The sequence below is a fragment of the Rutidosis leptorrhynchoides genome, chromosome 8 (genome assembly GCF_046630445.1).
Source record: "Rutidosis leptorrhynchoides isolate AG116_Rl617_1_P2 chromosome 8, CSIRO_AGI_Rlap_v1, whole genome shotgun sequence".
In the NCBI taxonomy this organism is placed as follows: Eukaryota; Viridiplantae; Streptophyta; class Magnoliopsida; order Asterales; family Asteraceae; genus Rutidosis; species Rutidosis leptorrhynchoides.
This window is the reverse complement of record NC_092340.1, coordinates 61367490-61439578: the sequence shown is the minus strand read 5'-3', so window position 1 is coordinate 61439578 and position 72089 is coordinate 61367490. Positions and strand designations below refer to the sequence as shown.

The following is a 72089-nucleotide window of genomic DNA, read 5'->3' as shown; positions in this document are numbered from 1 at the left end:
ACTTTCGGTTGACTTTGACTTTCAGTTGACTTCTGTTGACTTTCTAAATAAGGAAACTTTCCTAACTTCAAAACTTTCTAAAAATAGAACTTTCTAAATTTGGAAACTTTCCAAAAATAGAAACTTTCCAAAAATAGAAACTTTCCAAAAATAGAAACTTTCCAAAAATAGAAACTTTCCAAAAATAGAAACTTTCCAAAAATGGAAACCTGCTAAAAATAGAAACTTTCTAAAAATAGAAAGTGTGTGTCCGTAAGCTGTTCCGATCAAACCGATGCATATTGAGTATTGTTCTATGACTACTTGCAACATGTACAATAGCTATCATACTAAGACTTGACCTAAGTTAGTTATTTGTATCGACCTGCTTTATTTATAGGTCGGCGTTGTGATCATTCCTAATCACTGTACTACATTTGCTGTTCGCTTAATTGTGTTGGTTACTTCGTTGCTATTAAGGTGAGTTATAGTCCCATTTTTATATTTTAAATCTTTTGGGATGAGAATACATGCAATTTATTTTATATTCTGGACACAAGTGAAAGTTGGTTTAAATTATTCATTGTGAGTTGAACAAAAATATTCCCTAGTCTGGTAACTGTAATCACTGGTTTCTACTGGTGAACGCGAATCCTACGGATAGATCTATCGGGTTTGACAACCCCATTTCGAGCTAGTCGCGCTAGCAATTTGTTATCGGAATGTTTAGTACTTCGTATTTTGTTGTAGATACACTTGTTCGGTGTATATTATTTATTGTGTTTGGCAAGGGTAAATAAATGGTTAAGTGGTTACCAGGTGGCTCACGAAAAATGGAATAATGTTTTATTATATGTTTTCTAGCATATAATTTGGTGGTTCAAAAAGGAGTTTTTATGTTTTCAAACATAAATTTTTATTGTTTAAATTAAATATTGTTTGCAATATTAAACCTATAATTCACTCAACATTTTTGTTGACAGTTACTCGCATGTTTTATTCTCAGGTTCATGATTGATTGCTTCCGCTGTGCTTAGAGAGTCTGCATTTTTATGATGGCAGCTTTTGTTAAACATTAACTTGCATTCTATTTTATTACATTAAAAAGTGGTTGTTTGTTGACTTTATTTTGGTCAACTTTTGGTTAAAGTATTATTGTATAGTTTTTCTAAACTTATACATTTTAGTAGATTTCCTTTATAGGAAATCATTTTTAAATAAAGAATGCAAGGTTGTTTTATTAAATTCATATAGATTTTCGATCAAGCTGTGGGACCAAGTGACGGAGCCGTTAAGTGTTTTGACGGAGTCGTCACAGTTGGTATCAGAGCTCTGGTTGTAGGGAATTAGGCTGCATTGATGTCGTTACCCGAGTCAATAGGGTGCATTAGTGAGTCTAGTCTACAGTCCGGCCTATTATATATTACTATATGTGATTATTTGTATCGTATTGGTATGTATATTGTTGTCATACATACATTTCTATTATGTTCTGAATCCGGGAGGAACTCCCATTCCGATTTAAACGTATTCTCCGACTCATGCGAGTTCATCTTTTAAAGGAACACCTCGGTTAGTGAAACCGAGGGGGTGTCATTCTTGACTTCTGGAATTCTCGACATTTCTATGTCATAATTAGTGTTTATTGATATAACGTTTAAGTTACATTACGTGTTCTAGAATTCTCGGCATTTCTATGTCATCTATTATGGTTGTGTATATAACGTTTGAGTTATATTACGCGAGATGTCATTCTTGACTTCTAAAGGCTCGACATTTCAATGTCAGCTATTGTGTTTGGGTATATAACATTTTTGTTACATTACATGCCATTGTGCCGTTGTGCCTATGTGCTTTGGTTTTTGAACCGAAAAACGTCATCCTTGACTTTTAGAGATTCTTGGTACTTCGAAGACATTTTCATGTCACCATTACTCCTATTCATTACTTTCGATGTCTTTGCCTCTTGTGCTATCCTTAGCACATTGTTAAGAAATTGTTTTAGGGAAATTGTGTTGAAATTCGAGGTTGATCGCGTGTCCTGACCTCATGTAGTGCTATTGGAATGGAACTATGAATTGGCGAAATATAATGGCGTCAGGCCAACGTGATTATATTACATTAATTCATAAGGAAGTTCCAATATTGTGACATGAGGAATAGAAAGCGAGTCAAAGAAAATTTTTACACCACTCATTCAGAAATTCTGATGTATTACATGGGTGGGGAAAATATTAATTATCTCATTTGTTGATATACGAGAAGCTCGTTTTAACCAGATTATCTATCTCTTGCTCTATCCTTCATAACTCGCTCGTTAGCAACAGCTTCGCTCGGGAACAGTTTTGGCCCAAGGACTTATGTCCTGATAATAGTCAAGACAATATTTAACTCATTGGTTTCCATGACCTCGTAGCATTTGTTGACTAGATGTCGCAAGGCGATTCAAGTCCTTCACCCGATCTTCAACGATCTTACTTCAACTCCTGGTATACGGATACCCTGCTTTTCATCAAAATTTTTACACATTTGTTTAATTGGGCGGTCCTCATGGGATTATGGGCAAATAGAAGTAGTAAGATTGTCTGTCATGTATGCAATTTACAAAATCATATTTGTACATATAAATCAAATTAATAAATTTACCCTTAACTCATTTTGGCTACTATTCTAAATTATACCTTCAAATTTATTTTAAAACCAATCCTTTATTGAGTTGCTTAATTAAGTCAAATTATTTTACACGTTGTGCATACTTCTAAATTTACTAAGAACTTGGTTCCATTTATGGGGTCACATCAGACGTTTAAAGCTTTTTCAAAACTCCTTTGATTGATTACATTAGAATTTTCGCATTACTCTACCGAGTGTTTGGATCACAGTTCTCCTCATCCTCCGTTTAAGGATGAAACTTACCATTAAGTTCATTGATAGAAACTCATACACCACTTTGGGGGCCGGCTTTGTAAATTTGTTGGAGAGTCTTTGCGCTCATTAGATTTTATCTCTTATGGTTGGACATGGCCGAAACGCGGACCGATAAATCAATTTTCTGGGGTACCCTCGATGGTCACCTTATCGTAGAAAAGGCGCTAGGCGGGTTTCTACCCCAACTGTTGTTATAATGGGTATCATGGATATATATTACTCTAGACCGTTTGAGGAGTTTCTACTCTCAATTTTCGCTGTCAACCGCAACACCCTCGTAAACATCAATCCTAGGATTCGATACTTTAGGGTGCATGAAATTATTTTTGGAGATTCATCTCACCTGGAGTCGGCCATTCTTTATAACCCATGATTCGCGTTCTTTTCATCCGCACATAAATTTAAGAATATGGATGAATCCTAGACTTCCTCGCTCATTGTACAAGGAAGTTCACTCTCGTTGAATTATCACACCTTTCATACGTCTTCCTCTCGGAAATATAATGAAAATTTACTTTGGAGTCCATGATCCTCGTTAACTCCTTTGAGAGAATTGCCTTAAATATCTATGCCACCGATGTGACTACTCCATATTTATTTCTTCCTTCATTATTGCAACTTTATTTCATCCGTCCCAGTTCGTCCCCTTGGGGAGCTCCCGTTTTGTTCGTTGAGAAGAAAGATGGTTCATTTCATTTGTGTATTGGTTATCATGAATTGAACGAGCTTACTGTTAAAAACCGTTACCCTCTTCCGAGAATTGATGATCTGTTCGATCAACTTCAAGGTTCGTCCGTTTATTATAAGATTGATCTTCGTTCCGGTTATCACCAATTACGCGCTAAAGAAACTGATATTCCGAAAGCAGCTTTCCGTACCCGTTATGGTCACTTCGAATTCCTTGTTATGCCGTTCGGATTGATAAATGCACCTGCTGTGTTCATGGACCTCATGAACTGTGTGTGTAGACCCTATCTGGACAAAGTCGTTATTGTTTTCATCGACGACATCCTTATTTATTCTAAGAGTGATGAGGAGCACGAAGAACATTTGAAGTTAGTGCTTGATCTGTTGAGGAAAGAAGAGTTGTACGCTAAGTTCTCTAAGTGTGCTTTCTGGTTAAGAGAAGTTCAATTTCCTCGGACATATTGTTAGTAAATAGGGAATACAAGTTGATTCTGCTAAGATTGAGGCGATTGAAAAGTGGAAAATTCCGAAAACTCCTACTCAGATTCGCCAGTTTCTAGGATTAGCAGGCTATTATAGAAGGTTCATTCAAGATTTTTCACGAGTAGCGAAACCTCTGACTGCTTTAACGCATAAGGGGAAGAAGTACGAGTGGAAGAGTGAACAAGAGTCTGCTTTCCAAACTCTGAAGAAGAAGTTAACTTCTGCACCGATATTATCACTACCTGAGGGTAATTATGATTTTGTTGTTTATTGTGATACTTCGCGTCAAGGCTTTGGGTGTGTTTTGATGCAATGAAAGAAGGTTATTGCATATGCGTCATGTCAGTTGAAGATCCACGAGCAGAATTATACAACCCATGATTTAGAATTGGGAGTTATTATATTCGCACTCAAGAATTGGAGACATTACTTATATGGGGTCAAATGTGCAGTGTACACTGATCACAAAAGTCTTCAACATATTCTTGATCAAAAACAGCTAAATATGAGGCAACGAAGATGGGTTGAGACGTTAAATGATTATGATTGCGAACTTTTATATCATCCGGGGAAGGCCAATGATGTGGCTGATGCATTAAGTAGTAAAGAAAGGGCTGAACCTCGCAGGTTTAGGGCCTTGAATATGACAATTCAAACAAACCTCGCTAGGCAGATCCTTGAGGCACAATAAGAAGCCTTGAAGGAGGAAAATTTTGTAACGGGAAGGTCCGGGGCTTGAGTAAATAGTTAGAGGTACAAACCGATGGTACTCGGTATTTTTGCGGGATGCCTTTGGGTTCCGAAGTTTGGTGATCTACGAAACTTGTTTTAGATGAGGCTCATAAGTCTAGGTACTCTATTCATCCTGGTTCAGGAAAGATGTATCATGATCTTAAGGAGCTGTATTGGTGGCCTAATTTGAAAGCTGATGTGGCTACGTATGTGGCTAAGTGTTTGACCTGCGCTAAGGTTAAAGCTGAACATCAGAAACCGTCTGGACTTTTGGTGCAACCTGAAATTCCCGAGTGGAAGTGGGAAGGTATTAAGATGGACTTTATTACGAAGTTACCGGGAGTTGTGGGTGGTTATGATACCATTTGGGTGATTGTTACCGACTCGCTAAGTCAACTCTTTTTTTTGCCAATTAAGGAAACATATTCAATAAAGAAGTTTACTCGTTTGTATTTGAAGGAGATTATTTCGAGACATGGTGTTCCCGTATCGATTATGTTGGACTGAGGCAGTCCTAACAAGGTGTTCTAGGAACTAAATTGGATATGAGCACCGCTTATCATCCACAGACGGATGGTCAGAGTGAAAGGACCATTCAAACGTAGAAAACATGTTAAGAGCGTGTGTTATTGATTTTGGAAATGGGTGGGATAAATATTTGCCGCTGGATGAGTTTTCTTATAACAGCAGTTATCATGCAAGTATTAAAGCCGCACCATTTGAAGCTCTGTATGGTAGAAAGTGTAGGTCTCCTGTCTGTTGGAATGAGGTTGGGGATGCTCAACTCACATGACCAGAGATCATTCACGAGACAACCGAGAAGATTGCACAGATTAAGGAAAGATTGAGAACTGCCAGGAGTAGGCAAAAGAGTTATGCTGATAAGAGAAGGAATGATATCGACTTTCAGGTCGGTGATCGTGTTATGTTGAAAGTTTCACCTTGGAAGGGTGTGGTACGTTTTGGTAAAAGGGGAAAGTTGAATCCTCTATTTGTTGGACCTTTTGAGATTATTGAGAGAGTTGGACCGGCGGCTTATCGTTTGAAGTTGCCACGAGAACTCAGTGCTGTTCACGATGTTTTTCATGTATCGAATTTGAAGAAGTGTTTGGCCTAGGCAGGTGAAACTATTCCTTTGGAGGAACTTCATGTTGATAAGCAACTCCATTTTATTGAGGAACCTGTCGAAATTATGAACCGAGAGGTTAAGACTCTCAAGCAGAGCAAAATTCCTATTGTTCGAGTTCGATGGAACGCCAGACGCGGTCCCGAGTTCACTTGGGAGCATGAAGACTAGATGAGGCAGAAGTACCCGCATTTGTTCTCAAATGTTGAGTCAACCCCTGCACCTGCTTAAATTTCGGGACGAAATTTCCTTAACGGGAAGGTACTGTAACGACCCTACTTTTTCTGTTATCTTTTATCGTTAATTATTTAACGACCGTTAACTATTATCCGTGCCACGTCATTTCTATGATCTATATTATTATTTTTGTAATAATATATTAATTATTATGTGTTATATGAATATTTGTATTCATATCTTTAATTGCACGTTTCTACGTGTCGTGGATTTCTTTCCGGCGAATCTTTTCGGTTTTCAAACCAACGGTCGCGTTTTTGGGATATTTAAATCCTAATTATTTTAAATATGATATTTTAAGATCATATAATTATATATGGTATTTATATTTATTTTTCGTCGCGTAGTTGTTACATCTCCGAATTTTTAATCGCGTAAGCGTGTTTTTGCGTTTTGGGTTTCGTTCGGGGGTTTGGGCCACAAGGAATTTACATTTAAGAGTTTTGGGCTAGGTGGGGCCCACCCCACTATCAATTTCGGCTGAATCAAGGGGGTATACCCCTTCCACTTTGCATTTTTGTTTTCCATTTTCCCATTTACACTTTCTATTATCAAAAAAACCTAATTTTGGCTCTCTCTCCCTTTTTGCTCCCCCTTGGCCGTCTCCTATCACCACCACTACATCATCATCTTCATCAATTTTTATTACTTGGATCAAGGATTAAACAACATCAACGCGTTCCTCATTCCGTTCTCTACGCGATTATACTTCTTGTATCTCGATTAGGGTATAAACCCTAACCCTAGAACTTTTGATTTTTCATTATTTTTCTGTATTTTGATTATATATTAATAGTATGAGGATTACTTGTTGTTGTAATGGTGTTTGTATGCATAGAATTACTCGAATACATATGTTTTCGGTTTGATAAAATTGGGACAGCAGCTTTTTCGTGTGTTTCTGATATTGTAACTGATGTTGATCATAAAATAAAGTATATAAATGAGTTCCTCTCATCAAGACATTAATTTTAGACTCCGGATTCATGTCGTTTCGATTCCCGGAGCCCTAGTTACGATCAAAGTGGTATTTTGTTAAGATTGAAATGTGATTTTGGTATGAACCAGGTTTGGTCCGACTTTGTGACCATATTTGGTGACTTTAGGGTGTGTTAGTGTGTTAGGACTGATGGTGGGGCAAACTTTCATGTTCGGGTCATCTCAATCCGAGCCACGAATCACCCGTTACGTCTAAAACACGTTTTTGATTGAATTAAAGTTCCAAGTAGTGTATTGGCTGTATATCACGACTTGTGGGCTGTTCATGGTGTGTTCTTGAGTGTACCAAAGTGTCGGGTGGTTTGCTTAGGCGGAGATATATGTAAGGCTCGCCGAAAACGACACCCGGGGCTCAGGATACGACCCGATGAACTTTTGATTTAAAACTTGGGATTTATTATTAAACTTATGATATAAATAATGGATTTCATTATCATTAAATTACTTATGATATAAAAAGTAATTATTATTATTATTTAAGACTTATGATATATATTTATTATATCATTTAATTAATACTTATGATTTAATTAACATTTTAATTAAACTTGTGATTAATAATACTTTCATTATTAATGGAAAATACTTATGATAAGTATTAAACTTATATTATGAGATTATTATAATAAGACTTATAATAAGGATTAATTAATTATTTAATTATTATAAGGCTTAGTTATTATTTAATTATAATTTAATTATTAAATACTTATGATTTAATAAGTATAATTAGAAATTTATGATATGATTAATAATTCATTATTAATTAATAATACTTATGATATGATTTAAAATTTATTATTAATTAATAATACTTATATTATGACTAATATTTAATTAATTAATTAAATACTTATGTTATATTAATTATATAATTTAAACTTATCTAAACTTTAATAATTCATTTTTATTTAATTAAACTTATGTTAAGACATAATTATACACTTTTGACTTTAATAAACATTATAACCTATGTTATTATTATAACTTACACTTTTCAAATTAATGTTGACTATGTTTGACCAAGGTTGACTTTTGAGTTGACTTTCGGTTGACTTTGACTTTCAGTTGACTTCTGTTGACTTTCTAAATAAGGAAACTTTCCTAACTTCAAAACTTTCTAAAAATAGAACTTTCTAAATTTGGAAACTTTCCAAAAATAGAAACTTTCCAAAAATAGAAACTTTCCAAAAATAGAAACTTTTCAAAAATAGAAACTTTCCAAAAATAGAAACTTTCCAAAAATGGAAACCTGCTAAAAATAGAAACTTTCTAAAAATAGAAAGTGTGTGTCCGTAAGCTGTTCCGATCAAACCGATGCATATTGAGTATTGTTCTATGACTACTTGCAACATGTACAATAGCTATCATACTAAGACTTGACCTAAGTTAGTTATTTGTATCGACCTGCTTTATTTATAGGTCGGCGTTGTGATCATTCCTAATCACTGTACTACATTTGCTGTTCGCTTAATTGTGTTGGTTACTTCGTTGCTATTAAGGTGAGTTATAGTCCCATTTTTATATTTTAAATCTTTTGGGATGAGAATACATGCAATTTATTTTATATTCTGGACACAAGTGAAAGTTGGTTTAAATTATTCATTGTGAGTTGAACAAAAATATTCCCTAGTCTGGTAACTGTAATCACTGGTTTCTACTGGTGAACGCGAATCCTACGGATAGATCTATCGGGTTTGACAACCCCATTTCGAGCTAGTCGCGCTAGCAATTTGTTATCGGAATGTTTAGTACTTCGTATTTTGTTGTAGATACACTTGTTCGGTGTATATTATTTATTGTGTTTGGCAAGGGTAAATAAATGGTTAAGTGGTTACCAGGTGGCTCACGGAAAATGGAATAATGTTTTATTATATGTTTTCTAGCATATAATTTGGTGGTTCAAAAAGGAGTTTTTATGTTTTCAAACATAAATTTTTATTGTTTAAATTAAATATTGTTTGCAATATTAAACCTATAATTCACTCAACATTTTTGTTGACAGTTACTCGCATGTTTTATTCTCAGGTTCATGATTGATTGCTTCCGCTGTGCTTAGAGAGTCTGCATTTTTATGATGGCAGCTTTTGTTAAACATTAACTTGCATTCTATTTTATTACATTAAAAAGTGGTTGTTTGTTGACTTTATTTTGGTCAACTTTTGGTTAAAGTATTATTGTATAGTTTTTCTAAACTTATACATTTTAGTAGATTTCCTTTATAGGAAATCATTTTTAAATAAAGAATGCAAGGTTGTTTTATTAAATTCATATAGATTTTCGATCAAGCTGTGGGACCAAGTGACGGAGCCGTTAAGTGTTTTGACGGAGTCGTCACAGTTCTGCACCAAATTTTGCAACAAGTGTAAAAGAAATGGTCATAGCGCGGTGAAGTGTGAGGTCTACGGACCAGGGGTTAACAGAACGAAAGGAACAAATGGTGTCGGAACGAGTAATGGTGGAGCAAGTAGTGTCGGAGCAAGTTATGCCAATGTAGTTTGTTATAAATGTGGAAAACTGGGCCACATTATCAGAAATTGCCCGAACCAGGAGAACACGAATGGACAAGGCCGCGGAAGAGTTTTCAATATTAATGCGGCAGAGGCACAGGAAGACCCGGAGCTTGTTACGGGTACATTTCTTATTGACAATAAATCTGCTTACGTTTTATTTGATTCGGGTGCGGATAGAAGCTATATGAGTAGAGATTTTTGTGCTAAATTAAGTTGTCCATTGACGCCGTTGGATAGTAAATTTTTACTCGAATTAGCAAATGGTAAATTAATTTCAGCAGATAATATATGTCGTAATCGAGAAATTAAACTGGTTAGCGAAACATTTAAGATTGACTTGATACCAGTAGAGTTAGGGAGTTTTGATGTGATAATCGGTATGGACTGGTTGAAAGAAGTGAAAGCAGAGATCGTTTGTTACAAAAATGCAATTCGCATTATACGAGAAAAAGGAAAACCCTTAATGGTGTACGGAGAAAATGGCAACACAAAGCTACATCTTATTAGTAATTTGAAGGCACAAAAACTAATAAGAAAATGTTGCTATGCTGTTCTAGCACACGTCGAGAAAGTACAAACTGAAGAAAAGAGCATCAATGATGTTCCCGTCGCAAAAGAATTTCCCGATGTATTTCCGAAAGTATTACCGGGATTACCCCCACATCAATCCGTTGAATTTCAAATATATCTTGTACCAGGAGCTGCACCAATAGCTCGTGCTCCTTACAGACTCTCACCCAGCGAGATGAAAGAACTGCAAAGCCAATTACAAGAACTTTTAGAGCGTGGTTTCATTCGACCAAGCACATCACCGTGGGGAGCTCCTGTTTTGTTTGTCAAGAAGAAAGATGGTACATTCAGGTTGTGTATCGACTACCGAGAGTTGAACAAACTTACCATCAAGAACCGCTACCCACTACCGAGAATCGACGACTTATTTGATCAACTACAAGGCTCATCTGTTTATTCAAAGATTGACTTACGTTCCGGGTATCATCAAATGCGGGTGAAAGAAGATGATATTCCAAAGACTGCTTTCAGAACACGTTACGGTCATTACGAGTTTATGGTCATGCCGTTTGGTTTAACTAATGCACCAGCTGTGTTCATGGACCTTATGAACCGAGTGTGTGGACCATACCTTGACAAGTTTGTCATTGTTTTCATTGATGACATACTTATTTACTCAAAGAATGACCAAGAACACGGTGAACATTTGAGAAAGGTGTTAGAAGTATTGAGGAAGGAAGAATTGTTCGCTAAGTTTTCAAAGTGTGCATTTTGGTTGGAAGAAGTTCAATTCCTCGGTCACATAGTGAACAAAGAAGGAATTAAGGTGGATCCGGCAAAGATAGAAACTGTTGAAAAGTGGAAAACCCCGAAAACTCCGAAACACATACGCCAGTTTTTAGGACTAGCTGGTTACTACAGAAGGTTCATCCAAGACTTTTCCAGAATAGCAAAACCCTTGACTGCATTAACGCATAAAGGGAAGAAATTTGAATGGAATGATGAACAAGAGAAAGCGTTTCAGTTATTGAAGAAAAAGCTAACTATGACACCTATATTGTCATTGCCTGAAGGGAATGATGATTTTGTGATTTATTGTGACGCATTAAAGCAAGGTCTCGGTTGTGTATTAATGCAACGAATGAAGGTGATTGCTTATGCGTCTAGACAATTGAAGATTCACGAACAAAATTATACGACGCATGATTTGGAATTAGGCGCGGTTGTTTTTGCATTAAAGACTTGGAGGCACTACTTATATGGGGTCAAAAGTATTATATATACCGACCACAAAAGTCTTCAACACATATTTAATCAGAAACAACTGAATATGAGGCAGCGTAGGTGGATTGAATTGTTGAATGATTACGACTTTGAGATTCGTTACCACCCGGGGAAGGCAAATGTGGTAGCCGATGCCTTGAGCAGGAAGGACAGAGAACCCATTCGAGTAAAATCTATGAATATAATGATTCACAATAACCTTACTACTCAAATAAAGGAGGCGCAACAAGGAGTTTTAAAAGAGGGAAATTTAAAGGATGAAATACCCAAAGGATCGGAGAAGCATCTTAATATTCGGGAAGACGGAACCCGGTATAGGGTTGAAAGGATTTGGGTACCAAAATTTGGAGATATGAGAGAAATGGTACTTAGAGAAGCTCATAAAACCAGATACTCAATACATCCTGGAACGGGGAAGATGTACAAGGATCTCAAGAAACATTTTTGGTGGCCGGGTATGAAAGCCGATGTTACTAAATACGTAGGAGGATGTTTGACGTGTTCTAAGGTCAAAGCTGAGCATCAGAAACCATCAGGTCTACTTCAACAACCCGAAATCCCGGAATGGAAATGGGAAAACATTACCATGGATTTCATCACTAAATTGCCAAGGACTGCAAGTGGTTTTGATACTATTTGGGTAATAGTTGATCGTCTCACCAAATCAGCACACTTCCTGCCAATAAGAGAAGATGACAAGATGGAGAAGTTAGCACGACTGTATTTGAAGGAAGTCGTCTCCAGACATGGAATACCAATCTCTATTATCTCTGATAGGGATGGCAGATTTATTTCAAGATTCTGGCAGACATTACAGCAAGCATTAGGAACTCGTCTAGACATGAGTACTGCCTATCATCCACAAACTGATGGGCAGAGCGAAAGGACGATACAAATGCTTGAAGACATGCTACGAGCATGTGTTATTGATTTCGGAAACAGTTGGGATCGACATCTACCGTTAGCAGAATTTTCCTACAACAACAGCTACCATTCAAGCATTGAGATGGCGCCGTTTGAAGCACTTTATGGTAGAAAGTGCAGGTCTCCAATTTGTTGGAGTGAAGTGGGGGATAGACAGATTACGGGTCCGGAGATTATACAAGAAACTACCGAGAAGATCATCCGAATTCAACAACGTTTGAAAACCGCCCAAAGTCGACAAAAGAGCTACGCTGACATTAAAAGAAAAGATATAGAATTTGAAATTGGAGAGATGGTCATGCTTAAAGTTGCACCTTGGAAAGGCGTTGTTCGATTTGGTAAACGAGGGAAATTAAATCCAAGGTATATTGGACCATTCAAGATTATTGATCGTGTCGGACCAGTAGCTTACCGACTTGAGTTACCTCAACAACTCGCGACTGTACATAACACTTTCTACGTCTCGAATTTGAAGAAATGTTTTGCTAAAGAAGATCTCACTATTCCGTTAGATGAAATCCAAATCAACGAAAAACTTCAATTCATCGAAGAACCCGTCGAAATAATGGATCGTGAGGTTAAAAGACTTAAGCAAAACAAGATACCAATTGTTAAGGTTCGATGGAATGCTCGTAGAGGACCCAAGTTCACCTGGGAGCGTGAAGATCAGATGAAGAAGAAATACCCGCATCTATTTCCAGAAGATTCGTCAACACCTTCAACAGCTTAAAATTTCGGGACGAAATTTATTTAACGGGTAGGTACTGTAGTGACCCGAACTTTTCCATGTATATATATATATTAATTGAGATTGATATTTACATGATTAAATGTTTCCAACATGTTAAGCAATCAAACTTGTTAAGACTTGATTAATTGAAATATGTTTCATATAGACAATTGACCACCCAAGTTGACCGGTGATTCACGAACGTTAAAACTTGTAAAAACTATATGATGACATATATATGGATATATATATAGTTAACATGATACTATGATAAGTAAACATATCATAAAGTATATTAACAATGAACTACATATGTAAAAATAAGACTACTAACTTAATGATTTTTAAACGAGACATATATGTAACGATTATCGTTGTAAAGACATTTAATGTATATATATCATATTAAGAGATATTCATACATGATAATATCATGATAATATAATAATTTAAAATCTCATTTGATATTATAAACATTGGGTTAACAACATTTAACAAGATCGTTAACCTAAAGGTTTCAAAACAACACTTACATGTAACGACTAACGATGACTTAACGACTCAGTTAAAATGTATATACATGTAGTATTTTAATATGTATTTATACACTTTCGAAAGACTTCAATACACTTATCAAAATACTTCTACTTAACAAAAATGCTTACAATTACATCCTCGTTCAGTTTCATCAACAATTCTACTCGTATGCACCCGTATTCGTACTTGTACAATACACAGCTTTTAGATGTATGTACTATTGGTATATACACTCCAATGATCAGCTCTTAGCAGCCCATGTGAGTCACCTAACACATGTGGGAACCATCATTTGGCAACTAGCATGAAATATCTCATAAAATTACAAAAATATGAGTAATCATTCATGACTTATTTACATGAAAACAAAATTACATATCCTTTATATCTAATCCATACACCAACGACCAAAAACACCTACAAATACTTTCATTCTTCAATTTTCTTTATCTAATTGATCTCTCTCAAGTTCTATCTTCAAGTTCTAAGTGTTCTTCATATATTCTACAAGTTCTAGTTACATAAAATCAAGAATACTTTCAAGTTTGCTAGCTCACTTCCAATCTTGTAAGGTGTGATGACCCTGGAAATTTCTGACCAAATTTCAACTTAATCTTTAACGTTTCCGACACGATAAGCAAAGTCTATGAAGTTGAATCTCAAAATTTTGAACTGTTCAATTACCCTTCGATTGTTCTCAACGATTCGCGAACAATTATATGTAAATAGATATACATACTATAACCTGAAAACGTAACTAAGTGTTGGGTATATGATACTGTGCATTAAACTTATTTGATTGATTACCTGATTGATATATTTAACTACGGAGTTAAAAGATTATGCCAAACGATTCAAGTAAAATATATTTACTGGGTCTCTTAAGGATTATGATATTATTACGGGTCTCGGTTGAGAAGTCCATGTTGATTTGAGAAATCATTCATGATTAACGGTATTCGGAATAAATGTAAATTGTTAGAACTATATATATATATATATATATATATATATATATATATATATATATATATATATATATATATATATATATATATATATAAATAATTTATATTGTGTATTTAAAACGTATATATGACTATTGAATATATGTGATTTCAAAATTTGTTGATAAACGATAGTAACATTTGGTTGTTCGATTCGATAGATTTATAGAACGTTTGAGAAATTAAAATAAACGTTGACGTATAAATAAATTATATCAAATTAAATTCTAAAGCACAAACGTTAGGTGTTATGATAATATCTATTATTTAAACTATTTTAAATTATATATACATATTTTGCAATGTGATTAATTATAATGTTAACTAGATATGAAACGTTTTGATTAAACATATATACTTTATTAACGAGATGATGATTTATAGAAGTAAATGACCAAAACACTCAAATGCATAAGTTATATCTGGAGTGGTTTAGTTTATAGATAATTTAAGACTATACTTTGGCAAAAGTACGAGTCACTAAACGTAAAGTACCAGTTTTCTCAGCGTACGAAAATGCGTTCGAAAAATCGGAACCGGGACTTAAGTCGAGTGACGACGTACGACTTATCGGGACAAAAATTACAAGTCAACTATGCACATGAATTTAATATAATATATAATTAATTATATAAATTATATATATTATATATATAATTAAATATTATGTCGACAAACAAGAAAACAAAAGTTTGTGAGCTGGATCAGAGGGCCATGCGATCGCATGGCATATAGGCACAAAACCCATGCGATCGCATGGGGGTCAGAAATCAGAATTCTTCTATAAATAGCCCAGGTTTCTGGCCGAATTTATCCATCTTTCTCTCTATCCTCTCTATTATTATTATTATTATTATTATTATTATTATTATTATTATTATTATTATTATTATTATTATTATTATTATTAATCTTATGATTATTATTATTAGTATTATTTATACATAAAATATTACGACGGAGTGATGTCCAAATGATTTCAAAACGAGTTTTCGAGCAAGCTAGAGCTAAGGAAATAATGGGTTATTGCCAAGGAGGTTATGGGTAATGTTCGGGGGTATATTTGTGAATCAAACCTAGTGTTTATCATCTCTGTTGCGTCTACGTACTTTCCTACAATATTGAATCTCAATATTGATACGTAAGCACTCATATTTTATCTTTTATATATTAATTGTGTATCCATGTCTAGTGCTCGAGTATATATATATATATTTATATATGCTTGTATGCTAAATTTCGCCGTTAAACAATTTTTAATGAATCACGAATTAAATACATATATTACTAGTAAAAGGTATATGATATACATGTTTTTGGAAAGCTAGCGAAAAATCAATAACTTTTCATTTAGATATCGAATAGTTTCGATGAACGGATTAAAAGTTATGATCAACTGAATTATGATTAATAATAATTGGAATTGCTTTTGAATCCGCAATTAAGATTTAAACAACCTGTTTATGAGATTGATAAATTGGATTTTTGAATACTACTAGCCGGGTAAATGAATCCTTATATAAGGCACGTCTCGTTTTGTTGAACTGTTATCAAAATTGACTTTTTGAAACGACTTTGGATAACTTTTGTTTGTCGATCTCGAGCATTAGGATTGTGATACACTATGACCTGACCTAGCTTGATAGACATATATTGACCAACATATGTTCTCTAGGTTGAGGACTACGGTTATTTGATATTCTGTGTTTCGATCACATTTTGGTGAACGACTTTATATGCTGCTAAGGTGAGTTTCATATGATCCCTTTTACTCAATATATTTTTGGGCTGAGAATACATGCGACTGTTTATAAATACTGAAAATACTAGATTTATATGCGTGAGTTTCATTTGCTCCCTTTTTAATTGCTTTTGCAATATATTTTTGGGCTGAGAATACATGCACTTTATTTTAAACACAATGGATACAAGTACAAACTAAATTCTACACTGAGTTTAAACCGAAAATCCCTTAGCTTTGGTAACTAGTAACTGCCAGTTATAAGAACTGGTGGGCGTGAGTAGTAGTATATGGATCCATAGGGCTTGACATCCCCGTCTGTTTCAGGTATAGAAACCCTAGCCTGAACTATAAAACAGACGTATACTATTTGAGTTTAGTACATGTTGGTTTACGTGTATTGTACATGTTGGTTGCATGTATATTAAAACAGGGGTACTTATTATATAGACATTAAAGTTTAGTTACCAGGGTGCTCAATCTTGTAGAATATTTTGATAAACGTTTCTGGATGAAACAACTGAAATCTTGTGATCCATCTTTATATACAGATTATTCGAAACATACAAACTATGAACTCACCAACCTTTGTGTTGACACTTGTTAGCATGTTTATTCTCAGGTTCCCTAGAAGTCTTCCGCTGTTTGCTTATATGATAGACAAGCTATGTGCATGGAGTCTTACATGGCATATTTTTCAAGAAAACGTTGCATTCACCAATTCATCACCATGTACCTTATTTTGACTGCATTGTCAACAAAAGCACTATTGTAAACTATTATATACGATGATTGTCTATATGTAGGAATCATCAAATGTCGAAAACCTTTGATTTAAATATACATTAATGGTGTGCCTTTTCAAAAGAATGCAATGTTTACAAAACGTATCATATAGAGGTCAAATACCTCGCAATGTAATCAATGAATGATGTGTTCGTCCATATGGATTTGGAGCGATCATCACAGTTGGTATCAGAGCGTTGGTCTTAGCGAATCAGGTCTTGCATTAATGTGTCTAATTGATAGATGTTAGGATGCATTCGTAAGTCTGGACTTCGACCGTGTCTGCATGTCAATAGTTTTGCTTATCATTTCTTGTCGGAAATTACCTGTTTATCAATCTTACGTCTTGACACGTGTTTTTGCATTTATTGCATACACGGTGAATAGACAAATCATATCCTATCATATCTACTACAGTGAATCTTATTTGGCGTTTTTCGAATTTCTCTCCGTAAATTACGGAATCTTTTTACTATATATACGTATACGAGAAGACGGAGATATCATCCAGTTTTCAACCCTCAATTCATACCAAGAATCATTTCATAACTTTCTGCGAACACGTAAGATGGCCGCCTCGAATAGACCAAGTCCCTCCAACTCCGAAGACAGCGTGACGGGACTGCACCGACCGATCAACTACCGTGATTTCTTTAGAAAATGGGGATGGGTTCGCGAAATACTTACTCTATGGAGAAATGAAGAAGGTACTCCATACCACGAGCCGAACTTACCTCCTAACGTCGGAGTACTTGATCCGCTTACCGGTGAACCTGTTCGTAACACCATTTATACTCTTTTTGCGAGAATTTTTCATCTTGAAGCTACCATTAACGGAACTGGAAAAGATATCCGACCTCTACCTCACACCGATAACCAACCAGGGTTAGTAGAAGAAGTTAAAGAACTTCGAGCTCGAGTGTTAACTTTAGAGAGCACGGTACACAATTTACAAACACCAGCAGTATCACCAATACCAGTAACATCACCATCCTCAGCACCAACAGCACTAGTACCACTGACAACAACACCAACAGTACCATTACCACCACCAACAACATCCACGTCACACGCCTCAACATCACGATCTGTACCTCAAACATCAACATCATACGCACCATAGATACCAAGGAGTATCAACAACAATAAACAATGAAGTATGGATTCATAACTTCATAGGAGAAACATTCTACGGCGATTATGTAATTTCTAAAGTTTAGAGATTATCTATTCTAGCCTTAACCATAAATCAGATAGAGTAGAAACCTTGATCAGAATAATGTATGATTTACAAGCTAGACTTGTTATATCACAACATCAACAGTATCCTTAGCCTCACCAACACAGTCAGTGCTGTCAACATCATTAGAATCGTCAGCACCTCTAATATCACAAGCTCCGCCAGTTCAAGAATTACCGTGGACATCATTACGAATTAATAACGCGTATATTGAATCAACGAGTTATGAAATAATAACTCATTCCCTCCGAAGAATTTATATGTATATCTTATATATATAAATTTTAAACCCTAATAAATCTTTCTGTACTAACCTATTATGTAAGGAACTTAACTACTCGGTTAATTCATATTACTAATATGCTATGTTGTACAACCTTCGTTAACTACAATCTTTGTTTCAATTCAATGAATTTTGTTTCATAATAAACCAAGTGTATTATTCAATAACATGGTTGATTTTACACTTTCATCTTCGATGCACTCGAAACTTTCTAGAAAACATCATTTGCACCTTGCGAAGTTAGCAAGAATCCCACAAATACCAACATCCTTTATCGAGGAATATCAATAAGAATATTGATTTCATTAGTGAAATACTCCGCGAAGATTATGCAATCTCTAATGTTTTAGAGATTATTCATTTCTAATTCAAGCCAAAAATCAAATGAGCTTAATATGATATTAACTCATTAAATCAGTATTACATCTGAAGAAAATATACATACATATATTTTCATAAAGACTGTAATAAAAATTATTTTGTACAAAATATTAATTGTGAAATCTTTAACGGGTAGGTAATACTCGGGAAATATATAAGTTCACAATTAATATGTTAGATTGTACATTCTTCAACTTTGATTCACAAATCTATTAATCATGCTCACAATGATACACAATCATCTCATACTAATTCAATTACACATTCTGATATTGACGGATCAGAATCCAATTCATAACTCTGAACTGGTGACATCATTTCTAGATCTCTACATCTTTCAAAGCTATACTTTAACTTCAAAACCGTGCAAGATCCTTTAGCGTTGTTTTTACCGAAAATAATCTTGCAATTCCTTTTCAAAGTATCCAGTATTATCAACCATTCAACCAGTCAATGATGACCTTTCAGACCGATAACTTTGGCATATACGGTTTTGTTACCGGGGAACCTTTCATGTTCCACCACATTAGCAGTAAATTTACCAACAACTTCATTTATCCATGATCTTCCGAAAAATCCTTATACTCATCGAAACTCTATCGTGTACTCATCCGCATCTTGTAACAAGAATTGCTATACCAGTTACCAAGAATTAGCAATCAGTATTTTAAATCTCGCAGCAATTCTACGCCAACAGTTATATATATACATATAATGTCTATCTTCTAGACTTACTTACTTCGAATGTGAAGTTTTTGAAAAACACCCCAAACTGTGAAAATAGTTCTCTGAATTTTGGAAAAATACTGATGAAGCAGCAAAAACTGTAAACGACCTTAACAGTCAAAAGTTTGATGATCAGAAATAGTATGGTGGTAAAGCTGAGAAAAAGAGAAGGTTTGGAACTGAAAAACGGATTGGGTAAAGTATGAAGGAGGCTGTGGATAAATCACAAAGACTGAACCTACCTTCAAAGAATCCAAATGATTCAGTATCTGCCGAAGCCATTAACGAATACCTTACTCCTTACTCTAAAACCCTTACGGATAATATTCTTCATCATCATCTTATCTTGAATATTCTAAGATATTATCGTATCTTTCATTTTAAATATATCCTCAATATTTCTGAGGCTAATTTCGTGACTATCTGAAATTATTCATTCCTTCACGCTATCTGTGTTACATCATAAAAGAAACTGTGTTAGTTTCTAAATTCTGAAAAATTCAAGTTTAAAATATGAATGTTTTGAAGTAGTGTTGGAAACTGAAGCATGAATTAGTATAATATAATGACGTCAGGCCAACGTAATTATATTACAGTAAGTCATGCTGAGTTTCTAATGGAACGTGATGAAGGTTCACAGATCCCACCCTCATCATGAACCATGTTACATAACTCTTTCATTCTATATACTCTCTAAATATATCAAGAAAATATATTTCTTGATGATTCGGTCTTTTCAGAATATTCTGGTAATTTGACAAATCAAGATCGTGTTATTACAATTTCTTTCTTAGAACATTAACTATGTTCATTCCGAAATCCATACCTACGAATTCCGGACCATTATCCGCTTACCTTAAGGTCGAGAAGAGAAAACAATAACACAGCTTCTAAATATAAAGAGGAGTATAAATTACAGCAATAGAAGAGATCATTAACCGTAGATGTCAATAATTATGGAAATACAAATGCAAGGAAGGATTATGAAAACCACTACCCCAAGAGCAAAGTAAAGGTAAACAGATTCCTCCGGTGGGAGTTGGAATAGAAGGATGATTGTGGTGGTAGTCAGAATAATATCAAGAATCATAACTGGATGAAGCATTTTCACAATCTTGTGAAAGTATGAAGCAAGGAAGAAGATGTAGGAGTGGTGAAAATAATGAAATGAAAGAGGTCAATTTATAGCAAAAGATCAGACATAGCAATCGAGGCAGATTACGCAAAATCTCCTTAATTCCCGAAGAATCAAATCTTATTTAGATTATGAAGATTTTCTATTCCTTAAATTTCGAAAATCAATCGTTACTACATCAAAAGTTAAGACGAATCTCTATTCCTTCAAATTCACTATTATGCGATAACTTCTCTCTTACGCTTCGAGTAATCGGATTGTTATATCCATATTATTCAACGGTGATAAAACTCTAATTATCGACTCATATACGTCATGAAAACATTTTTATTGTTAGCCATTACGACCTCACTCAAATTTCGGGACGAAATTTCTTTAACGGGGGGATACTGTGATGACCCTGGAAATTTCTGACCAAATTTCAACTTAATCTTTAACGTTTCCGACACGATAAGCAAAGTCTATGAAGTTGAATCTCAAAATTTTGAACTGTTCAATTACCCTTCGATTGTTCTCAACGATTCGCGAACAATTATATGTAAATAGATATACATACTATAACCTGAAAACGTAACTAAGTGTTGGGTATATGATACTGTGCATTAAACTTATTTGATTGATTACCTGATTGATATATTTAACTACGGAGTTAAAAGATTATGCCAAACGATTCAAGTAAAATATATTTACTGGGTCTCTTAAGGATTATGATATTATTACGGGTCTCGGTTGAGAAGTCCATGTTGATTTGAGAAATCATTCATGATTAACGGTATTCGGAATAAATGTAAATTGTTAGAACTATATATATATATATATATATATATATAAATAATTTATATTGTGTATTTAAAACGTATATATGACTATTGAATATATGTGATTTCAAAATTTGTTGATAAACGATAGTAACATTTGGTTGTTCGATTCGATAGATTTATAGAACGTTTGAGAAATTAAAATAAACGTTGACGTATAAATAAATTATATCAAATTAAATTCTAAAGCACAAACGTTAGGTGTTATGATAATATCTATTATTTAAACTATTTTAAATTATATATACATATTTTGCAATATGATTAATTATAATGTTAACTAGATATGAAACGTTTTGATTAAACATATATACTTTATTAACGAGACGATGATTTATAGAAGTAAATGACCAAAACACTCAAATGCATAAGTTATATCTGTGATGACCCGGGAATTTCCAACTAAATTTAAACTTAATCTTTATATGATTTTGATACGATAAGCAAAGTATGTAATGTTGAGTCTAGAAAATTTTGAAACGATATTCATATATTCAATTGACCTTCGACTGCTCTCGGCGATTCACGAACAATTAAGTATAAATAGATATGCGTATGTGTATATATAAATAATAATTTGAAATATTATATGATTTAGTTGTTAGAACTAATTATGTAAAATAATATATGATATAATAAACTTATTATTAATACGTATATAATTATTAAACTATAGTATTACTAGTTTGTCATCTCAATTGTAATTAGATAAGTAAAATAAACATAAGAGGATTTGAAATTTAACATTAGTTAGTAAATAAGTTATGTAAATCGTATGTAATAAAATAAATATCTTTCTAATTTAAATTAGAAATTTAAATACTATATAGTAAATATATTAACTGGGACTGAATACATAATTAATTAGGTAGTCAATAGTTGAGTCATGAAAATTTGATGGCGTTTGTGTATCTGTTTAGTTATATTTCATTTCAAACTAAGTATACTATTGAACCCCTTTACACCATATCATTTGATTGATATATTCGTTTTAAAAAGTATTATGAAAGAGTAAAATATTAAAAAGGAAACACTACACAAATTGTGATTAGAACTTGTGATTTATTGCTCGTATAATGTTTCAATATTTTAAATAAAGTGATGAACCAAGTCAAAAGTTGGCAGTAATACATGGAACCTAACTCCACTTGTTACATTCTTTATTATTAATATCAATTATTTGCAAGAAAAGCAAAATGTATCCACAGTTGTTGTCGACCAAAATCACAAAAGGATGGGGCAAGTTGTTTTCTTTCTTATCTAAATATACACTCACAACTCACTATATCCATATATCAAGATCATAACTATAACCAAGACCACCTTCAACCTTCTTCTTCTCCAATATCATACCCACCTTTCATCATGTACAACCATCACACGACACCACCGCCATCAGGTCTCTACCCTACAACCACCACTCGAATTAACATCAATTTTTTTTTTTCATTTTTGTTTCGAATTCACAACCAAACCCCATCACTTTCCAACACCCATTTGAACTACTCAAACTGCTGCTACGATGTAAGTTATTATTTTTTTTTCCTGTGACCGCCACCATTGAAGACCCAAAACCACCCTTACTACACCCGAAACCCACCATCGACCACCATTGATGTTCGATTCTGTGGAGTGGCCGGAACTCCATGTCAATCAACACCTTCGTCTCTCTTTTTCTTGTTGGATTGTTATTTGATCACCAACATCAAACAAACGCAAACTCTTTTCGCCAAACACCACAAACGTTACCACCCTTCTTCCTTCTTCTTCGTGAACACCATAAATGCCACCACAAAACAATTATTATCTTCGGTTTTAAGAAGACGTTTTAACGATGATAAAGTGTTCATATTATAAGTCATTTAATATAGAAGAAGGATACCGACATTTTTTTTTTCTCGTTAAATTAATGAAATAATTCAAGAAAGTGGAAACATGAAAGACCCACGTATAAAGGGGAGATTAATGTGCTGGTATTCGCTGTTCGTGCTCCGGTTCTAATTCTATATTTTTTTTTTCTTTTTTTCACAATGAAGATGAGAAATCCTTTGATTTCATGTGTTGATACAATGATGATATAGATGATGATGATAAAAAAAAAAAGATGATGAGGAAGATGGAAACTGATAATAATACGGGATATATATTTAGAAAGGGTGTAATGAATCAGAAAGATAGAATGGCTTGGATGGTTAAGGTATTGGGTCGGTATTCGAGAGGTCGCAGGTTCAATCCTCGACCGTGACATTTCTTTTTAGAAAAAGAGGAAGATGAAAAATTTAAACAGAAAACATAATAAATAAAATAACATCGTAATATAATTTGAAGAAAGATGGATGGAGGAGTGGTTAAGGGAGATGTCGGGTTATCAAGAGGTCATGTGTTCGAGCCCGAGCATAGGCATTTATTTTTGGAACTTTTTCTTGAGGTAGCCATTATTATTATTATTATTGTTATTATTATTGTTATTATTGTTATTGTTATTATTATTAGTATTATAACTATTATTATTATTATTATCACTAATACAAGTATTAAGTACCATTTATTATTATAATTATGACTATGGTTATAATTATGATTATTATTATTATTATTATTATTATTAAGTATTAAGTATTATTATCATTATTATTATAAGTATCACTATCATTAATACTATCCCTATTATTAATATTAACAAATAAATATTAATACATTTAGTACATATAATATAACTATATTAATATTTCTAAAAGGTACATATAAAATAAATATACTTAATTAATTAATAAAACCTATAAATTATTAAATATAACAATTATATCACTAATAATAATATATAAATTGGTTCGAATACAATTATATGTGTTAATATATATATAAAAAATGATGTAGGTTCGTGAATCCGAGGCCAACCCTGCATTCTTCAGTTCCGTCGTATGAATATTTTTACTACAAAATATTGGATCGTGAGTTTCATTAATCCCCTTTTAAATGCTTTTGCAATATATATTTTTGGGACTGAGAATACATGCGCTGTTTTTATAACTGTTTTACGAAATAGACACAAGTAATTGAAACTACATTATATGGTTGAATGATCGAAATCGAATATGCCCCTTTTTATTAAGTCTGGTAATCTAAGAATTAGGGAACAGACACCCTAATTGACGCGAACTCTAAAGATAGATCTATCGGGCCCAACAAGCCCCATCCAAAGTACCGGATGCTGTAGTACTTCGAAATTTATATCATGTCCGAAGGAGGATCCCGGAATGATGGGGATATTCTTATATGTATATTGTGAATGTCGGTTACCAGGTGTTCACCATATGAATGATTATTTTTGTCTCTATGCATGGGACGTATGTTTGTGAGAAAATGGAAATATGAAATCTTGTGGTCTATTAAAATTATGAAATGATTATTTATGTTAAACTAATGAACTCACCAACCTTTTGGTTGACACTTGAAAGCATGTTTATTCTCAGGTATGAAAGAAATCTTCCGCTGTGCATTTGCTCATTTTAAGGATATTACTCGGAGTCATTCATGACATATTTCAAAAGACGTTGCATTCGAGTCGTCGAGTTCATCAAGATTATTATTTAGTCAATTATAGTTGAATATATTATGAAATGATTTGCATGTCATCAATTTTCGATATAAAGCAAGTTTGTCTTTTAAAAACGAATGCAATGTTTGTAAAATGTATCATATAGAGGTCAAGTACCTCGCGATGTAACCAACTATTGTGAATCGTTTGTAATCGATATGGACTTTGTCCGGATGGATTAGGACGGGTCCTCACAATATCTGGAGTGGTTTAGTTTATAGATAATTTAAGACTATACTTTGGCAAAAGTACGAGTCACTAAACGTAAAGTACCAGTTTTCTCAGCGTACGAAAATGCGTTCGAAAAACCGGAACCGGGACTTAAGTCGAGTGACGACGTACGACTTATCGGGACAAAAATTACAAGTCAACTATGCACATGAATTTAATATAATATATAATTAATTATATAAATTATATATATTATATATATAATTAAATATTATGTCGACAAACAAGAAAACAAAAGTTTGTGAGCTGGATCAGAGGGCCATGCGATCGCATGGCATATAGGCACAAAACCCATGCGATCGCATGGGGGTCAGAAATCAGAATTCTTCTATAAATAGCCCAGGTTTCTGGCCGAATTTATCCATCTTTCTCTCTATCCTCTCTATCCTCTCTATTATTATTATTATTATTATTATTATTATTATTATTATTATTATTATTATTATTATTATTATTATTATTATTATTATTATTATTATTATTAATCTTATGATTATTATTATTAGTATTATTTATACATAAAATAATACGACGGAGTGATGTCCAAATGATTTCAAAACGAGTTTTCGAGCAAGCTAGAGCTAAGGAAATAATGGGTTATTGCCAAGGAGGTTATGGGTAATGTTCGGGGGTATATTTGTGAATCAAACCTAGTGTTTATCATCTCTGTTGCGTCTACGTACTTTCCTACAATATTGAATCTCAATATTGATACGTAAGCACTCATATTTTATCTTTTATATATTAATTGTGTATCCATGTCTAGTGCTCGAGTATATATATATATTTATATATGCTTGTATGCTAAATTTCGTCGTTAAACAATTTTTAATGAATCACGAATTAAATACATATATTACTAGTAAAAGGTATATGATATACATCTTTTTGGAAAGCTAGCGAAAAATCAATAACTTTTCATTTAGATATCGAATAGTTTCGATGAACGGATTAAAAGTTATGATCAACTGAATTATGATTAATAATAATTGGAATTGCTTTTGAATCCGCAATTAAGATTTAAACAACCTGTTTATGAGATTGATAAATTGGATTTTTGAATACTACTAGCCGGGTAAATGAATCCTTATATAAGGCACGTCTCGTTTTGTTGAACTATTATAAAAATTGACCTTTTGAAACGACTTTGGATAACTTTTGTTTGTCGATCTCGAGCATTAGGATTGTGATACACTATGACCTGACCTAGCTTGATAGACATATATTGACCAACATATGTTCTCTAGGTTGAGGACTACGGTTATTTGATATTCTGTGTTTCGATCACATTTTGGTGAACGACTTTATATGCTGCTAAGGTGAGTTTCATATGATCCCTTTTACTCAATATATTTTTGGGCTGAGAATACATGCGACTGTTTATAAATACTGAAAATACTAGATTTATATGCGTGAGTTTCATTTGCTCCATTTTTAATTGCTTTTTCAATATATTTTTGGGCTGAGAATAAATGCACTTTATTTTAAACACAATGGATACAAGTACATACTAAATTCTACACTGAGTTTAAACCGAAAATCCCTTAGCTTTGGTAACTAGTAACTGCCAGTTATAAGAACTGGTGGGCGTGAGTAGTAGTATATGGATCCATAGGGCTTGACATCCCCGTCTGTTTCAGGTATAGAAACCCTAGCCTGAACTATAAAACAGACGTATACTATTTGAGTTTAGTACATGTTGGTTTACGTGTATTGTACATGTTGGTTGCATGTATGTTAAAACAGGGGTACTTATTATATAGACGTTAAAGTTTAGTTACCAGGGTGCTCAATCTTGTAGAATATTTTGATAAATGTTTCTGGATGAAACAACTGAAATCTTGTGATCCATCTTTATATACAGATTATTCGAAACATACAAACTATGAACTCACCAACCTTTGTGTTGACACTTGTTAGCATGTTCATTCTCAGGTTCCCTAGAAGTCTTCCGCTGTTTGCTTATATGATAGACAAGCTATGTGCATGGAGTCTTACATGGCATATTTTTCAAGAAAACGTTGCATTCACCAATTCATCACCATGTACCTTATTTTGACTGCATTGTCAACGAAAGCACTATTGTAAACTATTATATACGATGATTGTCTATATGTAGGAATCATCAAATGTCGAAAACCTTTGATTTAAATATACATTAATGGTGTGCCTTTTCAAAAGAATGCAATGTTTACAAAACGTATCATATAGAGGTCAAATACTTCGCAATGTAATCAATGAATGATGTGTTCGTCCATATGGATTTGGAGCGATCGTCACATAAGGTGATCATCCAAACTCAAGAAATCTTTGTTTCTTACAGTAGGTTATCATTCTAATACAAGGTAATAATCATATTCAAACTTTGGTTCAATTTCTATAACTATAACAATCTTATTTCAAGTGATGATCTTACTTGAACTTGTTTTCGTGTCATGATTCTGCTTCAAGAACTTCGAGCCATCCAAGGATCCGTTGAAGCTAGATCCATTTTTCTCTTTTCCAGTAGGTTTATCCAAGGAACTTAAGATAGTAATGATGTTCATAACATCATTCGATTCATACATATAAAGCTATCTTATTCGAAGGTTTAAACTTGTAATCACTAGAACATAGTTTAGTTAATTCTAAACTTGTTCGCAAACAAAAGTTAATCCTTCTAACTTGACTTTTAAAATCAACTAAACACATGTTCTATATCTATATGATATGCTAACTTAATGATTTAAAACCTGGAATCACGAAAAACACCGTAAAATCGGATTTACGCCCTCGTAGTAACACCGCGTGCTGTTTTGGGTTAGTTAATTAAAAACTATGATAAACTTTGATTTAAAAGTTGTTATTCTGAGAAAATGATTTTTATTATGAACATGAAACTATATCCAAAAATTATGGTTAAACTCAAAGTGGAAGTATGTTTTCTAAAATGGTAATCTAGACGTCGTTCTTTCGACTGAAATGACTACCTTTACAAAAACGACTTGTAACTTATTTTTCCGACTATAAACCTATACTTTCTCTGTTTAGATTCATAAAATAGAGTTCAATATGAAACCATAGCAATTTGATTCACTCAAAACGGATTTAAAATGAAGAAGTTATGGGTAAAACAAGATTGGATAATTTTTCTCATTTTAGCCACGTGAAAATTGGTAACAAATCTATTCCAACCATAACTTAATCAACTTGTATTGTATATTATGTAATCTTGAGATACCATAGACACATATACAATGTTTTGACCTATCATGTCGACACATCTATATATATTTCGGAACAACCATAGACACTCTATATGTGAATGTTGGAGTTAGCTATACAGGGTTGAGGTTGATTCCAAAATATATATAGTTTGAGTTGTGATCAATACTGAGATACGTATACACTGGGTCGTGGATTGATTCAATATAATATTTATCGATTTATTTCTGTACATCTAACTGTGGACAACTAGTTGTAGGTTACTAACGAGGACAGCTGACTTAATAAACTTAAAACATCAAGATATATTAAAAGTGTTGTAAATATATTTTGAACATACTTTGATATATATGTATATATTGTTATAGGTTCGTGAATCAACCAGTGGCCAAGTCTTACTTCCTGACGAAGTAAAAATCTGTGAAAGTGATTTATAGTCCCACTTTTAAAATCTAATATTTTTGGGATGAGAATACATGCAGGTTTTATAAATGATTTACAAAATAGACATAAGTACATGAAACTACATTCTATGGTTGAATTATCGAAATCGAATATGCCCCTTTTTATTAAGTCTGGTAATCTAAGAATTAGGGAACAGACACCCTAATTGACACGAATCCTAAAGATAGATCTATTGGGCCTAACAAACCCCATCCAAAGTACCGGATGCTTTAGTACTTCGAAATTTATATCATATCCTAAGGGTGTCCCGGAATGATGGGGATATTCTTATATATGCATCTTGTTAATGTCGGTTACCAGGTGTTCACCATATGAATGATTTTTATCTCTATGTATGGGATGTATATTGAAATATGAAATCGTGTGGTCTATTGTTATGATTTGATATATATAGGTTAAACCTATAACTCACCAACATTTTTGTTGACGTTTAAAGCATGTTTATTCTCAGGTGAATATTAAGAGCTTCCGCTGTCGCATACTTAAATAAGGACGAGATTTGGAGTCCATGCTTGTATGATATTGTGTAAAAACTGCATTCAAGAAACTTATTTCGTTGTAACATATTTGTATTGTAAACCATTATGTAATGGTCGCGTGTAAACAGGATATTTTAGATTATCATTATTTGATAATCTACGTAAAGTTTTTTTAAAACCTTTATTGATGAAATAAAGGTTATGGTTTGTTTTAAAATGAATGCAGTCTTTGAAAAACGTCTCATATAGAGGTCAAAACCTCGCAACGAAATCAATTAATATGGAACGTTTTTAATCAATAAGAACGGGACATTTCATATGGGATGTGTATTGAAATATGAAATCTTGTGGTCTATTTTTACGATTTGATATATATAGGTTAAACCTATAACTCACCAACATTTTTGTTGACGTTTAAAACATGTTTATTCTCAGGTGAATACTAAGAGCTTTCGCTGTTGCATACTAAAATAAGGACAAGATTTGGAGTCCATGTTTGTATGATATTGTGTAAAAACTGCATTCAAGAAACTGATTTCGATGTAACATATTTGTATTGTAAACCATTATGTAATGGTCGTGTGTAAACAGGATATTTTAGATTATCATTATTTGATAATCTACGTAAAGCTTTTTAAACCTTTATTTATGAAATAAAGGTTATGGTTTGTTTTAAAATGAATGCAGTCTTTGAAAAACGTCTCATATAGAGGTCAAAACCTCGCAACGAAATCAATTAATATGGAACGTTTTAAATCAATAAGAACGGGACATTTCAACCTCGAGTGTCGAATTCAAAAACCACGAAATCCCATAAACATTCCATTCACATGAAATCAATAACCCAATTCACCATCATGTTTGAATGCTAGTTTGGTCAACAATATGTAATCAAAACATCTTGGTCTGCAGGTTTACTCCAAACTGATGTTTTGATTACACATTGTCGATCACATCAGCATTCAACCATGATGACGAATTATAGTTATGGATTTCGTGCGAAGTGAATGTTTTATGGGATTTGTGATTTTTGGATTCGTTAATCGAGGTTGTTACAATGAAGTGAAGTTTGGTTGGTGGTTTAAAGTCAGTAGTAAACGACAAGTTTATAGCGGCGAAAGGTTTGCGGCGTAATTGCCAAATTGTCATTTCAGTCGAGGTGGGATTAGAGTAAGGGAAGAAGTTAGTCGCTCCTCTACAACTACTTTTCGCCCAACATGATCACAAATGAAGACAGAGAATTTTTCCCCAAGAACGATCAGATAAAGCAGGCAGGGGGAGTGCATGTCGTGGCAACGGATATAACCGATTCAACAGGGACAGAAGCTGACAAACGATAGCCAAGTTAGCGGATTGAAAACTGCTATTTATTATAACTAGTGAGGATGTAAAAAAAAGAAAGAAGAAGAAGAAGAAAAACAAATCATCTTAATTACAGATTGAGTACCTCTAATCTAATACGGTAATTTGATTTTATGCACTACTAGTCTAACAAGAACTACCACTCCATTTAACATTTAAAAAGGGTTGCTTTCGTTCAAAATCAAGTTTTATTAAAACTTTTAAATTATTTACGTTTTAAATTAGTACTATTTAATTATTTTGTTTTATTAAAAGCACACTTAAATTTACAAATTTTGCTAATTTCTTTATGTATATTAATATTAATAAACTAACATGCTTCAAGTAGTGACAAGACATAATTCAAACCATACAAGACATAATTATACAATTTTTCAAAAAACCATGGCTCTTGAACTCTCTCAACAAAAATTCAAGCCATCATTCCCCAATTCAATCCCCCTTAAACGAAACAATCCATATAATCAAACACGTAATTACCCTTCCTTTCCCAAAAAATCCACTGTATTCTTAGGTGGGCTTTCACGTTTTACAAATCCAACAACCATCAACAACGTTTTACAAATTTATGGAACAATTCAAGGTTTATCTTGAAAACAAGATCGATCTTTTGCTTTTGTTAAGTTTGAGAACATAGATCAGGCTTACAAAGTCGTTACCGAGATGAATGGCAAGAGTATTAATGGCAGAATCCTATTTGTAGGATTGGCCAAAAACGAATTGAACACCAAGATCCCATCTACAGACTTCTGTTCACAACAATTTCATAGTCCAAACGAATTTGTTCCTTCAATCAATTTATCCCTAAATCAAGAAACATGTAATCATCTTAATCTAACAGCTATCATCATCGACCCCCAAGAACCTATCAAAGCGTTAAAGTTATTTAAATGGCTTAAAAGTCGATTCATAGCCATTGATTCAGTTTCAGTTTGGGGATCTTACGGGTTTATCGTTCAGTGCAGCGACGAAGGAAGTTTTCAAAGAATAACGATGGGACCGACTTTGAACGAGCTAGAATTTATTGAGGTTATTCCGATGATTGAAAGAAGGAAAAATTTCTTTAGGTTGTATTCTCGAGTTTTTCTTTTAGCGGAAAAAAGTGGAGAAGAAAGGGGATGAAAGTGTTTTACTATCCTTTCTAATCCGTCCAAATATGGGCGGAGAGTTTTGGTGACAAAATCTAAAGGTACTATCTTTCTTAATCATCTCCCCTCCTCTCATTTCCGCTGAAATTTAAAACTCGAGAATCGCTGTTATTTTTTAATCTATCAGTCTCCTCTCCTTTCCATCCTAAATAAATCTCGAGAATATAGCCTTAAAGTTTCAAAAGTAATGATAAGAGGTATTCCTTATGATTGTGTTTCTCCCGATTGCACTATCGAAGTTGCTAAGAATTTTGGCCGAATCCTCCATGTCGATCGTAATTCTTACAATCTCAAACAAGCTGACACAATGTATGCCCTTGTGGAGGTCAACGACCCTGGTACGATCAAGAAGTATGTGAAAGCAAACGTTTCAAATACCACTGTTTGTAATATATGGATTGAAGAAGTTGATAACAACGAAACGTTTGAAATAGTGAGTGACGAAATCATCGAAGAATATAACGAGGTTTTGCAGCTTTCTCTTAAAGCTATGGAAGATCGAAAAGCCAAAGATAAAGAAAAGGAACCGATGCCGGAAAGTCAACGGTCACCGGAACTTCTACCGGAGGATGGGGAAATCCTGCCGGAAGATGGTGAATGATTTGTTACCGTTGATGATTTAAACTTTCAAACTCCAACTAAAGTAACTACATCAGAAAACATAGCCAAATCAAAAGAGATACAATACTCTATGGAGAAAGTGTCAAAAGCTATCCTAAATGAGAAGGAAAAAGAGGCAGAAGAAATAAAAAGGGCACTGTTTTCATCTAAAAATAAGAACAAGGTAAAGAGAACATGGCAAAAGAGGACAAGTCAATGTCAACCAATCCTCACACGTCTCAACAGTTACCTTTTAGTTTTGAGGAAAATGACTATCCTGCCCTCAACCTATTATCACCAAAAATTACACCCAACTCAAAAAACTCTTCTAATTCAATTACTATCCCAAACTCCTCTGCTGTAAAAGCCAACTCGTTTATTCACAACAATGCTTCTTTTGCTTCGAAGGTAGCTGACATAAACAAAACTCATCTTCAAGGTCAATGCTTCGGAATTAGTTGCCGGGCTTCATGTCAAGAGATTAGGAAACGCTGTACTCTTAAAGAAGGCACACAAGAACTACCTTTTATTGTAGAAGATAAGAAGAAAGCTAAACCTAAGGATAGTAATTGGGTCGACAACGTACCAAATATTTCTGATTTATTCGACACGTATAGTGAAATCAACCACGTTGTTGGGCAAGAATCAACTCAAAAAATTTCAATTCCTCTTTTTTGGCATGATGATGAAGAATATGGCGGAGGATGAGGATCTCGCCAACTCCTCAAAACCATGAGAATCGCCTCTTGGTACACCCGAGGCCTCAGAATTAAGTCGAGAAGTCGTATGGCTGGTGCCTTTGTATATAGCTTTCAAATTCAACTTTTAGCAACTCAAGAATCCATGGTTAAAGTGGGTTCACAACCCATTCTCAATGAGTTTGGAAACACTGTGACTACTGTTTCCTTCTTTCTCACTTCGATAGTCCCATTTTGCATTCGTTTTCTTCTTTCTCCGGTAACAGGTGATTCCACACTCACACCTATATTACCATCTGTGAATTCTAGAATGGGTTCAATTGCATTAGTTCTTACCGAAGACATATGCAAAGCTCACTTGTTCCTCATGGAACATGATCAAGCACATGGAAGATACATATGTTGCACTGATAGTTTTACTTTGTCTCAATTGGTTCATCATTTTTCAAAAGTTTATCTTTCCCTTAATTCACAAAGAGTTGTAGAGACAAAAGATGAATCAGTCCCTGCTGAAATATCTTCAAAGAAGTTGAAAGATTTGGGCTTTAAGTACAAGTATAACTTGCAAGAAGTTATACATCAAACTGTTGAATATTGCATTGACTATGGTCTCTTACTTTCTTCTAGAGAACACACAAAGGGTGTACATTGCCACTTTGGTGCATAACAGTACGAGTTTTGCTTCCTTATTTGTTTCTATTTCTTTAGCCTTTCAATGTTTTTTTTAGTTTACTAGTTCTTTTCATGTATTTTGGGCTAGTTCTTGTTAGAGAGGTCCCAACTATGACAGAACTTCTTTCAGAACTAACCAATCATTCACTGTCACATCAACACTTCCATCTCACTTCCTTTCCAGGACTAAACCCAGGACTAAACACTCCTAATCATGACACTCCTTCCTTCCATATTTATATTTTCTTTTTTTAAATTTTTTTATATTATCAAATAATTACAATTATTTTATTAAACTAAATTTTTTATTAAAAATAAAAAATCATTACAGTAATTAAAAAACATTACAATAATTAAAAAAATACATTAAAATAAAACATACAATTAAAAATAAAATTACATGAAAATATAAATAAAACACTACAATAATTAATATTAAAAGTCCTATTCTTCATCGTCGTCTTCTTGATCTTCTTCATCCTCGTCATCGGGAATGTGTGAAGGTCCGGCGTCATCTTGATTGTTTGGATTTCTTGTCGGATCATGTCGTATGCGATAATTAGGTGAAAGATTATGTATGTGTTCTCCAAACATATCTCGTAGTAGTCGATGAATGCCCACATCTCTTATTTCCGCGTTCACTCGCATATGCGCATCAACCCTTTCTTGAAATGATCCCCGTGCTCGTCGAACCGGACGATAATTTTCCTCAAGTCCACAAAAGGAACGACCGTTGTCCTCGGTTATCATATTATTTAATATCACACAAGCTAACAAAATTCTTCTAATTTTGCGGATATAATACGGTCGTGCCGGACGTTGAACAATTTGCCATCGGCCTTGTAGTATTCCAAATGCTCGTTCAATATCTTTTCTTGCCGATTCTTGATACCTTTGAATTTTTTTTTTTTTGTTTCGGGTCTATCGGATTTCTGAACGCCTTAACTAACGTATGAGGTTTGTTCACATTTGCAAAAATTGTTTAAACAATCATATGAGGTTTGTTCACCCATATGCAAACACTTATCAAAAACATCGGCCGAAGCGGCATAAGCTAGTTGACGTATGGCGGATGTGATTTTTTGAACAATATTAAAACCAAGTAATCCGGTAGCATCACGTCTTTGAATAAAATAACTAAAATATTTTGGAACCGGAGATTGAGAAAAGTTCAAAATACCTTGACATATACGAAGAAATAGAGGTTTGCTCATTCGAAAACGATTACGAAAATAATCGGCCGGAAAAGTGGGATCGTCGGAAAAATAATCATTCCATAAAGCCCTTGCACGACCCTGACGATCTCTTTGTAAATATCTTCTAGGTGCCCGTGGTATTGGTTCAACTTCTTCGTTGTCACTTAATTCATCTAACGCGTTAAGTGATTCGAGTGCTCGATTCGTAGTGGTATTCGTGATCGATAATACCATATATGTGTCCGGATCGGGATTTGTGTTATTGGAACTCATTTTGTTTAATTGAGTGTAAAAATGATGAAAAGGTAAAAAAAAAAAATGAGAGTGATGGAAATAAAAAAGAAATGTATGTTTGTGTGTGAAAAAATAAGAGAATATGAGTGTTATATATAGGAAAAAGGGGAAAAAAAAAAAAAAAAAAGGTAACCGGTGCACATAGCCGTTGGTTTTTTTTTTTTTTTTTTTTTTTTTTTTTTTTTTTTTTTTTTTTTGCAAACTGCCGTAGGGGCGGTGGCCTGGGCGGACTCGTGCCAATAGCGCCCAGGCTGGGTGGACCTGGGTAGGGATGGCATCGGGTCGGGTTTGGTCGGGTATAGACAATACCAAACCCGAATCCGATTAAAAAACTCACTCCCAAACCCGGTTCCATACCCGCCGGGTACCCATTTATCAACTAACCGTCGGGTAACGGGTTTCCCCACGGGTAACGGGATCCCCGTTCATACATTCACATGTAACAATGTTTAAGTTTCAGTAATAATCTAATGTGAAAAAAGTACCATGAGCCATAAGTTATCAAAATCTAATATCATGCAAAATAGAATAGAATGTGATAACAGAAACATCAAAGAACATGTCTTAAGGAATGAAGAGTGTATTGCAACTGCGAAAAATTAGAGATCTAAAGGAATGAAGAGTTTATTGTAATTGAGAAAAATTAGGGATCAGTGTATAAACTATAAAGGAATCGAGGAAATAAGGAATGAACCGTCCATTATCATACTGCCCATCTAAAATCTAAAATTCAGAAATTTTATTAAATTAAAAATTTACTTGTTAAGTAACAGAATATATATATATATATATATATATATATATATATATATATATATATATATATATATATATATATATATATTAAATAAATGGATCGGGTAAATAAGTTGAGTATACGGATCGGGTATATGAGTTTTTAATTAAAATCAAACCCGAACTCAAATCCGGGAAAAAAAATAAATATATACCCATACCCGACTCTAAACCCGTATACCCGAACCATACCCAGCCCGATAATATCGGATTTCGGGTTTCCCCATCGGGTACGGGTATTTTTGCCATCCTAGACCTGGGCGAGCTTCCTGGGCGAACCATTGGGACCAGCCTTATGAGCTACACATGCCTCTTTCATTGTATTTGGACAATAAACTTTCATTGTTTTACGAAGGTTTCTATCAATATAATCATCTTTTTTTAGCCGAAAAAAAAAAAAAAAGTAGTGACAAGACATGATACAAGTAGGAGCAATTGATAATGGAACTACAAGACCCCAAACTTCTGTCAGTCATTTCATCCATCACATGCCATGATGCTAACCAATAGTACATGCCGCAAACTGCCACTTACACATTTCAAAATTTTCAATTACATGAAAAAACTTTATTACACCACCTACACGATAAAAATAAATTATAAATAAATTAATCAAAATTAAACAAATGTAGAAAGTGTGCTTAGTAACTTTTGAAAAATTAATTATTAATTTAATTATTTAACAACAATACAAAATACAAATATTTTCAAATCAAGGTTTTCTAAGATTATATTTGACGGAACAAAAATATCTTAAAAATATCTTTAAGAAGAAAGAACATCCGTTTCCCCCCTTTTATCATCCCCTGATTTTTTGACCTAAATACGGAGTAATATATACATACAAAAACCTATATCTATAACCCTTCTTCCCAACCAACTCGACACCTCTTCAAAATCACCGATCATATCATCTTTACAAACCACCGTTCACTACGTACGGACTCTAACCTTTTAATTTAGGGTTTAGCTTACATATTGCGTAAAACAGTTAGTTAAACTTGCGCTTTGATCATAGATGATGGTAGTTATTTCGGTTTCATCGTCATGTATGAATTTTCTAGCTAGAGAATGCCGGAGCTTCGCCGTAGAGTACGCCGTACCGGTGGTTCCCCTGTAATCGTTAATAAGAGAGGTCGTAGATCGCTGATTGCGGCGAACAAAAGATCGGAGCATTTGGAAGGTAATCGCGTGAAAACACGAGCAGCGGCGACTCAGAAGGAGTTAACAGCATTACCGGTGGTGGTGGTTGTTTCAGAAGAAGTCAAAGTAGTTAAGGAAGTCAAAGTAGAGATGGCGGATGGTAGTGGTGGTTTGAGTGCTAATAAGGTTACTGGACAGGAAGAAGAAGGGAATACTGCTCCTTTTCCTGAGAAGGTATAAACCACAAACCTCTTATTTGTTCTGTAATTTGGTTTTAAGATTTTTAAAGTGTTGATTTGTTGCATGGCCTTAAGAAGGAAATTAATTTGTTAGTTACTTGTGTAAAGCTCGATGAATGTTGTTAAAATGGTTATAATTTTTACTAGTTGGTTTTAGGAAACTAAAAATTTATGGGCCATCTCTAAGTTCTTGAATTATCTTCATATTCTTCATGACTTTATGGTTTTGTTTTCTGTATATGTTTGTGTTTCTGAATGTGTTTATGCATTTTCATCGAACTTGAAAGATTAATTCAAGTCTTTATGCTTATGCTTTTTGCTTTACAAGTACGAGTTCATAGTCGGGGACTTTAGAGTGATACCGACTTTTGGAGTCATAAGATCAAGGGTTCAATAAAATCATCAAGACTTAACATTAATACTCAAAAATCTTTTTATTGACTTTGAATTCTGTATATCGAATATTGATTGTATATATATATATATATATATATATATATATATATATATATATATTTATTTGTGTATATTATGTGTATGTATATACATGGCAACAATTAGTTCGTTCATTGCCTCATAACGTGTGACCTCAGGGCACAAGTTACACAATTCCATAGATCAATTGAGTAGTTGTGTTGTTGTTATCTGCTACCTGAATGAACTGCAATAACTCAGCTGACTGAGTACAGCAACTGTACAAAGTGGAAAGAGAAAGCTGTTTATGGATTTTGTTTTAAGCTGATTTTCTGCGAGCTTAAATTTATTACTTCAGACTGTTTTTAATGATCAAACTATTTAAATTTTCATTTGGTGACTTGGATGCAGTTCATGCAGGAGTAACTGTACGATCGTTCTTTTTGTATCCTTTCAGGTTCAAGTAGGCGGATCACCAGTATACAAGGTTGAGAGGAAATTAGGCAAAGGTGGCTTTGGTCAGGTATTTGTAGGTCGCCGTGTTTCTGGTGGAACTGAACGCATATCAGGCCCAGGGGCCACAGAGGTATGTTTTTTGTACCAAGCAATCAACTTAGAATGCTACAAGTTGTCTCCTTTTGTAATGGCTGTTGGCTAATTTATTTTTTGTATTTCATTTTTGTAACAGGTAGCTCTTAAGTTTGAGCACAAAAATAGCAAAGGGTGCAGTTATGGTCCTCCGTATGAATGGCAAGTTTACAAGTATGTTTTTTTCTTTTCTTTTTTTTTTTTTTTTTTAATTGATGCTGAAGTGCTACACATATTTATCTTTTAAAGTTGGAAGTTACTCATAATTTTATTGGTCAAACAGCACTTTAGGTGGTAGTCATGGTGTGCCTAAAGTACACTTTAAAGGAAAACAAGGAGAGTACTATGTGATGGTATGATAGTTGGCTTCCTTCTCATTTGTTGGATTTTTTTTTTTTTTTTTTTTTCTTTCTTGACAATACAATAATCTGCTGTTCTTATGCGTTTTTCACTCTTCCAGGTCATGGACATGCTTGGCCCTAGTTTGTGGGATGTATGGAATTCTTCAGGACAAACGTGAGTTTTTTAAGTTTGTAAACTTACGTTTTTTTTTGTTGCCCTTGTCATTTGACTTAACCTAGACGTGTCTTTTATTGGTTATGGTCCATGTTTCTTGTTTGTTGACCATGTCAAATTTCCAGGATGTCATCTGAAATGGTTTCTTGTATAGCCGTCGAGGCTTTATCAATTTTGGACAAGATGCATGCAAGAGGGTATGTTATCCAACTCTTTCCTTTTTGTCTAGATTCATAGTTACAGATATAATTGTATTTTTTTTCTTCCATGTTTGACATTACTTTTTACTGATGTTATATGTCAGTTATGTGCATGGAGATGTAAAGCCAGAAAATTTTTTACTTGGTCAGCCATCAACATCTCAAGAAAAAAAGTTATTTCTTGTCGATCTGGGTCTGGGTAAGATATCATCATATTCACTCATTATTGATTTTTTTCTTTAAAAAATTTCCAATTGGTTTTATGAATGTATTCATTTATTGACTCATGATATGCAGCAACAAAGTGGCGAGAGACTGCCAGTGGTCAACATGTTGACTATGATCAGCGTCCTGATATGTTCAGGTAAAAATTTTAGATCACCAGTTACATGGAAACAAACCATTTTAATACATCCCTCTAATGCAGAAAATTGATATCTATTTTCATATGAATGCAGAGGAACGGTTAGATATGCTAGTGTGCACGCACATTTAGGAAGGACTGCTAGTAGACGAGACGATCTCGAATCTCTTGCTTATACGCTTATCTTTCTTCATCGTGGCAGGTTGCCTTGGCAAGGATACCAGGTATTTTTTGATTTGTTATAATTTTCTGTTTTGGTATATAAATGTGATACAAATTGTAGTTACATTGATATGTGTTATTGTTTTCAGGGTGACAATAAATCATTTCTGGTTTGTAAGAAAAAAATGGCCACATCTCCTGAAATGTTATGTTGCTTTTGCCCTGCATCTGTAAAGCAATTTCTGGAGATAGTTGTGAATATGAAGTTCGACGAAGAACCAAACTATTCCAGATTAATTTCTTTGTTTGAGGGCCTACTAGGGCCCAATCCTGCCATAAGGCCCATAAACACTGATGGAGCTCAGAAGGTAAATCCACAACTATAATAGTTATAATGTTAGATTATATTCCAGTAAATAAATATGTTGATGAATGGGTAACTTAAAGTTTTCAACTTTGTGTTGATTTTAGATTATATTCCAAGTTGGTCAAAAACGGGGCAGATTGAATCTTGATGAGGAAGATGAAGGACAGCCTACAAAGAAAATTCGAATGGGTTTTCCTGCAACACAGTGGGTTTCAATTTACAATGCTAGGCAACCAATGAAACAAAGGTCGCTACTTTATTTTTTTTTTTTTTTTTTACCTTTTATCTGATCTGATAAGGGATAATATATATATCATAAACATCACATGTTTACTTTCCATTAGGTATCATTACAATGTTGCAGATGCAAGATTGAGCCAACATATTGAGAGAGGAAATGCTGATGGTTTACTAATAAGTTCTGTTGCATCTTGTTCAAACTTGTGGGCCCTAATAATGGATGCTGGGACCGGCTTCACAAACCAAGTTTACGAGCTCTCTCCTTTCTTCCTACACAAAGTACAAATTATACTCGTACTATTTTTACAAGTGGGGTCCCACAAGTTGTATGCTTATATTTTTTTTTATTCTCATTAGGAATGGATTATGGAACAATGGGAGAAGAACTATTATATTAGTTCCATTGCGGGTGCTAATAATGGCAGCTCTCTTGTAGTGATGTCAAAAGGTTGGTTACAAATCTTGCTTTATGGGTGTCTTTATGCACCCAACTGTTGGCCTTTAGGTATAAATATAAACTGATTTTTGTAGGGACCCAGTATACTCAACAATCTTACAAAGTAAGTGATTCGTTCCCTTACAAGTGGATAAACAAAAAATGGCGAGAAGGGTTTCATGTGACCTCAATGGCAACAGCAGGTACCCGATGGGGTATAGTCATGTCTCGAAATGCCGGCTTCAGTGACCAGGTATCGCTCACTCTTACTTCCTATATCGAATGATATATAATTATATATGTTAATATGTATGCTTCTTTAGTATCATTGTAGCTTTTATGTTGCTTTAAGTAGGAACAATATATATATGTGAAAAACACTTTGTGAGTAATGGCTTGTGCTTTGTAGGTTGTGGAGCTTGATTTTCTTTATCCAAGTGAGGGGATCCACAGACGGTGGGATAATGGTTATCGTATTACGTCAACAGCTGCCACGTGGGATCAAACTGCCCTTATCTTAAGTGTACCCCGACGCAAGCCTGGTGATGAAACACAGGAAACTTTACGTACATCACAGTTTCCAAGCACACATGTTAAGGTCAGTGTATAGTTGCAACTCTAGTATTCTTGTTTATTAAAAAAAGAAAAAAAAGAAAAAGAAAATCTGTTTGTAACTTTGTGTACTTTCTAGGTTTCAAAAGTTTAATAGGGATGTGCATGGATTCATGTTTTTGTTATACCCTTATAATAGTGTCTAGTCTAACGTGTGATTTGGTTTGAAAATGTGCAGGATAAGTGGGCAAAAAATCTGTATCTTGCTTGCATTTGCTATGGAAGAACCGTGTCGTGATGACAATGGTACGTGGTTTGATAATTGCTCATAAGCCAATTATTATATAGTTGTGAATTGTGTAAGAGTTGAAGTTGAGGAGATAAATCAAATCTCATGTTGTTTGTAAAACATGTTATTTATTGTATTCAAGTGTATGTATATTATTCTGGCCCCTCCTTTCATCCCTTTTTGCAATATCTTCTGCTCACATATGCCTTATCACAGATATGAAATTGCTTCTTATTGGCTTCCTAGAATTAGTCTTTCTACCTTCCTTTTATTTTAGTTTAACAATTTAACTAACAATTAATTACTTGTATATTGAATGATGCTAACGAGTTAGGGTCTCCGTGTGTTGCTGTGGTAGAACGTTTGCTAAATTTGATAGAACGTTTGCTAAATTTGATAGATAGAATGGATGAGAAAAATAGAAGCAAAAGTGGGTAAAAAAGGTGACTTAGTGTTGAGTCTGATCTCATCCAATAGAAATGTGCCGTCTGTTCCATTTTGTCTATTAGTATATGTTGAAATAACATGTATTGTATAGTGTTTTAATCAAGAGTGTTTTAATCAAGAGAAGCACTTATTGTTGGGGAAAGTATATTTTTTTCGTATTTTATTTAATTTTTTTTTTTTCAAACATTAATATCAATATAAAAATATGAGTATTTAAAAAAGACACTTGATAAATGTTATTATTTTGGCGGGAAAACGATCGAAGAAATAAATGACAACATGCATCATATGTAATGTTTTATTAAAGTTTGTTTTTTAAGGGTTCAAAAATTACGGTTTAGGGTTTAGAAATTAGGGTTTAGGTTGAATTTTTAACACGAACGGTTTAGAGTTTTGAGTTTAGAGTTTTGGGTTTAGGGACTAAACCCTAAACTCTAAATTGGACTAAATTTTGAAAAAAAAAAAAAAAACTTCACATAAGATGAAAAAAATGATGAAAAAAATCCTAATTAAAACATTACTTATTACTAACATTTATTTCTCCAACGTTTTTCTGCCAAAATAATAACATTTATCACAAAATGTCTTTTTTAAATATTCATATTTTCATGTGATCTTAATGTCTGGAAAAAAAAAATTAAAAAAGTGAAAAAAAATTACTTCTCTCACTTGCCTCCAAAAAAAATGCTTTACTCTTGATGATGACCCGTACTTTATATATTTTAATAAAAAAGAAGATGGTAATAAAATAAAACGTTTTATATTGTAGACAAAAGAATAGAATATAGAAAGATCCTTAGGTTGAACTGTCGAAGTATGTGATTATTTTTCTAAGTGACTGTAACTACACTAAGGTCATTTTCACTGAGCTTCCACAATCGATAAGTGAGCATGGACGATTTGATAAGAGACTCTTCAAGCCTTTGACTCATTATCCTGCACATATTTTACTTCTGTCAACATTTGTAATGTCCGAAACCGATTTTTATTAGTTACTATTAACTATATGCTTAAATACTTAATTCATAATTGTAGTGGGATTTAAATTTAGAATAAAACTAGTGTTCGAACCCTCGCTTTGCGCCGGGGGTTCGGTTTCAATGTATTTTATTGCGTTTAGTTTGTAAAATTATTTTGTGGCTAACGATGATGTCGTTGAAGCGCAACTCGAGTCGAACTAAAAGGTACAATCCGTGAAAGATTTATGTGCTATTTAAATTAACAATATATGTGCATCTCCGCGTTTCGCTATGGAATTGTCGACTTTTAAAAATTTAACGCAAAATCAACGTATATGAAAAGTACCCTAAATATTTAGCATTTTTTAAAAAACGTCCGTTTTGCGTATAGTTAGTGACATTGTGTTCCTAAAATTATTTCGAGTTTAACGATGGTGTCGGAAAAATTTAACTCGTTGCGAGCGAGAAGATATGACCCGTTGAATATTTGAGTGGAGTTTATTTAAGATTTTTTGTGGAAATGTTATTTTGACACTTTACCCCCCTATTTTGGGGGTCATTTTAATTTTTGAGCAAAGTTTGAGGGGTGTTTGTGGTGAAATGAAAATTAGTTAAAAGAAGAAACAAAGGTGAAATGTTCAAAATACTTTTGATACTATTCACTATTTTTGTCTAATAGTTAATATAATAAAATAATAGTAATAGTAATAGTAATGTACTAGTAATTAATACAGTAAAATTTAAAAAGTGAAAAAAAAACCCACTCCAGTGATAAGGTCCGCACTTCAGTGTTCATCTCACCAACCCTCATTCACAATCTCGTCTTTAAACAGATTATCCCATAAAACAATTAATATTTTAATATTTAATATTTAATATTTAATATTAAAATTAAAATTGAAATCTAATTTATTTGTTTCCACAAATAATATATAAACCCAGAAAACAATTTAAGATCTTTTTGCCTAACCTTGTTTTCTTCCTTTTTCTTGAATTACAAGATATGATTTCAAGAAAATTGCAAGTAGTATCCCCTGTTCCAGCAGACATTGACATTGCAAATTCTGTTACTCCTCAACATATATCTGAGATTGCTTAAGATCTTAATCTTAACCCTGACCATTATGATCTTTATGGTAAATACAAGGCAAAGGTATGTGCTTTTTTTTGCATTTTAACTTACCCTTTTGTTATCTATATACAAAGTGTTCTAGCTTTACTTTCTAAGAGACATTTTTGAGGAAAATGTTATTGTGGGAAATTAACATAATATGAAATTTTTACTTAGATAGTACTAGTTTTGAAACTAAAAGTCAAACTGTATCCACTTTGATGTTTTGAATTAGGTATGTGATTGATGAACTTAAACTGTTACAATTACTTTTTTGTTTGACTTACAAAAATATAGCCTTGGATGTCAAAGTGGCATCTTTCTTACTTGAAGATTTTGAGTTTTCTTTTTGTGGAAAGTTATATTGTATCATCAGTCATGTTAATTGGTCTCAATTTATCATGTGAAAATATGCTTTCACTTTATCATGAAAAATCAAAATCATCTCTTTTATGGACTGATATATTTGAATGATTTACTGATTTGGTTATGTGTAAATTCTTGATTATGCTGTCTGTGATGATTTGGGCATGTGAAAAGTTTGGTCATTTTGGTCTATGATAATTTGGGTATTCGAAAATTTTAGGTTTTGTTGTCGGTGTTCGATGAACTAAAAGAAAGACAAGATGGATACTATGTTGTTGTCGGAGGGATCACTCCAACTCCTCTTGGAGAAGGCAAGTCTACTACTACTGTTGGTCTTTGTCAAGCTCTGGGAGCATATCTTGATAAAAAGGTAACATTTTTCAGTTAGTTATGAATTATGAATTAAGTAAAAAGGTAGCATTTTCAGTTTGTTATGATTTTCCCATTTAGGATCTCATTTTTCAGTTAGTTATGAATTAGGAATTATAAATTAAGTAAAAAGGTAGCATTTTTTCACTTATTTATGATTTTCCCATTTAGCATCTCAATTTTCAGTTAGTTATGAATTCGAATTAATTGAAAAGGTAGCATTTTTCAGTTAGTTATGATTTTACCATTTAGTATTATGTTTGTATGGTTAAGTAAATTCGGTTTAAATGTTCATAATCATGATCACATTCATGATTAAAACTTGTGTTGTTAGGTTGTAACCACCCTCAGACAACCTTCACAAGGACCAACATTTGGGATTAAAGGCGGTGCAGCCGGTGGTGGTTACAGTCAAGTCATCCCAATGGATGAGTTTAATCTTCATATGACCGGTGACATTCATGCAATCACTGCTGCAAACAACCTGTTAGCCGCTGCAATCGACACACGAATTTTTCACGAAAACACACAAAAAGATACGGCTTTATTCAATCGTTTGTGTCCTCCAAATAAAGAAGGTAACCGCGAATTCAATGACATAATGTTTAGACGCTTAAAAAAGCTTAATATCACCAAAACCAAACCCGAGGATTTGACCCCGGAAGAAGTCAACAAATTTGCTAGACTCGACATTGACCCCGATAGTATCACTTGGAGGAGGGTTATGGATGTAAACGACCGTTTCTTAAGAAAAATAACCGTGGGTCAAGGACCCGATGAAAAAGGAATGGTTCGAGAAACGGGTTTCGATATATCCGTTGCTAGTGAGATAATGGCGGTTTTGGCCTTAACAACATCTTTAACCGACATGCGAGAACGGCTTGGGAAAATGGTGATCGGTAACAGAAAAAACGGTGATCCCGTGACCGCTGATGATCTCGGGCTCGGTGGTGCGTTGACCGTGCTCATGAAAGATGCGATCAATCCAACATTAATGCAGACTCTTGAAGGCACCCCGGTTCTTGTTCACGCAGGCCCGTTTGCTAACATAGCTCACGGAAATTCATCAATTGTGACTGACAAAATTGCATTGAAGCTAGTGGGACCCGGTGGGTATGTTGTTACAGAAGCGGGATTTGGTTCGGATATAGGAACCGAGAAATTTATGAACATTAAATGTAGATATAGTGGTTTGAAACCTCAATGTGCTATTATAGTGGCTACTATCAGGGCTCTTAAGATGCACGGTGGTGGGCCCCTGGTTACAGCCGGTAAGCCACTTGATCGTGCTTATACTACTGAAAATGTGGGTCTTGTTGAGGCAGGGTATGTGAATTTGGCTAGACATATTGAGAACACAAAGGCGTATGGTGTTAATGTTGTTGTGGCGGTTAACAAGTTTTCGACTGATACCGATGCTGAAATCGATGCCGTTAAAAACACTGCCATTAAAGCCGGTGCGTTTGATGCTGTTCTTTGCACTCATCATGCACATGGTGGAAAAGGAGCGATTAGTGATATTTTATCTTGTATATGGATATAGATAAAATATAGATATAGATATTTCTATGCAAATGCTGCTAGCTGCTTTTTTTTTAAGCAAATAGCGTACTTATAAATGCTAAATTAACAAGAAATAGTAAGAGTAGATGATGAGTTAAGAGCTGTTACTGAACATTGTTAGCTGATTTTGTGTATTGATTTGTTAACTTTGCAAATAAATTACCATTTTGTCCCTAGGTTGACCTTGGCATTGCAGTTGAAAAAGCGTGTGAAAATGCTACACAACCTTTGAAGTTCTTGTACCCTTTGGATATTAGCATCAAAGAGAAGATAGAAGCCATAGCCAGATCATACGGTGCTAGCGGCGTTGAATACTCAGAACAGGTATACACCCACTTTTTACTTGTGTGTTCGACTGGTCAGATATACTTTTTCGTATGGGTCGATTTAGGTTGTGTTTTACTTCAAACTATACCCAGCAAACGGGTCAGGTTGGGTAATGGGTCAAAATGGTTTTGGGTTGAAATGGCTCATGGGTCAAATTTTTAAAATTTTTAAATGGGTCCAAATGGGTCAGGTTGAAGTTCAAACCAGTGACAAAAAAATAAGCTAAAAGGGAAACAGGTCAACTGTGTTGAAAGTCGCCCAAGTTCTACTTTTAATGCCTATATAACCTCTTACTCAAAACCAGTTCAGCCCATCTTGAATCATACTAGAATATGATTCATTTCAACTTTAACATTTTGACTTCTATTCAACCCGTCTGACCCGCCCATCTTGTCACTGTACTGTTATTCTGTTAATTAATCGTCTGTGTTGCAAGATAATTTGCTTGGCTGATACAGTTCTTTATTATTTTCTTAAAAGGCTGAGAAACAGATTGAGATGTATACCAAACAAGGATTTTCTGGTCTGCCGATCTGTATGGCGAAGACCCAATACTCGTTTTCCGATAACGCCTCAGCAAAGGGCGCCCCGACAGGATTCGTGTTGCCGATTAGGGACGTTAGGGGAAGCATCGGTGCAGGATTCATTTACCCGTTGGTTGGGACTATGAGCACAATGCCTGGACTTCCTACAAGACCTTGCTTCTATGACATTGATCTCGACACCGAAACTGGACGCGTTAAAGGCCTATCTTGAAAACCTGTAAGAAGAATACGGTTCAGTTAATAAACCTTTTTTTTTTTTTTTTAAATATTCTCTCTTGCACATTTTGAAGAAATTTGAGTTTTGTACTTTGTGTTGTGTATTAGATGCATTATGACTGTTTTTGGGTGTGTAAAATGCCTTTGAAATGTTTCATGTTTTGTTTATTGGTGCACTGAAAGTAATAAAAAACTGAAACAATAAAACAAGGTATAAAAAATGGATCTATATACTCTTACTGTTGCATTTGTGTTGTTACAAGGAATGTTCTGTGTTTGTAGTTTACGTACGGCAGTGTTGTAAAACTCCCCGATTAATGTCGTCCATTTTAGGAACCGGCCAGTCCGAGTAATTAGTTGGTCAACTTAGGTCAGTGAATTAAAATAGAATTTAGTAGGTCAAAGTCGAATTTTGTTAGTCAAAATCGATCAAATTCAATATTGATCAACAGGTTAATATAAAATTAAATAAGTCAGAAATTTATAGTTATTGAACAAATGAAGCGTATGTTTATGTTTTAGACAATTATATTAACGTTTATGTTTATGATTTTTTTTCCTTTTTTTTTTTTTTTTTTTTTTTTTTTTTGTATGTTTACACATAATTTTGAAATTTATTACTTTAATTTATAAAAGCCCAGTCCAATTACTCCCCGAGCTGCTGATTAATTCCTCAAAACTCCCGACCAAGTACTCTCCGATGATGATTTTTGCAACCTTGCGCGTAGAGGTCATCGATGTATATAAATACGATATTAAAGGGGTAGTTTTTTAATTTATCAAAAACATAGGGGTTTTAAATGATAATACACTCCAATTTATTTATTATCATATTCATTCAGATCCTACAGTTCATAGTGAAATAACAACTCGTTGTACATGATCTTTAAACTTGACAAATCTATGAATTAACAACCCTGCAGTTTCTCCTAATCTCTCCAGCTGATCCTGTAAGAGGCTGTATGTTTCCCATTTTAATCATTGAATTTGCGAAATCATTGAAAAAAATCTTCGAATTGTTACTGTAAATCTCAACGAGACTTCGTGTGGTTGAAACGGCCTGATCGCTCGAATACAGGAATTGATCTGATTCCAATATTCCCCGTCCGTTAATCAAGTTTTGGAAGTAATGATTATCGAATAGGTCGGTCGAGTTCCAATCGAGAGGTGTTGTCTTATCAACATCTCCATTAACCGGACATAGATTTTGAAGACCAGTTACCATTGTGGGGTCCAGTAACGTGCTATCGGGAGAGTTTGTCCCTGAGAAGTTGAATAATCTGTTTCCAAATGAAGCACACCTTGCTTGCCCGATTGTATGCGCACCTGCATAGCTAGATCCAGTTAACAAGATATAGTTGAAAAGTAACTGAAAGGGACAATTTTGACCCATTTGATTGGGTTATGTTTCATCTCTAACGGTTCAAATGGGTTCAGTTAAAAGATATAACTAGAGACAAAACGGGTCAAATGAGTTAACTAAAGATACCTGATAGGGACACCACATCTGTGAGGTTAAGGCCCACGGCTTGAAACTTGAGAGTAATGGCATCAACCGACTCAAACGGTGCAGGTAGCATTGTGTTAGCTCCACTTTGGTTAGCCACAAGTCCATCCCTCCTTCCTAGTAACACCTTCCATGATGGTCCTCCACTCTGCAAAGTGTGCGATCAACTTTCAGGTCAATTTTAAGGTGGGGCCCAGTCAGGTTTGAATCTTGTGGTGGCCAGGATGGGTTGGAAACAGCCACAGAGTAATCCGACTGGGCTGCGTACATTAGAGTATGATGTCGGAATACTCGCCCTCCCGGGTAACCCGAACAGGGAAAAACCTTGTAACTTTTTTTCAGGTCATTTTTCATTGTATATTTTGTATGCTTCTTAAATACTTACCAAAAAAACGGAATCACGGGCAACTATGGCTAAAATGTCAGCACAAGAAACTACTCCACTGCATGAGCTCTCGACGGCACTTTTGATCGCATCAATCACCTCAAATCCTCTCGCAGAATTATTGTTCGGTAAAGCAGTCTTCTCTCCATCACTTCCATCCAATAAAACCGATGCATCACAACCCTACGTAATTATTGCAAATGTAGCGCACAACATGTTAAGATAAGCGACATGATATACATGTATATTGAATAATTAGAATAATATAACTAACATTCACAAAGCAATCGTGGAAGTGAAGGCGAAGCAAAGAAGCTGCCATTCTCATTTCAGTTTTAACGGCGCTTATCACTTGTTTACGTACAATGGTTAGCAGATTGGGACATGAATTTGAGTAGAAATTTGTTGTTAGCTGAGAATTTGCAACCAAACATAGCATTAAAATGGTTATAAACCAAGCAAAACTATTAGTCTTCATGGGTATATATATAACTCTATAAGTAACTGATATTTGCTCGAAGAGAAAATTCTTTGAGGACTACGATTAGATACTTCACTTAATTTATACCCAATAAAGACTTACAAGTGCAAACACATTTCGATTTGCAAGTAGGCTATTGTGGAACGCCGTAACAAAGGAGTAACGCTGCTAATTGGTCGAAAGGTCATAGGATAATGATCAACTGAAAGTGCAGACTGACAAAGCATTTGAAACTGTAGTGCTGTGAGGTAGGGCGGCAATATCTTAAGGTAAGTTTGCAATTTCAAGGTTTAAAATGTTGAAAATGTTTATCACTATAATGCTATAAATTATAGTTTTTTTGGAAAGAATACTATAAATTATAGTTTAGTCAGATAAAAGTAGCTTAAGTCTATCAGAATCTATAAAATATGTATATATGGATGCTGCAGAAGTTCATATCAGAGCAAATTCAACCTTATGGTGGAGCTATTAGGCATGGCCAATATCATAATCTCCACTAATTTGAATCCACTATAAGGTATATGAATATTTTATTGGCCCAACATGAATTAACTTAACTATCGAGTGATGAAGTGATGGTTGTTTTCAAACCATATCTTCATACAGCCTATGAGTTACATGCAAAAACTGATCATCTAAAAACCTATCAATAACAATCACAACTGTAGCACCTTACACACTTTACAGGCTTTGGACTTTACATATGCGCAAATTACCCCAGAATTATCAACTACCCCACTTACCGATTTCCTTTACCATTGCCAACAAATATCTCAATTCCAGAGGAATCATTACCGCATGGCGCAGAGAGGGGAGGTCATAAGCGTCTATACACTAAAATAGATTTTTGACGGAATGAAAAAGACATATATGGTAGAATCGTAACCATAGAATACGATCCGAATCAAAACGCATACATTTGTCTCCGGTGGCGGATGTAGGATTGGTAGTCACTGGTGTCATCGGTTAAAACTCCAAAACAATTTCTATAGATGTCTTATTTCAACGGTGACACTAAAAAAATGTACATTATCCAATGGTCACTAGTTAAAAAACTCAAAAAAAAAAAAAAATCACTAAATCGCGTATTTCACTAGTTTAAAATTACTCACTAGGGGTGCGTTTAATATAACTGGATGATTAAGCGCCGAATGATTTATAAACTGGATGATTTAAAGATTCTGAATGAAGTTGTTTTTCAATGATAATAACATGTGTGATAATAATTTTGAACTAATAATGTGAATGATGTAAAATTATTTTATTAACCTTTGACATGAATCAATATAATTCTTTAATAAATATTTTTGATATAATTCAAAGAGAATATTACATAGAATGTCGGTGTTTAATTGTTACTCCATAATTTCAGTTTTGAATGATTAAACTCTCATTTGTCATTGAGAATATTTCTCATCAATTCAACATTTATTTATTTATCCGTTCAATTAAAGGAAAAACAAATGCGTTTTAATTTAAGAGTAAAAAAAATTAGACAATTACCTTTAAAAAATAATCAAACGGGTCAATAATGAGGGGTATGAGAATTTTGGGTTTCCCGCGCCTGTAGACAATATAGAATCTCAATAAATTATTCATTTACTGTACTACCAATTTTTAGGGTTTGTTTTGTTCCAACAATGGAGGACGACGAGTATTACAAGAAGAAGGCCAGAATTACACTTTTTACAATAATGGCATTTGCTTCATTTACAGTCGTTTTATTGCTCCTCGCCTTCAGCTACTACTGCTACTTACGCAACAAGCTCTCTAATTCCCTAAAACCTCCCAAAGGTTACTACTAATTTCATCACTTTCTATATATACATATACATTTCTGTCTCTATTTGTGTAGCTGCTACTTGTTCAATTTTCCTGCATTATTTGAGCAATTTACTAATTTCATCACTTTCTATATTTCACTAGCATATACATATACATTTTTTTTTTTGTCTCTATTTGTATTTGTAGACCACTAGCTTAGGTGCTGTTTGTTTTTTAAAACAAGATGTGTCCTGAAGGTCTGTGTGCTGAATATTGAAGACTGCTGAATATTGAAGACTGTTTGTGTTTATGTATGCAAAATAACTTAATCATGTCTAAGCATCATTTAGAAGCAGATTTTGAAGTCTGCGAGGTTGCAGACAGAATAAGACATTATTTTATCTTATGTCTTCAGAAAAACAAACAGTCTGCATTAAAAACGTCCGAGGGCGCGCAAACATGAGATATAATAAGATCTGCAGACGGAAAAACAAACCAAACCTTAGTGTAGCATCTTCTATTACTCCAGCTGCTGCTTGTTCATGCCTGCATTATTTGAGCAGTTTCTCAAACTAAAATTACACAGTTTTGATCTAATGTACCAATTTGACCTAGTTATAGCTTCATAGTTAGGTGTGTAACAGCTCCATATTCACTTTCCCCTTATATTATTCACACTAAATCGACAACTCTGTTTGTTACATTTATATGTATATCTGTATGTGTCATAAAAAGGGATTGTGGACTCTGAGGATAAAGGCAATAGGAATATTGAATCAGAAACTACTCAAGTTATTACTGAAAAAGGACTACAAGTGTTTACCTTCAAACAGTTACTTTCAGCAACCAGTGGGTTTGGGAAATCAAATGTAATTGGACAGGGTGGGTTCGGGTCGGTTTACAGTGGTGTGCTTCAAGATGGGAGAAAAATAGCTGTGAAGCTCATGGATCATGCTGGAAAACAGGGCGAAGAGGAATTTACAGTCGAGGTTTGGTCTCCAAATTGTCTCCCTACCTTAATTTTTCATTGATCAATATCAACCAAGAATATAACCAAGGAATATGTTACTGCATCGATGCTCTCTAGGATCAATATCATGAATTTTTTGTACAGAAAAAATATATGGAATGTTTTGTTGTAAGTCAATTAGTCAACTTTTGTTTACTTTCAGGTGGAAATGCTGAGCAGGTTGCGTTCTCCATATTTACTTGCATTGATCGGTTACTGTTCAGAGAGTCAGCACAGGGTTTTGGTATATGATTTTATGGCTAATGGTGGTCTTCAAGAGCATCTGTATCCAATTCGAGGTATGTAACGGTTTACATCCTATGTGTACAGTAATAGATACATGAGGAAATATTAGTATTGAACATCTCTTTTACAAGTACTTATTATAAGGCTTTATTACATCGTTAGTGGTGAATAGAAGCTGGATTTGTCTTAATTATGATCTTTTTTTCTTTTGATATAATTATATAACACAGGTGCTAATGCGGTTCCTTCTAATTTGGATTGGGAAATACGATTGAGAATAGCTTTAGAAGCAGCTAAAGGTTTAGAGTACCTGCATGAACACGTTACCCCTCCAGTGATTCACAGAGATTTTAAAAGCAGTAATATTCTTTTGGACAAAGGTTTTCATGCCAAAGTTTCCGACTTTGGATTGGCGAAACTTGGATCATATAAAGCTGGTGGTCATGTTTTGACTCGAGTATTGGGTACTCAAGGATACGTTGCACCTGAGTAAGAACTAACTCAACAAACCCTTCATAATAACATAACATAATATATTAACTTTCAGTAAAAAACAACTTTCTTTAAAAAATTTGATAACAAATAATATAATGAGTATTATAGATTATATGACCTCTGGCATGGTTGCAATCGGCGGTTTGGTGACTAGCCCTCCTCGATTCGAAGAAAAGTTTAATAAGTCGGGCAATGATCAAAATTCGGGTCCAAGTTGGGAAAAGTCGGGTCAAAGTTGGTCAAAAGTCGACTTTTTTCTTGCCTTGTTCTAGTGTAACCCAAGTCCATTTCAAAATTGCTTTGTATATCATTTATTTTTATAATATCTATGCTTGAAATATTTATATTTAAAAGTCAACGTTGGTCAACGTCCGTCTCGACCCCGTCTCGACCCCGTCTCGACTGACTTGACCTTTCAAGGTCATGACCGACTAGTCTACGTCTCGCGTCTTTTTCAACCTTGACCTTTCCTTAATAAAACTGTTTTTAGCTATTGCATCTTTGAGTTTTTATTCAAGAATTTGGTTACTAATTGTTGAAGGTATGCTCTGACTGGCCATCTGACCACAAAATCAGACGTTTATAGTTACGGGGTTGTCCTTCTCGAGTTGCTTACTGGTAAGGTTCCAGTTGATATGAAGAGGTCACCTGGAGAAGCTGTTCTTGTATCTTGGGTAAGATTATCATTTAATCCATTTAGCAAACGGGTCAGGTTGGTTGGTTTGGGGTAACGGGTCATAACAGTTTTGGGTTGAAATGGTTCATGGGTCAAACTAGTAACTTTTGTAGCGGATACAAATGGGTCAGCCCTTGTTTAATCATAATTGATTTGTCCAACAGGCTCTGCCCTATCTGACAGATAGAGATAGAGTTGTTGAGATTATCGATCCAGCACTCGAAGGTCAATATTCAATGAAGGAGATTGTACAGGTGGCAGCAATAGCAGCAATGTGTGTTCAGTCAGAAGCAGATTATAGACCATTAATGGCAGATGTTGTTCAATCTTTAGTCCCTTTGGTGAAGCATCAAAGGCTATCTACTAAGGTAAGCAATTGTTCTAGCATTAGTGCTACACAGTCTCCCAGGATCTAACAAGGTGTTTTAGGTTTTGTGACAGTTTGTTTAGTCTTAATTAAAGGGTCTGCACATTTGTTGTTTCTTGGCTTATCTTCTCTAGGAATTGACGTCGAAGTACTAACCCAAACTTCGGCTAGGTTTGGATTTCTTGCGTAGTCTTATTGTATTAGGCTCGATGTTGACTGGGTAATTTTTAGTCATTATAATTATAATGTAACTGTATCACTTGTTATCAGGGATTCAATGTTCCAAGAGGTTGCAATGCATCCTGTGTTTTCGGTTCCAAAATGAAGAGTACAACTATACATTTATGATGCAGTTCGAAAATCGCTAATAAGTTGTCTGCCACCATGGTGAAAGGCAGTGTTAACATGTTTGATAAACTAATAAGCTCAAGTTTTAGCCGTTAAAAAAAATAATAAAAATAAAATAAAAAATAAGCTCAAGTTTTATGTTTTGATGGGCTTATTTGCTTTTGGCTTATTAGCTTATATAGGAGGTGAAGAATAAGCCCAAACTTCATGGTTTATTTGCCTATCTTCACAAAAATGAGCTTTTAAGCTTTAATCTGTAGGAAACACTCAAATTTAACCTACAAACTTATTGCTAATAAGCCAACCCAATTACCCATTTCCGCTCATCTCCCGCCTTCGACTTGAAAGCGATAGGCAAGCAAGCTTCAACCCTCCCCAAGACAACAGAGCCGCCGAGAAGGTATTAGCCACCGGTGACCGTACTTTCGTAAAAGCACCATTGGGCGGTGGTTCCTCCTCTCTTCTTCCTCTTGAACCTCGGGTTGGTTGGCCCGGAAAGTCATGGGAGAAACACTTATAACTGGTGTAGCATAATGAATTATCTAAGAATCTCTCACGAAGATTCAAGGTTACAACCTCAATTTCAATTAATGCCAAATTAAAAGTACATAATTTAGTGTGTTACGTAGGGGTGATGTTGGCGAAAAACTCTACCTTAGAAAAAGATAATCGTGCATCTACATTAAAAATATTGTTTAGATAGAAAAAAGAGATTACTATGCATAATGCGCAATTCATCCGGTACCAGGTCTCGCGCTTGATTTCCCGAGGCTTTATCTTCTATGGGGAGCAAATATGCTCATTCATAAGAGAGTTTCCTCGCTTATAAAAAAAATATTATTTATTGTTTAAAACAATTTATACATCATCATGACGTCAGCAAAATTATTGTTCAACAAGTGTCATTCTATTTTTTTTCTTAAGAATAATAATTTATCACCTACCATTTATTCTATCAATCATTTTATAATGACACCTTAAAGAACCATGTTTTATATTGAAAGAATTATCCGTTGAAATGGTATAAAAGTTTTATTTTTCAATTTTTTAAGAGGCTGATATATTCAATGCCGAACCTGAAACAATCGAAAAAGATGCATATTATAGACTGATTTGACAAGAGAGGCTTTGGAAACTTCAAAAACATGCCATCGATAAGGCCGGCGGCAGGCACAAATACTCAATTAAACAACTTATGATACTTCATTCGACTCTGTCTGTATCCATTTGTCTCATTCTGCTTCATATCCAATTAATATTTCATATATTTTTTATTATATATTTAATAACCAAAAACCAATGATCTTCATTCTCCCATTTTTTCAATATTATTCACTAATAAACCAATTTCCCTGTTACCTTTGTTGCATTATTGCAGTTCCTTTTTGGATCATCCAACTCATTTTGTGATATGTTCGACTCAAGTTACTATCTACAAGATTAAGTCTAACGGTACGTGCTGCTGTAATCTATAGCATATGTATGAAATTGCTACTCCTATGTATGCAAGTTTATTTACAACATGTTAAAAAGTTTAGTTATGTACAGGAGACTAACAAAGATAATATCTGTTATATAATGATGATGATCATTAGTTTTCTTAGTTTTGGTAATATAAAGGACTTTATATTACCAGCATGTAAACAAAGTTAACAGTAACGATGATGACGTCACGCTGACATCATATCAACGTCATCATCCAATATATATATTTTTTTAATTTCTTTTAACCTTTTTTTCTAAAAAAATTTACCCCCACCACGACGCGCGATTTTTCTTTACTCGTTTGACTATGAGACATGAAAGCCTTTCACTAACATAGACACAATCATGTGAAACTTGTCCTCCAAACATTTTAGTGAGGGTAGCCACGAAGGACGTCTTAGGACATGTGCAAAGTGTGCGGTCGCACGGGGCCCAGAAATTTTAAGGAGCTTAAATTTTGTAAATTCCTTAAAATTATATACAAATCACTCAAAATATTAGTGTTAGGCCGAATTGTTTTGGTTAGAAAATCGGATCGGGTCAGTTTAATCCAAAAATATAATTAACGTTTAAGGGCTCCTTTTTATGTCTGCATAGGACCTTCGAAATTAATGAAACGGCTCTGGTACTAGTCAAGGTGAAGTTGGGGAAACCTGTGGGACCCATGGGTCTTATTTCTTGTACTTTCGTTTTTTTTTTTTTTTTTTTTTTGTTGTACTTTTTGTTGTACATTTTGTGTTTTTGTGGGGTATATTAGTTATGTGTTACTTATGGGTTAGTGAAAGGGGTGATAATGATGTAACGCTAATGTGTCATAAGTTATTGTGTTAAGAAAGAGCGTGGTAATAAGAGATTGTAGCTCTAGTTTAAGCTTAAAATTAGTCTCTCTGCCATATTAACTCTGTAATTTGGATCAAAACAAGCCATTATGCAGTGATTCCCCCCCCCCCCCCCTCTCTGTTAGAGTGTTAGTAGATCTTAGTCTTACTATATTAGTTATAGGAGATGCAAAGTCTATGCGCAGTGATTAATTGGTTAATCAGATTTATTTATTTTTTTATTTAATTTTTTTTTTTTTTAACAGATTACACATCACGAACTCGTCTAAATGGCGATGTCACTAGAGGATCTTTTAGCCGAGGAGGGTTTTAAGACGAGGAACTCGAAAAGAATTTCAGGAGTTTCATCTGGACCTCATACATCAAAACTACCATCTCACCTGTTTCGAGACGAACATAAATTCGATGCGTTAGGTCGTTTAAAAAAGACGGAAAGGGCGTATTCTGACAACAGACGATATGAAAAACGCGTTGAATCTCCAACAACTGATAAAATCAGGGGTAGAAGATCAGTAGATGTTTACAGAAGGGAAAAGTTAGACTTAGATTTAAGAAATGAAACGAGAGAACGACATGTTAATCGATATAGTAATGAGTCGTCACAACAGTTTTCGCCCGATGAGATAGTTGAAGTCAAAGAACGTATTCGAAAAGTCAAAGACCGAATGATAGATAAAGGGAAGTACAAAGATATTTATCTAAATGACGTTTTTAGCCCTCCGAAAAGTAAGGATCAACGCTATAACGGAATTGAAGATGAAGAACGGTACGAGTATGTCTTAAGAAAGGACGTGCAGATCGACAATGGCTATAATAATAATCCCGGGTCATCATCTAGCAAAGAAAACGTTCGTGACAGTAGGGCCCGCAGGCCCGTTGAGATTGATTCTGTTGCTGAGGTGGCTCTTGATGACGTGGCAGTTAAAGCAATGATATCCATATTGAGTGGTTATGTCAAAAATTTTCAGAAAGATCAAGAGTTCAGAACATCAATGTATCACAACTGTTTTGCAGCACTTAATCATTCGAAGGTAGAAGACGAAATAGTTACTGAAAGCAAAGTTATATCGAATCTTGATCAAGCGATAGATACAGTCGAAAAAGCTGCAGACAATCGTGCTAGCGCAAAAGAGTTGAAAAAGGCTTCGTTAAAGCTTAGCGTTATCACAGGTCTAAACGCAAACGATTTGAAAGATGGTGTTACATCAGGGTACCCGAACTCTGTTTTGTCCGCTTGCGGTCACTTGTACTTAAGCGTGATTTATAAGATACAGAAAAAGGACCGAATATCAGCAAAACATTTGTTGCAGATATTTTGTGAAGCGCCAAATGCAGCTCGAACGACAATAGTCCCTGAATTATGGGAAAATGTAATTTACCCTCATTTATCACATTTAGAAAAATGGTACGATCAAGAAGTTGAATCGTTAGCAGACGATTTGCATAATGAGAGGAAGCTAAAGCAGCTTAAAAAAGTTTATAATGAGATTTTGGATACGGGGACTTATGAGTTTGCGTTGTATTATAAAGATTGGCTTGCAGATGATGTCGAAGCTCCTTCGATTCCTTCGATTCATGTTCCAAAAGTTTCGGTGCAGGAAATTGAGAATGTAAGTGGTGGCCCGTCGTTTTCCTTTTCACCGCAGCCTATGGTTAGTAAGAAGTTATATGATTCTGTATTTAGTCAGATGCGTAAACCGGTTTCTGCTGAGGTGGAGGATTATCGAAATTCAGAGAGATCGGATGATGATGATGATGATGATGATGATGATGATGATGATGATGTGTATAGCTTTGATGGGTCTGTAGTTGAAGATAAACGGACGTTAACTTACCCTTTGGAAGAACTAGAATATCAGGTTAGTATAGATTAGTTGCGGATCCAGATTTTTTTCGATGGGTAAAACGTTAAAGTTTTTATCTTTATATAAAAAACAATATTATAGCTTACGACATCAAACTTTAACTTATAAATACATTAAAAAGGATCCGGTCATCAGGCGACTGACCCAATTGTTCTACAATCCGACCCTAAGCTTCAGAGGCGCGGACCTATAAAGGGTCAACCGGGGTCGGCCGCCCCCGACGACCCAAACTTTTTTAGTGTAATTTATATGTTATAGTCCAACGTTTAGTGTATTTATACATTAGAAGTCGACGTTTTGCTTCTGTTTTCTTTTTTTTCTCTTTCAAATTTTTAACATTTTTCACCCGTCGAAAAAATTACTGGATCTGCCACTGCTGAGCTTAATCTTAATATTAATCCTTTGTATTTATCTTCCATAGTTGCTTGTAACTATACTTTCATACACATCTATAGCTACGTAAATGTACATGCACTCAATTTTTCTTAAAATGTAGAACGATGAAAACTCTATCGTGAAGCAGGAAGGATCAGAGAGTGTTAATATGCTACAATCACTTCCAGTTGCAAAAGTTAACGAACTTACTCTCAAGCGGCTAGCAAAGTTCGTCTTTGGAGCGCAACAAACCGAAAGATCTGTTGATCTCGCTGAAACTAATCGCTCGTCACACGATGCAAAATATCCTGATTTTTCGGTAATTATGTGTAACAACTTTAGGGATGTAAATGAGTCCGAGTTACTTGAGCTCGAACCCGAGCTTGAACTTATATTGAAGCTCGTTTAATAAACGAGCCCGAGCTCGAGCTTTATTCCTCAAGCTCTAAAAGCTCGCGAGCCTAAACGAGGTTTAAATATATATTACACTAAATATTATTATTGTAATAATATGATATACGGAGTATATAATAATATATAAATAAATATATAATAATAATAATTACTATTATATAAATAATAGTAATAGTAATAGTTTGAATAATAATAGTAATCTTATTATACGTGAATAAAAATTACGAATTTAGTATTATGAAATATAATTACATGAAATAATACAAAGAAAATAAATATGATAATTTGATATAATTAATGAGGCGAGCTCGAGCTGAGCTCGAGTTTGTAAAATATCAAACGAGCTGACTTCAAGTTTAAGATATTAGACTTGAATCGAGCTAAGCTCGAGCTCATTGAAATTTAAACGAGCCGAGCTCGAGTCTACCAGATCGAGCTCGAGCCTATCCGACCGAGCTCGAGCTTGGGTCGACTTGTTTACATATACAATCTATAAAACTATGCCATTTGTTTCTCATTCATTATACGAGTAACTGTATATTTATAATGTAGCCAATAAGAACGAGGCCGTTGGGTGAAGACGGCAGTCAGCTTTTCAACAACATCCCCGAGGATTACATATGCCCATTAACCGGACATCTTTTTGAAGATCCAGTGACTATAGAGACGGGTCAAACCTACGAGCGTGCAGCTATTATCGACTGGTTCAACAAAGGCAACACAACATGTCCTGTAACCGGAAAAACACTTGAATGCCATACTGTACCGTTCACCAACTCTATTGTGAAACGGCTCATCGACAGCTGGAAATCGAAACATTCCAGGGAGATTTTAGCCTCCGCTTCTCAGCCCGTAAGAAGCCCTGGGGAACATAAATATAAGTCTGACGCAGCTGTGTTCATTATAGAGCAGCTGCTTACTGTTTTCGGTAAAGATGAAAATACAGCAAACGCGAAGCAACTAATTGATATTGGCGGTTTACATTTTCTTGTTCAACAATTTGGGGATGGAAATTTAGATAAAAAGAGTCGTGTAGCTGCGTTGTTGTCTCGATGTGTTAATGCAGACTCGAGTTGCAGACGTCATGTGGCTATACAGATCGAAAAGCAAGGTTTAATGGAGCTACTTCATTGTAAGGAAGTAAACTCGAGAACGAATGCTGTGTTTCTTCTATTCGAACTGATTTGTCTCAACAGGTATTCTAGTTTCGAAGATACTATGACTAAAATATCTACATTCGTATGACCATACAATATATTCGTTAAGAATGCAATATTTATGTCCCTGCAATCAAGGTTGGAGAACGCACAACTCGGAGAGTACTCGGTCAGCACTTTTTGGGGAGTACTCAGCAACTCGAGGGAGTACTGAGATGTTGACCAAGTTTGACTTTTACCGACTTTGACCAAAATTTGACCAATTTTACGGGTAATCTCAAATTTTGGTCGAGTTTTGGCCGAGTTTGACGAGTAATCCCGAGTTTTGACCGATTTTGACTGACGTTGACCTAGTTTGACCAAGTTTGACTATGACCGATTTTGACTGAGTGTTGACCAATTTCCCTAGTAATCTCAAATTTTGGCCGAGTTTTACCGAATTTGACGAGTAACCCAAGTTTTGACCGAGTTTGACTGAGGTTGACCGAGTAGTAAAACCGAGTACTCGGATCTTAAAACCGAGAACTCAGCGAGTACTTGCCGAGTTTTACCGAGTTCTACAACCCTGTCTGCATTACCTACATCATGTTGGTTGTATCAATAATTCATGTCTATGTTTGTTATTCTAGGAGAAAAGATGTTCAATTTTTCCTAAGTGGCTTGCAAAAGGAAGGTATAGTGAGCTCAATGCACATTTTGCTACTGTTTCTTCAAAGTTGTTCACCCGAACAAAAACCTTTCGTTGCTGTTCTCCTATTACATCTGGATCTAATGGTATGTTTGTTACGGTTATACATAAACGAATAAACGATTACAGATTATGATGATTATGATACTGTAACACTTTGTTTCACCTAAGAACATGCGAACTTGTTTAGCGCACAGTTTAATCTATCCTTCACTAAAGTTAGCAAAACTTACGTCGAAACTGACAGGTGGATCAACAGAAGTACAGTATATATAGAGAAGAAGCTGTTGATACAATTACATCTGCTCTTGATTCCAGTCTTACTGATGAAAATGTCCGCGAAGCATGTTGTAAAGCGCTCCTTATCTTGGGAGGGCGTATATCTTTCACTGGGGACGTAATAACCGATGATTACGTCCTACAAAAAGCTGGTTTTAATGAACGTGAATCAGACGACAAAATCACAATTGATAACGAGGAAGAAAAGGCTGTTGACAATTGGTTGATCAAATTGTCTGTGTCTCTTATTGGTGATGGAAAGAAGTCGTTTTTGGATTCGCTTTCAAAGTGTTTGAGTTGTAGACATAAAGATATGGTGAAGGTGGGTTTGATTACAGTGGTGTGGTTAAGCTCTTCGCTCATCTTGTTACGCGATTTGGGATCCAAGATCTCAGCTTTATCGATTCTTATCGCGAATTTAAAAGAAAATCTTGAAAATAGTGAATGGGTAGAGCACAAGGTTCTTGCTGCAACGTCTCTGCTTAATTTTAGTAGAATCCCAGGTTTGTATGTTATTTCAGATTTCGAGTTCTGGTGGAAATGGGACCGATAGGTGTCAATTCATGACCCGACCCGAAACCCAAACCAAAAATAAACTTGGTCAATACTCCATCCTGAGACAAGCCATCATCTAAAAGGCTTTTAAGATCGGGTTAGGCTAAACGGGTCGACCCTTAAACCTAGAATAATATCAAATATCCAAACACACCTAGGGCCTGTTTACTTTCCGCTTAATGATCTGTTTCTGTACATCTCTTAATTCAGTAAGTAAAATTGTTGTTTCTTTGTCACTTAAGCTGAAAATTGGACTGTTTCTAGAAGACATAGAATCAGACACCTCTTCCCATACATAGGCAAATTCAGAATAAAGTAAACAGCCCCTTAATTTGTACCGTTTGACTTGAGACCACCCTATCAACGTGAAATAAACCAATCAACTGACCCATTAACCTAATGGGTTACGAGGGACGTTACTAGGTTTGGTACTTTTGACCCACCAACTATTTAAACCAAATCAGATCATGTTCAGGTTTGGTATTTAAGATCTGCAATCCCGACTCAACCCAACCCTACCCAAACAGCCACCTAAAAGACCTGTGAACATTTTCCTTTTTAGTTACCAAAATGTGCATTGCAACATGCATAGAAGAATTTACAACATGTTTTGTGAATGGCTGCAGATTGCATGAACCTCTTCACTACAATTGCCGACGAGATTTCGGAGTCTCTAAAGAACCTTGCAGAAACAAGCTCTACTGCAAAAGAACTGTATTATGCTGTAATCACACTGAAAGATCTATAATCTTTTTTAATATTCTGGCTAATTATGATCATAAACCCATGATCCCGTCTCAACTTCTTAATTAGACCAGTTCTAATTATCGGTCTTGGTCATGGTCCCTCGGCAAGCACATCCATTGGCTTCGGTTTCATACTTTTTTTTATCTCTGTAAATGTGTTATGTTTGTATTGTACAATGACTGTTCATGTATGATTTTGAACATAGAAATTTAAGGTTTAGCTGTGTGCATATATTGTCAACGGTAAATATGACCATTCTTTATAGTTTCCTTTACGTAAAAACCGTGCACTTATTGGTCATGTAATCCCTCCGTCCCAAATCTGTTTTCCTCAGACAAAAAACACACGGTTTTAGAAAAAGTGAATGACAAAAACACACAGTTGTAAAAAAAGTGAATGAAAAAAGTAACTGTCACATATATACTTTTTGTTAACTTTCAAGTCATGTCCTTGACTTTTTATCCATCCTTTCGTCTTATATGTATAAATTAACCCTCAAACTGTAACAGAAGTATATATTTAAACCCATATATACACGAATAAATAGATCTTATTATAAATAACAAGGTCCTGATCATTGACAGTAAGGCACACCCAATACTAGTACATAACATTTCATCCAACACACACAAAACAGAACCAAAACACAACCCATACTAGTACACCACCTAAGCCAAAACAGACCCATTACATCTTATTCTTGTACCAAAACACGCCACCTGTTTCCCCTTCATCGGGTTCCACAAACAAACACTCTTTCGCTTCTCGCCACATCGCTACATAAAACGGCGTCCCGTCAAACTGATAATACTCCCCCAACAGAGGCTTCACTGCTTTTGTTGCTTCCATTGCGTTATAATGAGGCATTGTAGAAAACAAATGGTGCACCACGTGCGTATCCGTAATGTTATGGAGCACTTTGTTCAACACACCGTAGTCACGGTCAACTGTCGCTAATGCACCCTTTAGCCACTCCCATTCTGAGTTGTCGTAATGAGGTAATGAAGGGTGCGTGTGTTGAAGGTACGTGATCAATACAAGGAACCCGTTCACGATCATTAACGGGATCCCGTACATGCAAATTACCCAAACTACCCCTTTTGATAGTGCGAAGTTGTATAGGACGAACGACATGGTGATGATCCCGATGTCGGAAAGACATATTTGGAGACGTTCACGGTCGTTGTAGATCGGGCTGTTTGGGGTGTAATGACAGGCGAAACGGTCGTAAGGTCGTCCGGATACGTTGAACGCTAAGTATAACGGCCATCCGAGAGTAAGGGTAGCAAATAGACTAATCGTGCGACCCGGGGGGTTGTTTAAGTACTTCGAGTACCACGGGATTTTGGATCTCGGTTTCGGGACGAAGACTTCGTCACGATCGAGGGACCCGGTGTTGGAGTGATGTCGACGATGACTGTATTTCCACGAGAAGTAAGGAACGAGTAAACACGAGTGAAGTATAAACCCTACGGTGTCATCGACCCATTGATAATCACTAAATGCATGGTGACCGCATTCGTGGGCTATGACCCAAACTCCGGTTAGCACGCAACCTTGGGCTACCCAATAAGCGGGCCACGCGATGAACGAGAAAGGGGTTGGGAGACGATGGAAGAAGGTGGTGGCAATGTAGTAAAGGAGGAAGGTGATGGTGAGATCGGATACAACGTAAGAGAAGGAGCGAATTAGCGAACGTTGGAAACAATGCGGAGGAATTGCTTTTTTGAGGTCGCTAATTGTGAACGGGGGTTTGGAGATAGGGGCTCGATCGAGAGGGTTCTTTTGCTCGCCTTTGGTTTGGGACACATACATGCACCCTCCACCTCCCATTTTGTTCTTTTGCTGATTGATCGAAAGACTATGACTGCACACTTTGCACGCCTCAACCTGCATTCGTGTAAAGATTAAGTTGTTATTTATTATTATCACTTATTTTTATAGCTGATAAAAACTTTAAACACTATGTGAAACAATGTTTATGTGCACCATTGATTATGTAAAATGGTATTCTAGTAATTTGGTTCTCAAAAGCATAAAGCTTAACGTCAAACACTAGTTTAAACAGTTCAATTTTCCAAAATAAAAATGAAAACTTTATCATGAGCACAAGGATCTTTCTAAAAAAAGACAGTATATAGCTTAAATTTTAAGAACTGAAGTTGCACGTCAAGTATTATCACAAAGTTTTGGCTCCACAAAATAAATTGAAGTTTGCTATAAATGGAAATGAAAGTGAAACTATAACTGAATGAAAATTCTATGATTAACCTCAAGTCCTTAAATGGGCTCATTTTAAAATATCCTTAAATGGGCTAATTTTAAAAATCTTCTCATACTGTAGAACAATAATTCTAATTCTAAAAATATACTAGTTGGCGTTATAATTATATTTAGTAGTGGTGTACTTTGTAAGTAGGACACGTAACATCATCCGTGAATATTACTTGTCCATAGATCGACATAAATGTTCAAGGAAAGTACTTATTTGAAAGACAACATGTTCATCCATAAATTAAATTATTAAATCAATATTTGTTTATGCAAATTTATTATTCATATCAGTGACGATTGCAGGATTAGAACTCAATAGAATTTCGAATTTTTTTAATACTGATTATATTTTAATGCTATTTTAGTTGTTATTTATTTTCAAAAAAACTATAAATTCGAAAAATATATGTCGTCATAGTAATTAAATTTAATATTGTCCTATACAATTTTTTTTTAAAAAAAAGACTATAAATTCGGAAAAACATATGGTGTCCTGTACTTAAATTTAGAATCTATTGTGTGCTATAAAATTTAAAAAGTAAAAGTAAATTCTACCTAACAAATTTAAACCAGTGATGTCTCGTAAGCTAAACCACATTATTTAATACTCCGTATTTAATATTCATAATTCATATTCATAACTGAAATAGATAATAATCTGAAAATCTCTCTCAAATGATCAGTAACATGCTATAAGACTGCTTCCTTAAAAATTGATAGATTATAAACAAAGAACCAATTCAATCAATTTTTTTTTGATAAAAATTTCTCATTTACAACCTGGAGGTAAAAAACATGCAGCAGATAAATTCACAAATTTACAAAACAAATAACATTGAATAAAATTACTAATTAAATCCGACGCGCAAATAATTTTATATCAAAAGATCTGTTTGTCAATCAATCAATAATGTATTTAAAATAAGCATGACGTAAATTAAAACACGGTAATCATCGATTTTTGGCCGGAAATAATATATTTAAACACAATTCATACATCATTAGAGAAATAGGGATATCGAAAATGTACCTGATAGAGTCGATGATTGGGGTTAGGTTTTCAATTGAATCAAGTGATCGATAAATATAATGCTGTTAATTTTCAATCTGTTATCTGCGACCGAAGAAGTGGTTCTTCGTCTCCGTAACAAATTGAGTAACTGGTATATATAACCAAATATTTTCATAAGATGCCCCTGAGGTTTTATCACTCTGATGAAATAAGCTTAAAATTGTTATAATTCAGTAGGCTTATAACTATCTTTAATGGTTATAAGAACAAAGAGAGAAAAAGAGAGAAGAAGGAGAGAAAAAATATTGATATTGATATTTCAAGAGAAATGGTGCACCTTAAATGGTTACCATACATGTCTATTTATAGTATAAAATATTACTATGCAAGAAATATAATAATAATAAAATTAACATCCAATCTAGATATTTTATAACACAATCTAGATATTTTATAACACTCCCCCTTGGATGACAATTTTATTAGAGAATAACTAGTACTGCCTCGTTAAAAACCTTGCTAAAGAAAACCCATTGGGATAAAACTTTAGCTAAGGGAAAAAGAGTGCAGCATAGAGTTGACTCCCCCTCAAGTAGGCAACGTCTGAGTTGTTACATCTTCTGAACATGCCTCATGTCAATATTATGAACGTGTGTTCTGAAAATAGCAGTTGGCAGTGCTTTGGTATAAAGATCGGCAGAGTTGTTGATTGAACGTATCTCATTTTAATCTGGTTGTCTTTTACGAGATCTTGAGTATATGAGAAGAATCTGAGGTTTTCATCTGAAACTGTATCATCTAAATCTTTTATGTACAAGTTTAGCCCCTGTGATTTGTCTACAGTCTCCTTCATGATTTGCTCAAACCCTTGTTTCAATTCCTATTCTCTTGTAGTCTTTTCTGAGCCTTACCAACATACCATTCTTTTCCATCAAACTTATGACCGTTAAGATCGTCTATGGTTTTGGCGCCTCATCAACATTTATATTTTGTTCTGTCACTTTTGATACTCTTCTTTCATTTGTATTATGCAAGCTGCATTATCTTCATATATAGTTATTGGTGAAGATAGTTGTTGGTCTTTTATAGCGTTCTAGTCCACAAGAATCATTAATGATTTGTGTCATTGATCTCAACCAAACACATTTTCGAGTAGTTTCATATAATACAATCACTTCGTCATGATTTGATGATGTTGCAACAAGTGTTTATTTTAAGAACGCCATGATTTTGTGGTACCTCCATTTAGGAATACATATCGAGTTTGAGATTTATCTTTATGAGGATTTGATGAATGACCTGCATATACATAATCAACCAAATCTTGTTTTGAAGCGTTAGAATAAAATAATTTTAAATAAGCAGTTCCTCAAGGGTATCAAAATATGTGTTTGATCCCGCTCCATTGTCATTTGAGCTGAATCTTGCCAACAAATTAACTGCAAGAGAAATGTCAGGTCTTGTACAATATATAAGATACATAAGAACCTCAATTGCACTAAAAAAATGGAACTTCCGATCTGTTAAGATTTTCATGATCTTCGCAGGGATGGAATAGATCAGTGTCAATATTGAGTGATCTAACAACAATGAGTTTGTCTTTAAAAAAAATGTTTTAAAATCTTTTCGGTATAAGTTGTTTGATGTACAAGTAAACCATTAGGCATATGCTGAATTTGCAATCCAAGGTAATACTTGGTTTTTTTTTAAGATCTTTCATTTCAAAATAATTCTTTAGAAGTTGAATGATTTCATAGATTTCTTTATTTGTTCATATGATGTTAAGAACATTGACATAAACAACTACGATCACATATCCGAACATTGTTTTTATAAAACATACGTGCAAAATAAGTTTATATGTATACCCTTTTTTTATCAAGTAGTCATTTAATCGGTTATACCACATACGTCCCATTTGTATAAACCCATTTAGAAATCTTTGTGATTTAATGGAATATATTCCCTTGGGTTTTACATTAGATGCTTATGATACCTTAACCCTTTAGGTATATTCTTATATATCACTATTAAGTGATCCATACAGATAAGTAGTAACAACATTCATGAGATGCATTTAAATAACTACCAGGTTGATTAAGTATCTAATAAGTAATTGTTGAAATGTCCCGTTCTTATTGATTAAAAACGTTCCATATTAATTGATTTCGTTGCGAGGTTTTGACCTCTATATGAGACGTTTTTCAAAGACTGCATTCATTTTTAAAACAAACCATAACCTTTATTTCATAAATAAAGGTTTAAAAAGCTTTACGTAGATTATCAAATAATGATAATCTAAAATATCCTGTTTACACACGACCATTACATAATGGTTTACAATACAAATATGTTACATCAAAATCAGTTTCTTGAATGCAGTTTTTACACAATATCATACAAACATGGACTCCAAATCTTGTCCTTATTTTAGTATGCAACAGCGGAAGCTCTTAATATTCACCTGAGAATAAACATGCTTTAAACGTCAACAAAAATGTTGGTGAGTTATAGGTTTAACCTATATATATCAAATCGTAACAATAGACCACAAGATTTCATATTTCAGTACACATCCCATACATAGAGATAAAAATCATTCATATGGTGAACACCTGGTAACCGACAATAACAAGATGCATATATAAGAATATCCCCATCATTCCGGGACACCCTTCGGATATGATATAAATTTTGAAGTACTAAAGCATCCGGTACTTTGGATGGGGTTTGTTAGGCCCAATAGATCTATCTTTAGGATTCGCGTCAATTAGGGTGTCTGTTCCCTAATTCTTAGATTACCAGACTTAATAAAAAGGGGCATATTCGATTTCGATAATTCAACCATAGAATGTAGTTTCACGTACTTGTGTCTATTTTGTAAATCATTTATAAAACCTGCATGTATTCTCATCCCAAAAATATTAGATTTTAAAAGTGGGACTATAACTCACTTTCACAGATTTTTACTTCGTCGGGAAGTAAGACTTGGCCACTGTTGATTCACGAACCTATAACAATATATACATATATATTAAAGTATGTTCAAAATATATTTACAACACTTTTAATATATTTTGATGTTTTAAATTTATTAAGTCAGCTGTCCTCGTTAGTAACCTATAACTAGTTGTCCACAGTTAGATGTACAGAAATAAATCGATAAATATTATCTTGAATCAATCCACGACCCAGTGTATACGTATCTCAGTATTGATCACAACTCAAACTATATATATTTTGGAATCAACCTCAACCCTGTATAGCTAACTCCAACATTTACATATAGAGTGTCTATGGTTGTTCCGAAATATATATAGATGTGTCGACATGATAGGTCGAAACATTGTATACGTGTCTATGGTATCTCAAGATTACATAATATACAATACAAGTTGATTAAGTTATGGTTGGAATAGATTTGTTACCAATTTTCACGTAGCTAAAATGAGAAAAATTATCCAATCTTGTTTTACCCATAACTTCTTCATTTTAAATCCGTTTTGAGTGAATCAAATTGCTATGGTTTCATATTGAACTCTATTTTATGAATCTAAACAGAAAAAGTATAGGTTTATAGTCGGAAAAATAAGTTACAAGTCGTTTTTGTAAAGGTAGTCATTTCAGTCGAAAGAACGACGTCTAGATGACCATTTTAGAAAACATACTTCCACTTTGAGTTTAACCATAATTTTTGGATATAGTTTCATGTTCATAATAAAAATCATTTTCTCAGAATAACAACTTTTAAATCAAAGTTTATCATAGTTTTTAATTAACTAACCCAAAACAGCCCGCGGTGTTACTACGACGGCGTAAATCCAGTTTTACGGTGTTTTTCGTGTTTCCAGGTTTTAAATCATTAAGTTAGCATATCATATAGATATAGAACATGTGTTTAGTTGATTTTAAAAGTCAAGTTAGAAGGATTAACTTTTGTTTGCGAACAAGTTTAGAATTAACTAAACTATGTTCTAGTGATTACAAGTTTAAACCTTCGAATAAGATAGCTTTATATGTATGAATCGAATGATGTTATGAACATCATTACTACCTTAATTTCCTTGGATAAACCTACTGGAAAAGAGAAAAATGGATCTAGCTTCAATGTGTAACATCCCGCGTTTTTCGTTAAATTTATTTTAACGCCGTCTTTTTTTTTAAATGACATCTCTCCTTACCTATACTCGTACACTTCGTTAACTAATGTTCTTGATAACCCCGTTATTCGATTACAACATCTCTCGTTAACTTGCGTTTTAAAAATATTCGATCGGTTAAATCCCGCACCCGCTTTGAAACTCGAGGGACCGGAGTTGCCAAATGGGCAAACTAGTTGACTAGGTCAACTAGTCAACCCATTTTTCATTCCATCATCTCCCTCATCTCTTTTCTCTCCATCTCAAGAACACACACACAAACCCATTCCATTCATTCATCATCTAAATTCAATCTTGGAAGCTCACAACAAATCCGACTACATATTCTTAATCCTCTCGTCATTCTCTACGATTTGATACTAACTTCATCGATTTTGGGTAACATTTCTAAAACTCTAGATTTCTCTAAATTCGTGTTTTTGACTTAAAATGGTGTTAGTTAGTGTCTATGGCTCATTGTGATATCGTGTATGTAATTTGTATGCTTGATTTGTTGTATTTGGTGTAACTAGTTCATTATGAAAATTGCTTGCTAAATCTTTGATTTTGGATGATTAAAAGTTGTTTAATTGTTAAAGTTCATGTATTAAATGTGTTACTAGCATCATTAGCTTCAATTTGATGTGGAGGATGATTAAGAAAACTTCAAAAACATGATTATTGATTTTGAGATGTTTGACTAGGGTTTGATAGTTCTTGACATGAATTTTTGGATGCTTGAATGTCATGGAATGTTAATTGTTAGTGTTTAGTAGTAATGTATGCTCCATTACCTTCAAAACGGCATATCATATGTGTGAATTGGTTTCCCGAAACTCAAATTGCATTTGATGAACTTGAAACTTTGAAATGAACGTTTAATGATCACTTGATGAGTTCTCGGCTATTGTAAATGATGTTGTCGTTTGATGATAAGTGCTTAGTTGTGTTCCTTGTCAAAAGAGCTTTCCAACGGTATAAGATACGTCTTCTAGTTGTTTACGGTTTGCGTTTTGTGGTTGTTTGAAGTTTTGACCA

At 34.4% G+C, this 72089-nt stretch overlaps 6 protein-coding genes and 1 pseudogene across 6 annotated transcripts; 5 read left to right on the top strand and 2 right to left on the bottom strand.

Annotated features, from left to right (window-relative positions):
- The first annotated feature begins 33605 nt into the window (after positions 1–33605).
- On the top strand, positions 33606–34238 carry LOC139863468 (putative anthocyanidin reductase). The gene has a single exon (XM_071852100.1). The coding sequence runs from the start codon at positions 33606–33608 to the stop codon at positions 34236–34238; it is 633 nt and encodes a 210-aa protein (XP_071708201.1).
- Positions 34239–37346: 3108 nt separating this feature from the next.
- On the top strand, positions 37347–42193 carry LOC139861210 (casein kinase 1-like protein HD16). The gene is made up of 16 exons (XM_071849528.1): positions 37347–37905; positions 38782–38910; positions 39013–39086; positions 39196–39265; positions 39373–39428; positions 39554–39625; positions 39733–39827; positions 39926–39992; positions 40087–40216; positions 40304–40522; positions 40626–40768; positions 40866–41040; positions 41119–41209; positions 41293–41450; positions 41607–41795; positions 41988–42193. The coding sequence occupies exons 1-16, from the start codon at positions 37600–37602 to the stop codon at positions 42045–42047; spliced, it is 2034 nt and encodes a 677-aa protein (XP_071705629.1). The 5' UTR covers positions 37347–37599; the 3' UTR covers positions 42048–42193.
- Positions 42194–44447: 2254 nt separating this feature from the next.
- On the top strand, positions 44448–48048 carry LOC139861300 (formate--tetrahydrofolate ligase-like; annotated as a pseudogene).
- A 794-nt stretch (positions 48049–48842) lies between these two features.
- LOC139862315 (peroxidase N-like) lies at positions 48843–50793 on the bottom strand. Its single transcript, XM_071850910.1, has 5 exons — positions 50771–50793; positions 50108–50297; positions 49834–50016; positions 49431–49596; positions 48843–49267 (listed from the first exon to the last, which is right to left on the bottom strand). Exons 1-5 carry the CDS (start codon positions 50791–50793, stop codon positions 48843–48845), a joined length of 987 nt encoding a protein of 328 aa, XP_071707011.1.
- A 1164-nt stretch (positions 50794–51957) lies between these two features.
- LOC139863467 (probable serine/threonine-protein kinase PBL7) lies at positions 51958–54923 on the top strand. Its single transcript, XM_071852098.1, has 6 exons — positions 51958–52111; positions 52817–53070; positions 53254–53389; positions 53567–53825; positions 54373–54505; positions 54672–54923. The coding sequence occupies exons 1-6, from the start codon at positions 51958–51960 to the stop codon at positions 54921–54923; spliced, it is 1188 nt and encodes a 395-aa protein (XP_071708199.1).
- A 2892-nt stretch (positions 54924–57815) lies between these two features.
- LOC139863466 (putative E3 ubiquitin-protein ligase LIN-1) lies at positions 57816–63627 on the top strand. Its single transcript, XM_071852097.1, has 6 exons — positions 57816–59405; positions 59908–60105; positions 60753–61396; positions 61987–62131; positions 62293–62827; positions 63506–63627. The coding sequence occupies exons 1-6, from the start codon at positions 57816–57818 to the stop codon at positions 63625–63627; spliced, it is 3234 nt and encodes a 1077-aa protein (XP_071708198.1).
- A 596-nt stretch (positions 63628–64223) lies between these two features.
- Positions 64224–67017, bottom strand: LOC139861078 (acyl-lipid (9+3)-(E)-desaturase-like). Its single transcript, XM_071849379.1, has 2 exons — positions 66931–67017; positions 64224–65516 (listed from the first exon to the last, which is right to left on the bottom strand). The coding sequence occupies exon 2, from the start codon at positions 65457–65459 to the stop codon at positions 64314–64316; it is 1146 nt and encodes a 381-aa protein (XP_071705480.1). The 5' UTR covers positions 65460–65516; positions 66931–67017; the 3' UTR covers positions 64224–64313.
- Positions 67018–72089: the final 5072 nt, after the last annotated feature.

Excerpts from the sequence above, each read along its gene's own strand:
- LOC139863468 (XM_071852100.1), top strand. The coding sequence starts at position 33,606 with ATGAGAATCGCCTCTTGGTACACCCGAGGCCTCAGAATTAAGTCGAGA.
- LOC139863466 (XM_071852097.1), top strand. The coding sequence starts at position 57,816 with ATGGCGATGTCACTAGAGGATCTTTTAGCCGAGGAGGGTTTTAAGACG. Across the intron at positions 59,406-59,907 it reads TGGAAGAACTAGAATATCAG|AACGATGAAAACTCTATCGT; the intron begins GTTAGTATAGAT and ends CTTAAAATGTAG. Across the intron at positions 62,132-62,292 it reads TATTACATCTGGATCTAATG|GTGGATCAACAGAAGTACAG; the intron begins GTATGTTTGTTA and ends CGAAACTGACAG.
- LOC139861078 (XM_071849379.1), bottom strand. The coding sequence starts at position 65,459 with ATGGGAGGTGGAGGGTGCATGTATGTGTCCCAAACCAAAGGCGAGCAA.
- LOC139861210 (XM_071849528.1), top strand. The coding sequence starts at position 37,600 with ATGCCGGAGCTTCGCCGTAGAGTACGCCGTACCGGTGGTTCCCCTGTA. Across the intron at positions 41,451-41,606 it reads ATGCCGGCTTCAGTGACCAG|GTTGTGGAGCTTGATTTTCT; the intron begins GTATCGCTCACT and ends TGTGCTTTGTAG. Across the intron at positions 41,796-41,987 it reads TTCCAAGCACACATGTTAAG|GATAAGTGGGCAAAAAATCT; the intron begins GTCAGTGTATAG and ends GAAAATGTGCAG.
- LOC139863467 (XM_071852098.1), top strand. The coding sequence starts at position 51,958 with ATGGAGGACGACGAGTATTACAAGAAGAAGGCCAGAATTACACTTTTT. Across the intron at positions 52,112-52,816 it reads TTCCCTAAAACCTCCCAAAG|GGATTGTGGACTCTGAGGAT; the intron begins GTTACTACTAAT and ends TGTCATAAAAAG. Across the intron at positions 53,390-53,566 it reads GCATCTGTATCCAATTCGAG|GTGCTAATGCGGTTCCTTCT; the intron begins GTATGTAACGGT and ends TATATAACACAG.
- LOC139862315 (XM_071850910.1), bottom strand. The coding sequence starts at position 50,793 with ATGCCTAATAGCTCCACCATAAG. Across the intron at positions 49,597-49,833 it reads CCCGTGATTCCGTTTTTTTG|AGTGGAGGACCATCATGGAA; the intron begins GTAAGTATTTAA and ends CACACTTTGCAG. Across the intron at positions 49,268-49,430 it reads AGATGTGGTGTCCCTATCAG|GTGCGCATACAATCGGGCAA; the intron begins GTATCTTTAGTT and ends CTAGCTATGCAG.